Here is a 60,948-nt window from a genome sequence, read left to right as displayed (position 1 = left end):
TAGGTCACCATACTTGGCTGTATGTCACGTCACAATGGAGTGTTTTGTACTGCTGGTATATGCTCTTTTATGAACATGATTTGCAGTCTGTGTGCAGTGTTCTGCTTAATTCTGTAATGCAAGTTCGGTTACATTTTAGAACCCAAGAAAATTCTACTTTGTTGGTGAAGAATCTAAAATATTTATGTTATTGCTCATTTAACATGCTAACATTTTAGCCACTCTAACATGCTAGGTTTGTAGAATAATAAGTGGAAAATAGGAAAATGATCCTGGAGATTTGCAGTTTGCCTGTTTCAAAAAAATATTGTTTACTGTATAAAGCTCAGGACAGAATGCATATGACACATATTATCCACCATAAGCCAACAAAAATGACTCAAATGTCACGGCTTAGGTTGTCTGTTTTAATGGGAAGTAAATGGTGCTGTGTAACGGTGCAATCTTTGACACGTAAAAAGCTTTTGGAAAAGGGCATCATGGGTGACGCCACCAGTGACAGGAGCAACAGAAAAACATCAGTGAAGATATTACGGATGTGCACCTGCAAGATGAGCTTAATGGTGTGTGCAAAGTACTTTGAGTTCAGTTTTAATCTAATAACCAGTGGGAGTGAGCTGTAACAGACAGTGATTAGTGTTGTAAATTAACCAAAGGATGATGCTGCATCACCAAATGGTTTTAAACTATGCTCAACCCCTGTGTAATGAGTAAATGTGGTCGTATTAGAACACTTATGAGGTGGACTAAATTCATAATAGATTGAGATGTTTCTCAAACTGTTGTTGTGTAAAGGAGAAAAAACAATGAGAGGAGGTGCTAAATGTTTTTTAAAAGCTTCCCTTCAGGACACAGACAGTGAAGTTTTCACTCCATGTCAATTAAAGGAGGGAGAGCTGTCAGACGAGAGGCGGATAATTACGTTGTGATGTGGATTCAACAAGTTCTGGCCTCTATTAAACCTCATATCAGATAACATTATGATAAACGAGATAAGATAAAGCTGTACTTAATAAACACTATGGACTTGAGAAGCGTAATTGGAACTGCATGCTTGGGGGCGTGGAAAGACCACATTTTTATGCTGATACATTTAATACTTTTTTCAAAGCAGCTATGTATCTCGTTTTTGTTCAAACATTCTGGAATTCACTGCAATACACAGTTCACATATCCTGTATCAGGTCTTTTTCATGACGATAACTGCAAGCAAGAGCATGATTAAATAAATGCTTGTACAAAATGAAATGATTCAGCATAGCAGGGCCCATCATGTCAGATAAAGCATGGGAGGTATTTAACTAATACATGACACTTTAATTCCACCCTTCACTTCCGATGTGCACTGTAAAAACAATTAGTCTGCACAGCAAAATCATGCACAGGCAAATCATTTGCGTGAGCTGAAAAAAATATCTTCTTGCTTTAGCAATGTAAAGAAAAGTTATTCTGGTCTGTAATAATTTGCCTTTATTCTTTTGTTGTTGTTGCAGAAAAGACAATATTATTTGACTTTAATATATTTTACTGTATATTGCCTAGATAATGAGAGCCCCCCTGCTTTCCTCCCATTCACCATCATGAACAGCACTGTGACTGCAGTGGAGTCATTCAGGTTCCTGGGCACCACTATCTCTCAGGACCTGAAGTGGGACATTCACACTGTCATTGTGAAAAAGGCCCAGCAGAGGTTGTACTTCCTTCGCCAGCTGAGGAAGTTTAATCTGCCACAGGAGCTGCTGAAACAGTTCTACTCCACCATCATTGAATCCATCCTCTGCACTTCAGTAACTGTCTGGTTCAGCTCAGCTTCTAAATCTGACCTCAGAAGACTACAGAGAGTAGTCTGGACTGCTAAGTGAATCATCGGTACAACCCTCCCTTCTATTCAAGAACTGTACTTATCCAGAGTGAGAAAAAGGGCTGTCAAAATCACTCTGGATCCCTCACATCCAGCACACTTTCTCTTTGAACTGTTGCCATCTGGTCGACGCTACAGAGCACTGAGCACCAGAACGACCAGACACAGGACCAGTTTCTTCCCTCAGGCAATCCATCTAATGAACAATTGATAATAACTGTGGAACACACACTCATACACTTATTTATCTAACACAGTGCTTTAAGTGGGCCGGTACGCACCGGTACTCAGTACCGCCATTTCCAAATATAGCTCTTGAGCATACCGCCACCTCTTCGTGCGCCCAGAACGTGCTTTTAGCGTACCGGTACGCTCATTTGGACATCTGTTTTAGTAGAGGTTTTAATCTTTTGCCTGTGCTGCCGCTGTTCAGAGCGCCCTTCACAATGCAAGCTTCCTAATTTATCCCACCGAGAGCAGAGACTACATTACCCATACACCCTTGAGTTTTACAAGTGAAAAGCGCATGCGTCGCTTTTGCCGCTGTCAGTGACAACTCAACGTGGTATGTGAAATGCGCATACTCGGCTTGAAAATACTTCAAATACAGTGAACAATAGTTAATATGCTCTCCTGGCTTCAGACTTTGAGTACTTTAACAACACGGTCAGAATCAGATGACTCGCTGGCTGACACCCCACCAAGCCTGAATGATATCACTGCAAGTCAGATGCAAGCTAATGAAGTAATGCAGTAGCTCTTTCAGGTAGGGTGACCAGACATCCCGAAATCTAAACTGTTGTCCCAAATCCCGAATCTGGCCCCAATTGTCCCGAAAATTATACTAAAGCAAAATCTTGAGTAGTTATTGACTGATAAACATTAAAAACTGTCTGCGGAGGTTGTGTCGTCCTGCAACCAGCCCCCGTTGGTTACTAAAGAGTAATGACAGACGGTTGATCTTTGAATAAAAATGTGTTTAGTTAAGGTTTGAAATTCATTATCTTTTATTATAAGCTAGGAAGTCTAATATCATAAGCCCCATCCCGTCACCCAAGACCGCAGACACCCCCCTTATTTATGTTCAGTAGCTCTTTCTAGCTCAAGCAAATCCACAAATGAATAAAAGGATTTATTTAAGGTCGTCTGTTGACTGCTGTATATAAACCCCTTCAATATAGTTGTTGTTACCTCAGGGGATGAGGGGAGTCATCAAAAAATGAAAAAATAAAATATATATATTGTAACAGTTCCAGACTGTGTGTTCACTATTACTGGCTGTCTATAGCTGTTTTGGAATTATCTTCCTGGTCACCAGGGGGCAACGCCCTCAGGTAAGGGGTTGAGAATACCCATATAAAGAAGAATGAGTGATCTAGCTGAAGAAAGGCCATGTGGGGGCTTGATTGAGAGAGGGCTCACTCTTTTTACTTAAGAGGGGTTTTGAGTTGAGGCTCAATGTTTATGCCTCTTTTGGCTATTATTTGAGGAACAGTGTGTTTGCAATACTCAATGTAGGCCATATTTCCTCAATTGTGTTGTTTGGTGTTAGCCGGAATCCTGGTGTTCTATACAGATTTAATCCCAGCATTAAATCTTCTTTGATTGGATTTTTCAACCTGACCAGGAGGACTACAAGTTTTGGCTGAGTGAGTTTCTCCGGTGGTGAGACTGTGTTCGTAACTGATCTAATTTTGAACTGAACTTTTGTGCACTAACAAGCGGATTGATCATCGCTGGATTGCAGGTTCATTATTTCCATTACACACATGTTATGTGTTTACCTTGTATGGATTTAACTAATGTTGACGGTCTCATTGGACCAGGTTGTGGGTGATTGTAAGCTATTATTGCTGTTTGGTGTCGTGATGTATTATTTTGATATATATTAATTTTGAGCTGGTGGTTGGCAATTATATTTGGATGTGATTTCCCCCCTTATTTTCTATTTGTGTTTAATTTTTGTCTTTGATATTAGACGTTGTCACAATATATATAGGCTATAATAGAGTACCGGCACCTCTTTTGGGCCACTTAAAGCACTGATCTAACACATATACTTAGTCTATACTTCAAATTTGCACATTATATACCTGTACATACAAAACTGTCTATTGTACCATACCTGCACATACAATTGTCAATTTGTATATTGTTATTCCTTACTTACTTGTTCTATTTTTTAAATTCTTTTATTATCTGTGTTTGTATTCTTTTGCTGCCATTCTGTTGTACTGCGGAAGCTTCTGTCACGAAAACAAATTCCTCGTACTGTATGTGTAAACATACCTGGCAATAAGGCTTATTCTGATTCTGATTCTTTACGTAATCTGGACAGAATATCCAATAATGTTTGGAAAAATCTAAAGTTTAGAATAGTCTTCTTTCAAAAAGTTATTTAAAACTTTTGACCAGTAGATCTGCACTATCTAACAATTTCTGATGAGAAGAGGGTCAGTTTGTTCTCTATCAAGACATCATTGTGCCCTTCAATCTCCTACATTGTGAGTCACTATAGCACCTGCTAAATGGCTGCTTGCTTTGCTTTAGAACATTCACACGCAGCAGAAATCAGTGCAATGCATGACTTCATTACTGCTAATACCACTAAGAAACTAAACCGCAAACCCTGCAGATTAAGAGGAAGATGTTGGTATGATGACTGCAGCTGTGTCACTCACTCATGTCTCTATAATAACACTCATAATTAAAAGCGCATTAGTGTCCTCTCTTAAGGATTCGAGCCAGTGACAACGACAGCTTGGGAATCCATTATTCACACACCATTGCACCCGTGACTCCAGCCTCAGCGTCAGAGGAGAAACGGTGAACACAGCACACAGAGATCTCAAGCACAGAGAAACAATTGTTTCTGTCCCATGCTATTATGAAATACAGAAAAGGACTGATGGATGCCAGTCATTCTGATTAAACTTTTATAATATGCCTACATATTAATAAAGCATTTCAGGGACCATGTCTTACATTTTTTTTCTTCATCTTATTGTAAGTAGTAATTTAGCATTTAGCACCTTTTTTTCTCTAAATGGGCAGACTCTATGTTGTTAAGTAATTTGAAGTGACTTGCAGTCAGAGAGAGTGGGGTTATTTAGTTTATTTATTATTTATAAATGAATCGAAACAAATCTATCCATCCATCCATCTCAAAGGATTTTAACCTAAAACATTTGTCACCTGCTCATATCTTTAACCCATGAACCCTACATTGACAAATTACAGTCTTTCAGAATGATTTTATGAAATTCTTTTATTTTTCTAAAGAAAGGGAGCCACATACTGAGGATACAGATAAAAATACAAATATCAACATATCTTTTATCTCTCATCCAGGATTTCATAAGTCTGTACATGTGAGGATGACAAACATTGTCTTTTTTTTTTTTTTGGCCGATATTTGTATGAAATGTGTTCACACGCAACAGCCAGGTGTGGACCGTGATCACAGAGAATGAAGATACAAAAGCTGAGTCTATCACAGTGTGCTTGATGTATTGCCATAATGGAATCTTAATGAAGAAATGTTTCAGGTTCACTATAAGCAAAGCTATATAGACAACATCTGTGACATGCTGAAAATCATTTCCACTTCAAACCCTCAGGTAGTAAAAGCAAGCACAAAGTGCATGGGAAGGGGAAGTCATAGCTCCTAACCCTAGGGTTGTGGGTTCAAGTCCGGGGCTGGCAATACCATGACTTAGGTGGACTTGAGCAAGGCACCAAACCCCCAACTGCTCCGCTGCAGCATAAATGGCTGTTCACGGTGTGTGTGTGTTTACTGCTGTGTGTGTGCACTTCGGGTGGGTTAAATTCAGAGCACAAATTCTGAGTATGGGTCATGTTACTTTGATTTACCCTAAAGTTATTACAGTGGCACTCAAATGAGAGAAAAAAAACAGTCTTTCTGCTTTGATTTAAAAATAGAAAACCTCACAAGCAATTTATCATAAACATTTATCGTATTTCTTTTTCTTCTTTGTTATTAATTTTCCCACAAGTGAATTAGAATTGGGGCTATTAAACTCCAAAAAAAAATTATAATAATATCAATCCGTAATCTAAGTTGTGTCTCAACTTTAAAAGTCATCTATGGAGCCATGAGAATAATGTATCAAATTCAAAAGCATCAAAAGACTTGGAACATAGTGCACAAATCAAATGGACCACTTTTATGGTACTATTCAAAGCATCAAATCTTATTCATATGAGCCAATTTAATATAAGGTTTTGATCTGGTTAAATGGTCCAGCGAAGTTTCATGACAATTTGTGCAAGTCAGTGTCTCCCTTTGGATGAGATCATGCCACAGAGGTTGTCAGTTGAGCTTTACTTGTTTTGATCCTGGAAACATTCCTTGAACTTGCTCTCAAATGTCTCTCCAGTCATTGTGAGTGTTGCATACATGATATGGATGATGAGTTCAAATTCAGGGGTTGTTGATTGTTTTTCTTGCACTCATGCATGATGTGTCTGGTATTAAAGTTCAGGGAGGAGCAGTTTGTCCTTTATACATAGAGCATACACAAGCACAGATTCAGTCAGTGCAGTTAACCTCTAACCACCCCAGTTGTCTCCTGGGTCAATGTTCATATAGATCAACACTGAGACAGTAATGGTTTACTTGTCATTGGGGTCCAAAATCTGTCGCTAGAAATGCTCCTGTTTTACATTTTTCAATTTAATTTGGTAAATGTTTTTCATGGCATAATGTATTATTAGAATGACAAATTGAGTGGAAAGTTTAATTGAAAAGCTGACCAGGACAATTAACATAAACTTAAGGTCAATGTAATTTACTTGCATTAATGACCTGGAAATAAGAGGACCTGATGATTACATTTTATTTCCTCTGAATTAGGACTGGACATACTGAAGAGTTTCTCTTTTTTTCTCTCCAGGTTTTAAAAGAATAGTTGTAATTTGTAAAAATGTAATTTCTACAAATTGTCTCACCCTAGGCCATCCAAGAAAAACAAAACAAAACAAAAAAACTTATCTTCATATTAGATTGCTTGAGGATTTTTTCTTTTTTTTGAGGATTGTCATTTTTGTGTGAACTATTCCTTTATGATTTGCTTTTCGTTTATGTGATATTACATTTTTTAAATGTGAGTCAGAACGGAAAAAAATACAAATAAACAATAAATCAAAGGATGGCATGGAAACAGACAAATACATACATTCAAGTTGAAAACAACAACGAATGGAGCTTTCTGATGCTGTTGGATTTCTAGCTTTACAAAGATAGGGACAGCATGTAACATCACATTTCTATGTTCTATGTAACAGCATTTTTCTGTTTTTAATAAGAACATATAGAACAACAATGCTTTGAAAATCCTTATTTTCACACAACAGACAAGTCCTTAAATTAATGAAATGTGAGGGTTGCTTGCGAGAGAAAAATGGGGCAATTTGTCCTTGACCCTTTTCACACATAAGCTCTAAATGCAAATCAGTATTGGCACCTTTAGCATCTGTCTACTTCAGTTCAATCATAATGGCACAGAGCCTTGAACATGTTCACATAATAAAGGTCTCATAGAGAAGCAAATTGCATCATTTGTGTTTTCAACATCAGTCTAGTTTTGCTTTAGATACCCAAAGTCATTGTGCATTCTGAGAATTGAATGGGTAAACAGAAATGTTCAGTCACGTTGAGCATATCGAAAAGCCTCAGATAACTATGGGAAATATCATTTTAATCAGACCATAAAGGAGTCCAATCATTTCGTGGGAGGTATGAAGACACAGAAGGCATGATTAAGCAACAGAGACGTCCTTTTTAGTTCTTCTTATTATACCTCTGACTAAAGGATTTAAAAAAGTAAAAAAAAAAATATCAATAAATCAGGTGAGAGCTGAGATCGCTGTATATTTGGCTTGCTCTTCAAGAGGATGTGAAATGTTACTAAGTAAATTGCCCAGAAACCCCCACACTCAGACCAACCCAGTGACACTGATAGATTGTGTGTTCTTGGCAGTTCTCTCTAAGAGGATCTGATAACGTAAGACTTTAAGGGTGGCCATTTCTCACTAAGGACACATGATGGCACACAATTCAGTGGTGGGTTTTACATCTTTTCTCAGTGGAGTCTACACAGGCAAACACAACTATCGCTATGGCTCAGAATTAAGAGCTGCTTTAGTGTGTGACTCATCCATTTGTGTTTCATCTGCAGCGCTTGTACGTTGAACATGAGATACCACAAACCACACGGCTTGTTGAGGAGAGACGTGCTGTTACTTTTCTATGTTATCTGACTTATGATTTCTGTCTGGCAGGTGATCAAACAGGCAAAGAATCCCTCAGATATTGAAGAAAAGACCTAAGCCTTTAATCTAGAGATCAAAATATCATGGAGATGTGCACGTTGGCCTTTATAACATGGGGCAATAACCCAGAACACCATAGCAATGTACTAAAACCATTTAGTACACAGCCTCGCTGGTCAGTTTTGAACATAAAAGCATCACATTTTCAGCAAAACGATCCAGTTACACTCTTAATAATAAAGGCTTCAAGGAGGTTTTTGTAGCAATGCCATTTAAATAATCATTTTTGGTTCCTCAAAAGGAACAGTTCTTTATTATTTTTGGTTCCTCAAAAGGAACAGTTCTTAAATATTTTTCTTAATTATGTTTTTTTTCTTGCTGTGTTGTCTTAGAAGAACCATTTTGGGTTCTCCAAAAAACCTTTCAGGGAACAGTTAATAAAATAAAAAATTTTCCCTCAGTATTAAAATATTAATATTCTAAAGAACATTATTTCACAATAAAGAACCTTTTATGCAGTTGAAATGTTCCAAGGATATTTAAGGTTCTTCATTTACCCTTCCATGCCAATAAAGAACTTTTATTTTTAAGAGTGTTACCCCCAGCTCAAATCCAGCTCTCTTTAGCCAATAACCTTAAGAGCAGTTAACATTTGTTCTGCTTTGGCAGGTTTCGTTCTCGTTCATCTTGTTACTGGCTAAAGACACAGCTATGTTAACCAATTATGATGGGTGTAATTATAATGATTTGTTATGATTTTGGGGCTTTGGATGCTTTTGGACAGATGGCATTGCTTGTGCATAGTCTTTCCCAGGACTTTCTCTCCATTTGCATTCATTTATTGATGTTCTGGTTGCCGTTAGCTACATTGATACATTGGTTTGTCCTCCTGTTGCACATACACACTTGTTTCAGATGTACCAGATACGCATTACTGTTCAGAAGTTTTGGCTCAGTACAATTTTTTAAAATGTTTTTTTTTTAATAGTTTCTTAATCTATCCAAAGTTGCATTTATTTGATCAAAATACAGTAAAAATAGCAATTATTATTAATTATTAAAATTAGCTGTTTAATATAGAATTAATTATCATGCTGGTAAAGCTGAATTTTCAGCATCAGTATCTTTCAGAAATCAATATAAAATGCTGGAGAAAAAACCCCTGATCCAAAACATTTGAACAGTAGTGTACTGTAAATCTCCTCATTATGCAGATATAGAAAATACTAATGAGATGAATGTGTTATGGTATTAAGTCAGTGGTTCTCAATAGGACCCAGCTTTTATATTGGAAATTAAGTGGTGACCTGACATGATACCCAAATTGTTTATACTGTAGTACAAAAAGTAAGTAAAAATGTCCTCAAATTCAAACATTAAAATGTAGTAATATTTCTAAGAAATGCTAAGGCCCAAAAATATGTTAAATTATTAACATGACAAATGCTATTTTGATTTCTGAAGTATGATGCCCTCAACAAGCCAGTATTTCACCATAAAAAGCAACACAAACCCTGTGAACCCATATTTAGCATAGTGTGCGTCATATTTGCCTCAAGTTTAGTAGTTTCTTCATGGTTTTTGAGGATTATGTCATGCAGACACTCCATTTTTGGATTCTCATTCTGTCTAGTGTATGAATTTGTGCCAAAATACTGTTGGATTTGGAGTTGGATTGCACACATCTTTGATGGCAAAAACAAAAGCATTTATTTTGGTCTCAATAATGAATGATTATATGGTTATCTGCGTTTTATTATTTGTCTACAACAATGATCAGAACAGACCTACAACCCAATAGCTGAGAACTGCTTAATGCCCTGCCAGCACAAAGTAATCATGGTATTGAGAGAAAATCTATCCAGATGCAAGTGGTTCAAAAACATGAAGTGTTTTAAAAGCCGATCTCTCTTTGATTCATCACATTCAGATAATTTGTTGCTCATACAAAAATTGTCAGCTAACTTTTCTCTGTGAACAAAGAGAAAGGACTCCTAAAAAATCCAGGGGAAAGTGGAAATTCCAGCTTTAAACAGAGAACAAAAAACACATTCACAACACACATACTGTACGATAGCCATAATTCAACTCTCCCGTGGTGTGTCCAAGTTCAGGCAGGGCTGAAATCAAATCCCAGTGGATACTCATGGTGAGGTTACAGTCCAAACAGGCTTTTCTTGACGATGTTTTCACAGCAGTCAAAAATATCTTCTGTTGTTATGTAGTCCTTAGAAACCTCCTTGTGGGTTGTGCTCAATTGAGCAATTACCGTCCACTGATCACGAGAGACGTTTCTGATGTTTCAGCATGAATAGTTTGTCACATCACTACACAACACAAAAGGGATGAATAGGATGAAAATTCGGACCGTAGACGTTCATTTCTTGGGGGAGAGCAGGTAGTAGCTATCATACAGCAACAATGGCAGCGCTGAGAAACATTTTGCTGGTTCATTATGGAGAGATTTGCCTTGCATCCTTGCAAGCCCCGTCGTGGGGGATATTTATTGTTGATTGAAGCGACTACCAAACCGGTTCGGACTTGAAGACGGGGTGTCAAATTGATGCCGTATCCGCTTGCTCCACTTTTAAAAGAGTCCAAAATGAAGGGTTGAGTATGTGTGCCGCCCATTCAGCCTAATTCTTTATCCTTTTGTGTTGTAAAATTCCCAGTGCGGAGGCAAAATCCAGGAAAAGCTTTATCTGAGCCGCTGCAAATCATAATGGGCAGTGGTGCATTTTCTCACGGGCCCCTCAGTGAATTGTAGATATGTCTCCCATCCAGGCCCCTGGAAGTGGTCTGGGATACATGTATGCATTCTGTGAAAACAATTAAGAATGCATTAGATTTACATGACGAATGCAGCATTGTGTCGTGCACTTTTCCAGCACAATTGGAATGCACTGAGCATTTTGTTTACACCCAGACTCAATACATTCAAACAAATTAGCTTTCAAATGTGTTTAATTTGATAGAGTTCCCAAGATGATGTTTCTTGTGCAAACAATGCTCTGCTTTTAATCGAGCTAAGCTGTCTTTGACTCCGGTTGAAGAATCAATTAACTGTCACAACTATATTTTCGGTATCTTTCTTCCTGCAGCCAGAAACATTTTTAAAAAGCATGTCATTTTCCAATTAACTTCTAGACGGTGTGTTTGTGAGACGAACGGTTCACTCAGTGCGCATACACACATTTCGCATTACTCGCTCATCTTCATGTCGACAGTAACCTGTGCTGTGAACAGCTCTTCATGTTTAAAACTGATGAAATTAAAGTGATCCCTTCTGGTAAAGAAGCTGCACATGCATTGCCATTTTGCATTAAATGTGAGTTACCGCATGCATGCAAATCATCTACTTTCTCCGCATCTTCTCAGAAATGTGAATACAGTTTGTTCTCTGGTTTAAAAATGTCCTTTCATCCAGCCAACAATATTTTTTGTGTAATTATGTGCCAAACGGAGGAGTTTACATGCTGTTTTTATTTTGCAGTGTTAGTTGAATATATGATATTCATTCTCTGTGAAGACACAAAAACAGTAGGGGTCTAATCTTTCAATAGCAGTGCTCCAAAGAGAGATGTAATTATTGAGCTTATAAATAAATCATATTTCATGTCTCGCAAAGTGGACAGAGTAGAATTCAGATTGAACATGGAGAGGAAGGCGTACTTGTAAGGTGAGTATAGCTAGTGCATGACTTTGAATTGCCTATTTGGTTAATATTTTTACACTAGAAACGGCTGTGGGCAGGAAACATAAATGCATATTGAGCAGAACATGTTGACATGATCAAGCAAATTAGAAAAGGCAGTATCTATTCACACTAAGTGAAAATAACTGACCTTGAGTTACTGAAAAAGCTTTTTTTTCTCTCCACCTACCATTGCTTAGGCAGTGTATGCTAAGTACAATAGCTTTCCACTTCAATATACACTATGTGAATGGCATGTCTATTTGCAATTTGTCTGCAAAGGATAATATGTGTTGCTATTTACATTAGGTGCAAACTTTCACATTATGTAAATGGCCATTGCTATTAAAAAGGAAGATAGAGGTTTTGTTTTCACAGCCAGCAAATTCAGTACATTGGTGCTTCTCAACCCAGATTAAAGTGGCGACTAGAATGGGAATTATAGTGTATTTAATGATGCAGACTCCTTTCAATTATATTTTTAGTATATTACTGAACTTTGTACTATCTATCTACCTATCTATCTGTCGTTCTAACTAGCAATCACTCTTGCTATTGTTTTAGTTAGCTATTTATCTAGCTAGGTATCATTCTAGCCAGTCGTAATTCTAGCTAGTTATAGTTCTAGCTGTTGTTTTAGCTATCTACTGATCTATTTTTGTAGCTAGCTATCATTATAGCTCTCATTCTAGTTAACTATTGTTCTGGCTAGCCATTTATATAGCTATCATTGCAGCTAGCTGTCCTTCTAGCTATCACTGTAGCTAGTTATTTATCTCCATCTGGAAAGCATCTGTTATGTAAAAAAATCTGATAGACGTCCTCTAAGATGTCAGTTTTTCATACAGTACATTTTAAATCATAAAGACATTTTCTAAATGTCTATTTGACATCTGAAAGGAAACGTCCTATAGAAATATTGCAGATTAGCAAAAACTCTAAAAAAAAAAAAAAAGGCCTTGCAGATGTAAATGCAGACGTCAAATAGATGTCCTAAATAGATCTCATAATCTCTGTGATCAACATTTGATATCAGGGATAGTTCTAGCTAATTATCATTCTTGCTCTTGTTCTAGCTTTTGTTCTAGCTAATTATCAACTCATCGTTCTAGCTAGCTGTCATTATAGCTTGTTGTTAGTTCTTTTTTTTTTTTTTTACCCAGGACTAAATGTTTTGAGCCAGATTCAAACTTTGATTGCCCAGCATTTGCAGTGTGTCAGAGTATGTGTGTTTATTGGTAAACCTCAACTCCAGTTGTGTTTTCTTTTGATCTTGAGTTTTGAGATTTCTTGAATTGTTATAAATCACTCAGATCTCAAATAACCGCTAACTAGAGGACTCTTTTCACCACGGTGGGAGATGCTTCTCTAATGGCTTTTTAATATGCACCTCATCAGTCCTGTAATGGAGTTTTCCAGATGGAGAATGGATAGCGCTCACCTTATCATTGATTAGTCTTCCTCAGAGACACTAAATGAGCCTGTCCATCAGAGGTGTTCATTTCTGTACAAAATAACACTTATTACCATAATACTATCTCTGGATCATTATAAATCTGCCTCTGTACCGCCTAACTGCCCTTTCAGCACGTCTGCACTCATGTGTGTTAACATGTGCATGTGTTTGTATGCAAACTTGGCCTTGATTTATCAGCCCTGAGTTGCTGTGGATTGTGAATAGAGGACAGCAGCTCTAAGAGAAGCCAGCCAAACACTGCGACACATAAACGTGCAAGCGTATAAATCTTGATGGCCACTCCACCTCTCCGCCTGTACTATAGAATCATGAGTCATGCAGAGATGCAAATTAACTGATGGGCCACATAAATTGTTATGATGACAAATAAAAACGTCAACATCAACACTTCGCCAGGTTGAAACACATTTCATATAATGTGGCAGACGGCTGAAGTGAATCTTACAGTAGACACAAAAACGAAAGGTTATTGCTTTCATAGCTCAGGAGTCTTATGGAATATTTTGTAATGTGTAAATATCGGTGATTAGATGTATCAGTATGCTTCAGATGTTTCTGCTAAAATCCCTTAGGGAAAATAAAACTACTCATAAACGAGTCAATAGTTGAAATACAGTAAGAGCAATTGAATGTGGATAGCAGCTTAGATCACTGGCTCTCGTGAGAAATATTTGAACTCATATTGAGATCTCTGACTTGACTGCAGACTTTTTCTAGGTAAGTCGGAGCCATTTGAGGCATATGTTAAAATTTGTTGTGAAACCGTAGAGGAGAGAGATTTTGTATTCTGTGTTGTTGTTTGTGACAGTTATATGACATGGAGTGGCCAAATTTAGTTGTGTTTTCTGCCACAGTGGAAGCACTTTATACTTACAATAACCGTGCAACTTAATCATAGAGGGGGAAAAATCAAGTAAAATCTAGACAGGAGACTTCAGCAAACATCTTAGTTTGCTCTCTATTTTAGTATCATTGTCACCTAGGAGAAAATCTGAAAAAATGTTTTTTGCTGAGTATCATACATCAGGATTTTATGGCTTCTATAGTATGATATAGGAGTATATATGGAGCTCATACTTGAGAAGGAAAAAACATCTTAAGTTCATTCAAAGGCCCAAAATGAGCAACAATATGCAATTGGGGAGAATAACTTTCATTAAGCCTGTATTCTTTGCCCAAATTCATGGGTGGAGCCATATGACAATTCATATTGACTACTTCTATGGTGATTTTAGGGTCTATAGTGCCTGACAGATGTAGAACATGTAAAGACATGTGTAACGATTGAAATTCCTTTCAGTTCCTTTGGGAAGGAATGGCAGAGGAATTCCAGTAACAGAATGTGGCAAGAAAAAAATGCAAGTGCAATCAGACCTCATTTTTACCTAGTTTATTTTTACATTATTCAAATTTGAATCAGATCCCAGAGGTGTTTGCGTACATGTGTACTCGGCGTTTATACACCCACCCACAGTATTCACTCATACTTCCATCAGGTAACATGGGAATGGGGAGAACTGCGCAGTGAAATGAGCATGTAGGTCATGCAACAATTTCCTTGTTGACGGCTGTGAAACCACTATGAAAATGCACACCCAGAGTGGTTGTAGGGGTTTGGATCTGTATAATTGTCTCTATTACTAGGAGAGTGACTTTTTTATGTCAAATGTTGGTGATTGCAGAAAAAAAAGACAAACATCTGCAGGGAGGGATGGAGATGTCTTCAGGCTACTGTGACATTCACAGAAAGTAGATTTCAAGAAAAAGTATAACTGTGCTTTAAGTGCTTATGAAAGAGGACACAATTTGGAACAGCTTGTTAGCAGTGAATAACCGAAATCAAGTTAAATAAGTTTCACAATTGCAGGCATGCTGATAACTGAGAGAGAATTTTATCTTTTTTAAGATGTATATTCAAAGCTCTCTGCAGGAAAGACTCCTCTTTTACTTGCTGATTAGACTCTGATTCTGTTTCTTCAATGCTGCTTGGTTTTGAAAGCAAGCTATATGTGGAAGTAAATGCATGCTGCATACTGTGCAGTATTCAGTGCATACTGCCTATTAACAATGAGTAAGACTTTAACCTGATCTGACCTGCTCCTTGCGTCAGATCAAGGCTGCATCTCATTTCTAGTCTTACTTGATCTTAGTGCTGCGTTCGACACCATAGATCATGACATACTCATAGATCGATTACAAAACTATACAGGTATTCAAGGGCAGGCTCTAAGATGGTTTAGATCCTACCTGTCCGATCGCTACCATTTTGTTTACTTAAATGGGGTGTCATCTCATTTATCATCAGTAAAATATGGAGTGCCACAAGGATCCGTCCTAGGTCCCCTTCTATTTTCAATATACATGTTGCCCCTTGGTAATATTATTAGAAAATACGGAATTAGCTTCCACTGTTATGCTGATGATACTCAGCTATATATCTCAACGAGACCAGATGAAACTTCCCAATTATCTAAGCTAACAGAGTGTGTTAAAAATGTAAAAGATTGGATGACAAATAATTTTCTCCAATTAAATTCGGATAAGACAGAGATATTAATTATTGGACCAAAAAACACTACACAGAATCTTGTAGATTACAATCTGCAACTAGACGGATGTACTGTTACATCCTCTACAGTCAGAAATCTGGGTGTTATATTAGACAGCAATTTGTCTTTAGAAAATCTTATTTCCAATGTTACAAAAACAGCATTCTTCCATCTTAGCAACATTGCCAAGCTACGAAACATGTTATCTGTTTCTGATGCAGAAAAGCTAGTTCATGCATTCATGACCTCTAGACTGGTCTATTGTAATGCACTTCTAGGTGGTTGTCCTGCTTCTTCAATAAACAAGCTACAGGTAGTCCAAAATGCAGCAGCTAGAGTCCTTACCAGGTCAAGAAAATATGATCATATTACCCCAATTTTACAGTCTCTGCACTGGCTGCCTATTAAGTTCCGTATCAGTTACAAATTATCATTACTTACCTATAAGCCCCTAAATGGTTTAGCTCCTGCGTACCTACATGTAACTAGCCTTCTACCACGCTACAACCCATCACGCACCCTAAGGTCACAAAACGCTGGACTTTTGGTAGTTCCTAGGATAGCAAAGTCCACTAAAGGAGGTAGAGCTTTCTCACATTTGGCTCCCAAACTCTGGAATAGCCTTCCTGATAATGTTCGGGGTTCAGACACACTCTCTCTGTTTAAATCTAGATTAAAAACGCATCTCTTTTGCCAAGCATATAAATAATGTATCTTTTAAATTGTGAGAGTAGTTGCATCTGATCAAATGTGCATTTTATTCATTAGCTTGGGTTAAACTAATCTTACTTTGATGGATCAGCAGCTATGCTAATGATGTCTGTATTTTGTTTCTATGTTTCGCCACGGGATTTACATCCTGTGGTAACTAGGATTTACACAAGCTCCAGTCTGGATCCAGAACACCTGAGAAGAGATGATGCTGACCCTCAGAAGACCCCAGATGATGCTAACCCTGAATCAACAAACAGAACTAACAATTATTTCTACATGTGTGACTGCATCATATAATAACTATTAATTAATAATATTGATAGTTCATCGTCTAGCTGACTACATCTTGTATTATACGTCTTGTATTATTATTATTTTTTTTTTTTTATTAAACGTGCACAAACTACTAGCTACTACTAAATATTGTAGAAACATAATTTTGTGTAAAGTTGCTTTGTAACGATTTGTATTGTAAAAAGCGCTATACAAATAAACTTGAATTGAATTGACTTTAATACAGTATGTGACGTTGCATGTTTTAGGCAAGAATATGTAAGGCAAAAACTACAGACTATATATATATATATATATATATATATATATATATATATATATATATATATATATATATATATATATATATATATATATATATATAATGCAATACTTAATTGTAAGATTTTGGCTTTGTTAAAAACTTTTCAAGGGATAGTTCAGCCAAAAATGTAAATATGTTAAACCTGTAACACAAAATAAGATATTTTGAAGAATGCTGGTAACCATGCAGGGGCAGGGGTACTCTTTGGTTACCAACATTCTTTAAAATATCTTCTTTTGTATTCAGCAGATGAAAATTAATATTACTTGGAAGGTCAAATTGAACTGTAAATAAATAAATCTAACTTCCAATTTGTTAGAAAAACTGGGGTGATTGAACTACTGAAATTAGAAAAAGCTGTCAACACATAAAGTAAATTTTTAGGCCATTGAGTATGAACAACTTAAAATATTAAATGGCAAGAACTTTGAGGGTCCAACTAATATGCTTCTGAGCATGCTCAGTTCGATCATTGAAGATGCACTTGAATAGTTTGTGTTTTTGGTTAATGCATGGGCACTTACGATGATTTATATTTATTATTCAGAATTAACAGCTGTTTTATCGCTCTGTTGTGTTTTTGATTAGATTTTATATTTGATTATATTGTTTCAAGTCACCATTAAAGTCATTAGTGTTCTCTTTGGTTTAGTTTCTTCTATTATAATGGGTATCTACAACAATTTATATTTTTTTGGCGTATATAATATAAGCAACATTATATGACCTTATTCATTCACTCAACAAACTGATCCTCAATGTAGGTTTAATGTTTTACAGTCACAGTTTTCAACATAATGTGCTCTTATACACTGCACATTTTGGTAGGTTTTGTTGTAGGCCAACTGGGTAATGTATTTTAGCTCTGCATATTCAGCTAACATTTGGTCATAAAATCCTTATTTCGTTTGTGGAACACAAATGCACTTTGTCCTAGCTTGGCTTTTTCATGCAATTAAAGTGAATATGGACACTCTAGGGCTGCTGAACTCCAAAATGACAGTGAAAGCATCATGGAAGCCCCACCAAGCTGTTATAAGAGTTCAAATGACTTGAAATATAATGTGTTGCCAAATTAAATGGCTTAATGGTGTTTTTTAAAACCTTTTTCTGATAAGCATCCATCCCCATACTCTTTTATTGAGAAAATTTAGAAACAGGTTTTCCATTTGTGTTCAAAAGAAGAAAGAAAACTAAAAGAAAAGAGCTGAAAATATGAGAATTACCATTCTGCTTAATTAGCCACTGGGTCAAAGGTTCAGGCAAATTCTTCCTTCCTTTTATGAAGTCTAAGCACGGAGTGATATAAATAGCCTTAACATCCTGCTGCACAGTTTGTTTTTAATCTGCACCTTTAATCCAAGATGGATTGTGCTCTATGCTTCTCTGCTCACTTTAATTTCCTCTCTCACTCCTTAAAGAGTGTTGAGAGAGAGAGAGAGAGAGAGAGAGAGAGAGAGAGAGAGGAGAATGCAAGGGCAGTAATGAAGCGATTGTGCCAATGGATCTCTAATAAAGGGAGGACTTCCTCTGACCCCCTGAGCTCAAGCGTCCCTTCAGCTCTACACCTCTGCTGTCACACTGTGAGTGTGTGTGTTTGTGTGTGTGTGTGTGTGTGTGTGCATGCATATGCGCATATGCCGCAGCTTGAGAAGGCAGTTACTTGCAGCCGTCAGGGCGTTAACTGTCTATCTTTATCTGATAGAGGAAAATGGAAGAGGAAAAACAGAAATAGTTGCATTATGTCAGTAGGACGGGAGAAGCGAGAGCTACAGTGGGTAAATAACAAAAGCACTCCTGTTTGGTAAAGCATGGCATTTTTTTTTTTGTCATAACGTTTCCTTTTGTGAATGCCTGCTCATGCCCAATCTAAATATTAGTAAAATTTTGAATAATAATTTAGCCGTTAATAAGCTGACCAACGTGATGACCTTTGACCTGACGACGACGACCTCCTCATCCGACCGGGATGATTCGTCACGCCGCACGCGCATTTTTTAATTGTCAGAAGATATTTTCAACACCGCGGAAGCTGGTAAGTGGGGTTTCATTCTCAGCGAAGTGATTTTGATATTTATTTACTTATTATTATTTTACAAGAACGACGTGATGTGAGAACATGCAGATATGTTGTTTATATTGCAGTGTGTAGCCTGTAGTGTAGAGTAACGTTAGCGTGCTGTTTGAGGGAGAAACTTTTCACAGGCATCGAGGGCAGAGGCGTCATGCCCATTCAAAGATTTCTGAGCCAAGTTGATTTTAAATGCAGCTTCCAAACGACAAAAAAAAAAAAAAAAAAAAAAAAAACAGCATAATAATATTTTTTATATATTGGATATAATCACACTGTTGTGATTAGATCGTTCAGTGCACAGCATCAGCTGCTAAATTCAAATCTTATTCGCTGGCTGGCGCTGAGCCAGAGACGTTCGTATATTGCTTCATGATAACCAATCAACGGTTCTGTTGCGCGAATGTAATGGCCAATCGGAGACGTGCAGAAGAGTCATCATGAAATGCGGTGTTTTTGTTCACTTGCTCGCTGACTGAATTATTTAGCGAATTCTTTCTTCAGAGAGAGAGAGAGAGAGAGAGAAAAAAAAAACCCTGATGTGCATAATGTAATGTAAAGTGCTTCAGTGATTGTAATGGTAGTTTTTGAGAGTGCCTGAACTCTGGCTAGACTGAATGAAAATGTTATTTGATAATGTAAATGTTCTTTACTCTCTTTAAAATGAAAGTGTTAAAATAAGTAACTTACAATATTGTTATTAAATTTACATTAAATACAAATTCAGTCGTATTAAAAATATTTTATGGCATGATATGGCACTTAATTAAAAAGTCGGGGTTTTATGTGTAGTTAATAGATTACACTACCTTTCCATTTATTGATCAAATAACCATCTATAAAGGTGCAGAACGCGTTTACTTACACGTTTGAGAATCGAGATATTTCCTGTTATATTAAGCATGTTTGGAATTGTTTTGAATAAAAAGGAAAAATAAATAAAACATAAGCCTATGTAAGTTACACAGTGCTTTCATAGCATGACTCAGTTGTTTATTGTTTTGTATCAATATTTAAGGTGGACTTATTGATTAGGTGCAAGAATAGTAGTGATGGTTAAAATAATAGATTGATAATGAAATAGTAGATTGTGCCTTGTTCCTTGATGGACAAAGACTGGAAAGTAATAGATCAGATGAGGAGATGGAGATAGAGGAAGAAAAAGAGGCAAATGTAGACGCACAAGTGACAGAAAGAGCAGGTAAGCAAGCCAGGAGACAGAGGCTGGTGAGAAAGAGGAAAATGTAGAGGCACAAGCGTTTTCTATAGTTTTTACTATAACAGCTGTTCTTAATTATTCTGTTGAACAGAGAAGAAAAAGCCTTCAGGTTGGGACAATTTAAGACATTTCAGTTTCTAATCCCAGAGTTATTATTAGGTGGAAATATTTTTTCTTTTTTTACTTTTAAACTTAAAATTGTCTCTTCTAATCTTTTTCTTTTTCAAAACTGCATCACAGCATTTGCTGCCGTATCAATACATAATCATCCATATCAATACGCAAATTGGCAAGGAATGCATCACAATATATTGCTGTATTGCTATTTTGAACCGCGCTATTTAAAGCCTTGTTCCATGTGCCCCTTTTATACTTTGGGCACCTGCCCCTCCAAAGGTCTCTGCACGGCCCTGAAGTACATAGTATGTACATGAGGAACAGGACTGTAAAATAAAGTGCTACCAACATTTAAAAGATGACCGATGTTTTGAGACAGTTGTTGGCAAGTGATAGATAGCATACTAGATATCCTCAAAGCAGAACTGCTCTTTATCTGGGATATGTCTGTGAAATAATCACCTCTTACCACTTTTAAACAGATTAAAATTCAAACGGCAAAGTTAGAACACAGTTTAAATCCTGAAAAAAGTATCTTGGTTTAAAAAAACATTAAAAAATGAAGCAGCACAATTGTATTCAACACTGATAATGAGAAGAAATGTTTCTTGAGCAGCAAATCAGCATATTAGAATGATTTCTGAAGGATCATGTGACACTGAAGACTGGAGTTATGATCACAGGATTAAGATGTATTTTTAAATATATTCAAAAAATAATAATTTTATTGTAAAAATATGTTTACTGTTTTTAAAGTTTTTTTTATTTTTTTTTGGCAGTTAATCATTTTTTTGATTCATATTAGATTTTATAACATACAGTGGAGTCAGGTTGCATTTCATATTTACTTTAACGTTGCTTTTGATCCAAGTAAACACAAGGATTGTAAGATTCTCAGAAAGAGTGTGAGACTCAATTGGGAGGACGGAAGCAGAGTGAAGGATCATCTGTAATGTTTTATTCTTCTCACGCACGATACGCAGTATCATGAAGTGAAGACACTTAATATTCCTCAGAATGCTACACATTTGATATGACAGTTATGAGTCACCTAACCCGACTGCAGATTTTACAGTAATTCCTTTTAAAAGATGAAATATGATACAGAAACACTTTTTATTTACATTGATCTATCTAATTTGATTATTCACAGCTCATGAAACAAATGCCTTCACCCTGCAGTGGAATCCATTTCCCATGTAATGCACATTAAAGTAATATTAGCATCTTCGCTCTGATCTGTCAGTCTGCAGACTCCTGACACAAAACACGCATCGCTTTCTCCCTCAGAAAATGCTGCAGGCTCTGAAAAATGTGCCAACTGCTGTCTATTAATACACTTTGCCTATTTATCTCATCCATTTAGCCTGTTTTAAGATTGCTAATAAACGTGATGCCTGCGTAAACACTGTCCTTGGCTTACTCCTGGGAAGAGCTGCATGTGTGCATTTTAATTTGGAATGCAAATTTAGAACAATTATTGTTAAGGCCTGTTTTGTTGCAGGAAGTGATGGAGTTATCACTTAACTGATACTGTTGTTGCCTAAATGATCAGGATGAGTCACAATCACAATCGAAATACTGTAGGCCTGTTCACAAAGATTCCTAGTTTTGAGCAATATTTGCCAGTATTTTAAATAAATATATACATATACGAAAATATAAAAATAAAGAGAAGGAAAAAAGAGAGAAATTTTATTTTGCATGAAGAAAATGATCTTATTACATTTTATTTGAGGGTTCTAAGTTATTGCACATTTTTGTACTGCCTTTAATGAAACAGTAATAATAATAAATATAGCTGCAAGCAGCAATTACGGGGCCAAGCACTCCAACAGCAAATGTAGGAGATAAGCATGGCATGGAGCATCACACCAAATGCATTAACACTAGCACTACCGGAATTCTATAACTACTAGAACTGCCAATAGCGGTCATTTTGACTGTTCATACCAGACAGCAGTGAATGTCATTTTTGTCATGTTATATTTACTTCAAAGCTTCTATGGTCATGTTTTATGAAAAATGTGGGGTAATTTAAGCATACATAATATAATATGTTCGTGATATTATTGTGTAAGAGCTACTAGACCTCCCACAAAAGTGCATGCCGCAATTTGCTTTCCTCAATTTGCATCCGGCAAGCTGGAGATCAAAGTTTTTCACCGCAGTTAAAATGTTGTTTTTGAAAGTCAAAATGTCAACAAATATAAAATGAAGCAGAATATTTTGTTAGATAAAAACATATTGTGAATTTTGGAAATGATTACATCTGTCTTTATTCAATACATTTTGACTTTTGGAGTTTACAATGCTTTAGCATTATCGGAAATGTTTGGACCACACGAATCGGAAACAATTTTATGCAGCCTCTAATGAAATCTAGAATGAATAAATAGTTCTGTTATATTAGGACAGATAATAAACATCATAACACAAAATTGAAATTTAAATGAATGTGAAAATTTATTAGGTTTGGTTTTATTACAACGCCTGTAATATGTGCGGTCAAATTGACCGCTATGGCCATTCAAGGTAGAAATACTCAGAACTCTTTTGTGTTTTGTAATTTTAATAAAATAACAATGTTAAAATAAAATTTACATTAATTTAAGAAAAGTCATGGAACTGTAGTTATATGGGTTTTATTTCAACAAAGTTATTACATTGCAAATCTTTAAAATGGTCAAAATGACTGCCTTGGTAGTAAAATCCTAATTTTAGGATTATTGTAATTGAAATGGCTAAAAAAACATAAATAAAATCTCTACTAGCATGATTAATTGGCTTATCAAGTTTGACCAATAGGTGGCACTGTAATCAAATCATTTTGGTGTGTTCTGTGTGAGATGACAATAACACAAACGAAGTTTGGTGTCAATATTGCAAAGCATTCCAGAGATACAGCCTCAAGTGTCATTTTGTCATTGTGCCTCAAATTCGTTGCTTTGGTATGAGAAAACGGTTTTGTCTATCGACACAAAATCCAAAACTTTGTGTTAACATAGTCTGAAGATCATCTGATTCGAATTTGGTGAAAATCGGACCTACGGTTGATGAGGAGTTCGAAAAAGTAGGTTTTCAACATAAATCAAAATGGCGGACCGGAAGTTCAGCTTACTATGGCATATTTGGTATCTATGTTATCGGCATAAGCCAGGGAATATTTTAAAACCAGTTTTGTTGCAATAGGCTAATGCATTAAAAAGTTATTAGCATTTTTATACGTGTAATTATTAATGGTTAATGAATGGTTTATTACTCTTGACCAATAAGTGGCGCTGTTACCAAATTTATGTGGCATGGTCAGTGTGAGGTCACGATGACACATACAAAGTTTGGTGCAAATATGTCTAAGTTTTGCAGAGATGCAGCCTCAAATGCATTTTGGCACCTTTCCAGCAAATTCGTTGATGCGCTAAATGAGAACCGTTTTGTATATCGACACGAAATCCATAACTTTTTGCCAGCATGGTCTGAAGATGATGCACGTCAAATTTGGTGAAAATTGGACTAACGGTCTAGGAGGAGTTCGAAAAAGTAGGTTTTCAACATTAAGCAAAATGGCGGACAGGAAGTATGGCCAATTTTCGCATAATTGGTATCAATGCTCTCGGCATGACCCACAGAATATAGTGAGACCATTTTAATTTTAATAGTCAAATTTATTCAAAAGTTATTAGCATTTATGTGATATTTCATTATAACTATTGGCCACAAGGTGGCGCTACCACCAAACTTTTTGAGTACCTTCAGGGCATGGAGCCGAATATTTTTGTAATTATTTGCGAAACGATACGATGCTGCGTTCAAAAATACAGCATTTTAAAACATAATTCAAAATGGCCGACGCCTAAAATGGACGCCTAAAATTGGATACCATTCGACTCGACATGACTCACTGAATCTAAAGAGACCAGTTGTGTGATTTTTGGCCAAACCATTCAGATGTTATAAGCCAAAATATGCATTTTTCATATCTCCTGACCACTAGGTGGCGCTGTGTCGAAACACTGCAGGTAGTCTCAGGTCATGCTTATTATAACACACACCAAGTTTGGTCTCAATACGCCCAACCGTTGCGGAGATATAGCCTCACGTGTCTTTTTGCGTGCTTTTCGTCAAATTTGTTTACGTGTCATTCGACAACGGTTGGATGAATCAACTTGAATTCCATAACTTTTTGCCAGCATGGTCAGAAGATGATCTGAGACAATTTTTGTGAAAATCGGACAAACCGTCTAGGACGAGTTCGAAAAAGTAGGTTTTTCGAAAAGTTTAAAATAATGAAAAAACTAAACCTTGCGATTTTTGAATTTTGGGGTTCATTCGACTTGGCCTGTGCCAAGGATTCAGAGGAAAAAAGAATTTCCATTTTCTGGCTTACGGTTCAAAAGTTATTAGCATACAAACATTGAAAGTTTGGACAAGTGGTGGCGCTAGAGAGTAGGAGTTAGAGACTTCAAATTTGCTATAGTTAATGTTGGGACGGTCCTCTATCAGTGTGCAAAATTATACAACTTTCCCGCAATCGGTTCTATGGGCTGCCATAGACTTGCGGCGGAAGAATAATAATAACGCCAACGATTACAATAGGTGCCTACGCACCTTCGGTGCTTGGCCCCTAAATAGAAAATAAACAATGCATTATGGCAATGAGAATGTTCAAATCACAATATGCATTGTTTCAATACAGTTTTACATAAAATGTTCTGTATAAATGCATTTCATTTACATACAAATAAAGTTCACAATGCAAATGGTTCTAAAATGTGCTTAACTTTCTTTATGCAAGATATGATTTTTTTATTTTATTTTTATTTTAGTCTGACGTTCTTTTCTGGCTCTGTGAGATTTAATCAGAGAAAAACTGAGACTTTTTCCAGAAAAGTCATGTTGTGACAACCTGCTGCATCTATACCATGCATTTTGTCAAAAAAAAAAAAAAAAAACAAGGTCAAATTTGCAACTCCAAGTGTATTTTACTTCATGGTTCTGGAGGCAAAGTATTCTTATCAGAAGCAGAACCAAACAAGCAAGTTTCCACTTGGGAAACTTCAGCAGGCATAAAAAAAAAGAAAAAAAAAAAAGATTCAATTTCATGCTAAGATTAGACGTGTGAAGCCGAGGTGGAAATGCCATTGACAGGAAAACAATCTATATTTTTAGGGTCACCAGAAGATTGAAAAAGTTGGTCACTCTACTGAAGTACAGGTTAAAGCAGAGCCTGACACATAGTGTTTATGCCTTTCAAATTCAAGATGCATGTTCCACCAGGTTGTCCTAATGAACCAAAATATAAAACAATGACAGCTGGTTTTGTATTGGGAACTGTCAACTGCACGGGAGATCGACTGAAAAATTAGTGCATGAACAGCATGTGAATATGATGTTTATGCAACCGCAAAATTTATTCTGCGGATGGTGTTACAAATCAGTTTCAGAACAATTACAGTACTGATCCTAAAATACTCAAGCCTCCTAAAACAACAACAACAACAACAGACGTGTTTTAGACCAGTTTTTTGTATGGGTGGATGGAGATATGAATCATGTAGTTTATTGGTCTCTGGGGGGTAATATAAGCTCTAAATGCCTTCAGCAGGATGCATATGAGCATATGCCACACTGTATATTTCTATAATTTGGGAGCCTTCGAGACTGGTGAGAAAATGATTGACATCTTTATGAAACTATCAAGCACAGTAAAATGTGACATTCTCTGAATGTCACACATCAGCACTTGGAGAGAAGCCAGTAGCGTCACTTTCATCATTATGGAGACACGTTTTAAGGCAGTGACTCTCGTGCATTGGACTTCAAGAATAGGATAGGAATAGGACCATTTACTGTTTTGGTTAGTGTAAATGTCTTTTTTAAATGCAATGGTTTTATTACAGCAGACATTTACCTTGTATAGTTTTGTGTATGTTTATTCATACATATTCCCATATTGGCATCAGTGTAATTTGGCTATAGTAACATAATATACAGTACTAATGAAATTGTGATTGGATGGGAAGTTTTTTCTCTTCGTTTTAATAAGTCTGTTTATTGCTCTGCACTAACTGTGCATAATTATGTGGTTAGTTACATTTTATTATGGTTGTGAAACAATTTTTATGCCCACAAATTAATTAAATTTAATTAATTATGCTAATTAATGTCAAATTAATCAGAATTGATTGCCAATATCTGTTGAAAATTTATCAAATAAAAAAAAATTGCACTTCAAAGCATTTAAAAGACAAGAAGTCTATATATTGTTAAATGCATATGTACTGATGTTCAGTTATATGGACAGTTGATATATATATATATGTATGTGGAGTTGAACTCATTTTACAATGGACTCTACATAGCTTTTTATGTGGGATACATTCATTTGCATTGACATATTTTTGTACACATTTGGCTGTTGTATTGTATTTCGCATCTGCATTTGGTCTCATTCTGTTTTGCAGTGTTTTTAGCAGACTTAAACTTGAATGGATACTTAATGCTTGAATTTTCATATTGGAGTTTACGTAAATATTAAAGTGCATGATAAATTGCATCACATTAAAAAAAAAAATAATAATTACACTAAATAATCATGTTAAATTGATAGGCCTAATTTGCCTTTTCCCCCTGCTTGTTGTGACCATTTCAATATAATGTAAACCAATGTAATGCATGCAGAAAGGTATTTCAGCCTGAAAAATACATTTGGATTTGATAGATTTGAAAGATACTTGCATCCTCACATCTCATCCCATGTGATCCACTATTGCTGTGATTTTCTCTTGGGATGGGACAGAAAGCCAGACTGGGTACAATTAAGGCATGTATCCTCCCCATCAAAGATGTCATGCATTATCTGGTGAGGTTTGTTAAAGCTTTTATTAAGTTTTTTTTTTTTTTTTTCTGCATCACCCAAAAATCAGGAATAAATTCGACACAAACACGAGAAAGAAAGATAAATATTAAGATGCAAAAATGAGTCCTCCTGCTCATTAAATGTCAAAACTGAAGATGTGATGACCCTTTATAACAAAGATGTAATCAAAAGGAACAATGTAGCACCCCCAAGCAGGCGTTAAAAGACTAGGCAATAATTGAATGTGCTGTAAAACATGAATATGTACATTGATTTCCAACATCTGGTACTTGTAAAGGGCATGTAGTCATGCAGCAAAATGCATCTAGACAACATTTTTATAAATAAATAAATAATGCTTTGTACAATAAAGCTCTATAATTTAAGTACATAATTACTGTCACTATTTCAGTTCCTTCTTGTCCGAAGATAAACACAAGGCTTATAATGACTCACAATAACATCACTGTGAGTTTTGCTTAGTGTCATGAAGGCTTTGTTTCTGTAAGGCAAATACAGATGACACTACTCTGCTAGGATTGTTAACTATGAATTAAGTTTAATTGAGGGAGACCATCAAGTGAAAATTTTTAGAGCTGGTTGCAAAGTGCTTAAGGGTTGTATAATCAAATATAATGCTATGATGGGTCAAAGGATGTACTTGTTTACAACTCTTAGGCATTACTTATCAGTGTGAACCAAGGTAGCAGAATTCTTAATTCGAGCTTAATTCGAGTACTGGCCAAAATTGTCAATTTTGTAGTTATTTACTCTTTGTAAACTTGTATGCTGTTAATTGTCCTGTAGAACATGAAAGGACAGACTCTTAAGTTTTTATTTTTTCCATTGACAATTCAATGTGACCATGTTTGTCAAGCTCCAAAAATGAGAAAACCATAAAAGTTCATACGACGTTTTCTCTTCAAGTTAATGCAAAAGAAGGTTTGGAATATAGTGCATGAGTGAAATTATGTTATGTTCATTTCAGGAGGGGAAGGGGTTGTCCTTTTTACAACTTGATGGATGTGGTCACTGAACTATCATTGTATAACAAAGTCTTTGTGTGAAGATTCTTCACATTTCTCCTTTAGAGATTTTTCCTACAGAAATCAATTAACAGCATGTTTGGAATGACTAGGTGAGTGGCTAATGAGAGAATTTTAGCTTTTATATAATCTATTTCTCTACTCATGCAATAAAATTTGAGCATTTCAAAGTTGTGGTTCAGAGGAATGACAGCGAGAAGGTTTGCGGGCAGTCAAGCTCTTAAAAAGTTTACCTCTGACTCCCTGGTGCAGAGAATTCCTTTTTTTAGTGGTAGGTCATACCTCGCACTCTCTGGAGCCCGAGATGGTGCAGGTGCATGCCCCGTTAACCAAAGAGTCCATGGTCTCAGCATTGGCATGGTTGTAGCTTAGATAGTACTCTTGCAGTTGAGAGTTGATGTTGTGCTCAGGCTCTTGAGTCTTTTTCCTGCGCTTGCGTCGAATAGAGTGCTGCTGGAGTTGCCTCATGCTGTTAGGGTATCGTCGCCATGACACATAAATCACTAACAGGATTAAAGACACTGAGAGAAATAGGGCAACGCTGCCGGCGATGATCTTGTGGAAGGTCATATGCTCAAACTCGGGTTCGGGGGTGAAGGGTAGGCTGGTAGGTGTTACCGTTAGGGGTTGTAGGAATTCATTGTTGGACTGAACAGGAAATAAATCCTTTGGGGTGAGTCTTTGTATGTGGGTAACTTGAGAAAGCTGTCTAGTTGTGGTGCGTGGGGTTGTAGTGGTGATTTGGGTTGGCCAAAGAGTTGTCGTAGTAGTAGTCAGAAGAAGATTTAATTCTGTGGTCGGTTCCACAGTGAATATCTCCTCACACACTGAGTTGTTCCTCACTGCATCCATGACTCTTTCCCCCTGAAGGGATTTGGGAGTGCTGCAAATAATGCTGGCATCTCTAGTTCCCCTGAAATTCCTCAGCCAAGACACCAGGGGGCAAATACTAGAGCTACAGTCCCATATATTTCCTGCCAGGTTGATAGTGCTAATTGAGATCCATGATGAAACAACTTCCTGGGACACGTTGCTGATCTTGTTAGACTCCAGACTGAGCATATGCAAGTTTGGCAAACACCTAAAAATAGCAGGATCCAAAACTTGAATCTCATTGCCTGATAGATCCAATTTCTGTAAAGTGTGCCAAGTCCAAGGCGAACCTTGGACGACTGTCCGTATGCGATTCCATTGCAGATAAAGTGCCTGCAGATTTAAGAGGCGTGGAAATAGGAAAAAGTTAATCCTAGAAAATTGATTGTGCTCAAGGTGAAGTTCTGTCAGCCTGAGCAGTCCCAGAAAGGTCGTACGAGTTATAGTCCTTAGGCGATTATAACCCAAATCTAGAAACTCCAGGCTTCGACATTCCATAAAAGTACGGACAGGGATGGTATTGATGTTATTTGATCGCAGGTGAAGATTCTGAAGTTTGCGTAGTCCATAAAAATGCCCCGGCATCAAGTCCTGCAGCTGGTTGTAGGACAGGTCAAGGTTGCGAAGGTTTGGGACACTCTCAAAGGTGCTGTTTTGCAACTGCACAATCTTGTTAGAGCTTAAGATTAGTTCCTTTAGCCTACGGAGTCCTTGGAAAGCCAGTCTATCCACTACGTTGATGGAATTGTGGTCAAGGTAGAGCCAGACCAGCTGGTTGAGGTGAGCAAACTGGTAAGGTAGCAACAACAGGAGGCTGTTGTACCGCAGGGACAGACCCTGGCACCCTAGAGAGATGTTCTCCGGGACGTCTTGAAAGGCGCCTGATTCGCAGTAAACAATCTTTCCTTCGCAGCGGCAATGCACAGGACACATCCGTTCCCCCTTGCTGAGCAGCAGGAGAACAGAAGCATGGATAAGAAAACATGACAGGCGCCCTTCCCAGAGTAAGGGCCCTGTGGAGAGATACAGACAGAACACAGACAGACAACATTTGAGGTCAGTTTTAGCATTCACCCTAGAGAGCACAGGTTTGCAATTGACAGAGTGGGTGCGCAGATCCATTATGCACAGCTTCATCTTTATCATCAAGAAAAAACGATTCATGATTGTGATGGGGATGGATAGATGTGCTGAGTGGTTTCAAGCTATTAAGTACCCTGGTTTTAGCCAAAATGAAAGTGAGGGGGAAGCGGAAAAAGTGTTTTAAATGAATGGAAATCAATGAGATCCACTTATCAGAGCGGAACTAATCAGCATACGTCTGACATACGCAAGAAACAGTTTGCCGTTTCTTGTACACCCCCTCAAAAGATTTAACTAGTGTTGGAGACTAAAAATAGCATTCATAATCTATATTCAAAGCAGCCAAACACTGAATGTATCTTAACCTTCACGCTAAATTAGGTATGAGAGAAAGGCAACATCAGGGTCGTCTGTCTCAAAGTTAGCTTGTATCATTAGCAAGTAACACATGATAAATAAGTTTCCCATTGTTCTACTGCTTTGCGTTGATGCTTTAACAAGAAGAGATGTGCAACAGCAATGGGGCATACCAAACTGTTTACACAATCATCAATTTTATCTAATAGTGTCCTATTGGGGCAGTAAACATGTTTCATCCTGTGACTAAAGGCAAGTCACCCATCTCCTGCTGACTAGTTATTGGAACAGAGAAATGGCACACTGAGACCACGTTGCTTTCCTTAGCAGCAGAGATCATTAGCAACACGCAGAGGCATAAATTTAATCTAACAGTAGGAGGGGACAAAAAACACAAAATTTCTCAAGAGCAATTTTTGAAGGGGACACAAATAATACAGCTCAAATTGTACTTGTAAGTATACGTATATACAGAGGAAAGCCTTACTACTTTTACTGTACTGTAGCAGGGAGACCGTGCCAAATTAGAAAACTTCATACTGTTGTGGTTGCACCGCGATAGCGGTAGTTTCCATTGTAGACGTTACTATTTTTACTCTGGAAAAAATTGCATTCTGGGGGTAAAATACAAGTTTATTGGTGGGCTGGTAAAATTCTCATTCCTACTAAACTAAATATCACATTGGGGGCGCATCAACCCACAGGAAAATCGTGGACTTGGCTTGATGTAAAAGAGGAAATCAGGCATTTGGACCGAAGCACTGTTAGGCAAGAGAAGGGGAATTTTTTTTGCCCCATTTGTGTTGTTTTACTACTAACAAAGTTATTTAAAGTATAAAATATTATTATTTACAATACACAGCATAGTTTCTAATCATATTTCTGCGGGGGGGGGGGGGGGGGGGCTTGGTGCAGCCCTCAGATAGTGGGGGTCATGTACCCCCCCGACCACACCCCTCGCCACCCATGAGCAATCAAGAGCAGTAGGCTACTCGATGGATTTGGTACATGTTCTACAGCTTGTTATTAAACTAGTATAACAGGACAGAACAAAAAAAAATCTTTATCTAAAAAAAAGGCTGCATGTGGACCTTAGCAATCAATCTCCACGTCTGGCTGTTAAAGAAATCAATGAGCAAATTAAGCCTTAGAGAGTCATTAGAGGTTTAAGATTTGCAGAGCTGATTCGCATAATGTTTTCCTCTCACTTAACTGTTTAAAATCAAGAACAGATAAGGATGTTTTTAAAAGCATAGCTACCTGATGTGATCATAATGGAGGGAGTAATTTTTTAAGCTTTGCTGTACTTTTTCCTATGTTGATTTTCTTGAATTAGGCTACTTGAACTCAACATGAAGTCATTGATCTGTTTACTTTGGTCTTAATTTGTGTGTGTAATGTTCCATCAATATGCAATAAGTATGCAATCTATCTATCTATCTATCTATCTATCTATCTATCTATCTATCTATCTATCTATCTATCTATCTATCTATCTATCTATCTATCTATCTATCCGAAATATATCACATTATGGAATTAAAACAGATTGCAAACATTACTCCATTACACTTTTGTTGCTCCTTGTCTCTTGCCTCAACATCTCACTATAGAGGCCATAGTTGATGGGTGCACAAGATGACATAAATAATTTACTGTACAACTATGAACTTTTCACCTGTGTCACCACCACTTTTTGGGGGAAGCCCAAAGAAAACGAATTGACATTTTAGACACTCGTGCCCAAGTTTCTCTGGTTCAGAAGGCCATTAACAGGGCTTTCGACATCAGAGAGGCTGAGAGAACGAGGACTGCCATCTCCTTTGGCAAAAAGACAAGTTGATATTTCAAATGAAAGCTGCAGTGTTCTATTACCCTGACATGGAGGGTAATACCCGGGCCGGACTCAGCAGGAGATGATTAAGAAACAAGATGAATGCGATGAGGGTTCTTCAGGTACACAAGAGTATTTACATCTTTGGTGCTAGCAGAGAAAACTGCTTTTTATCTAAAGAACATAACTTAAACATAACACAGCTAGAAATGCACCAGATGGAGAAAGGTCAAGAGTTACTCTAGAGAAAGCATTTGTTTTCAAATTTGAATTATTAGCTGAATTTAGTACAATTGATTATACATTATACATACATACATGCATACATATGTAAATAAATAAATGCATTATCTTAATTTGGGAGATTCTATTAGCTAATATTGATAAATGCAATCAGTTTGAAAATGATTAATTACACAGCAATTCAATTAACAAGTCGATTGACAGGCCTAGTTTAAACTCTGAAAGAAATTGCTTGATGTCATGCTTTGTGGTAAATTAACTTTCACCCAAGCATCAATTCCCACTCCACAGAATGAGCTCCCAACACTTTCCAACGAGGTCTATTAAAGTTTCCTTTTTTCGGACTGTCTGTCCACAGGGACTTCCCTTCCCAATGGACTCCCCTCACAAGGAGTTTGCTGTGCTTTTGCAATGCGTTTTTCTCTCTGTCCTCAGAGTTTAACATTTAAGGGCTTATAGCTAATCCTAATTTGAGTCTATTGAGTAGTATACGATCATAAGAAAATACGATCTTATTGAAATATAGGCCAAACTGTATTTGCGGAGGGAGAACTAAACCTCGCCTGAGAAAAATGTATAAACATATTGTGGTTCTGAGAATTTCATTATTTTTGTCAGTGGTAAAGCTAAAATTAACAAGCATTCAACCCCATCTGTTCTCTGTGCATATGTTATAGCTCAACTGTTGCAGTAAATGCCAAGGTCATGGGTTCAAATCCCACAGAGTGTATATGCTTATGGAAAATATACCTTGATTGCACTGTAAGTTGTTATATTTCAGCAACACATTTTGTTTCTGTAGTTTGAATTATTTAGTGAAACATTATATCCAATGCCACAAAAAGGATGGGACTTGCATTTCATAGTCAAATAGAGTCATTATGTGAGTATGGAGTGTGTTGTGGAGGACTACTCCCTCCTGAAACATTCACTTTTGAGGAGGCTTTGAGGACTGGGACGTGGAGGTCATTCCAGAGCATCTATTCTAATCCAAGATGAAAAATTGCTTTTTAAAATCCACCATTACTTGCTATCATTGTTTATTTGGTATTAACATAGGCTGTATTACCTACATTCTTGGAAGAAAGGTACAAAAGCCTTCATTGGGGTATCATCTTTTCAAAAGGTACAAATATGTACCATTTAAGTACTAATATGTACCTTTAAAGTGCATACTTTGGGGGAAAAAAGGTTAAAAGATGTACATTTAGAAGAGGTACCACCCCAGTGCCAGCTTTTGTACCTTTTTTGTCAGTTATGTTTTTTTCTTGTTAAGGAAACCAGATGTACGATTGAAGATCAAGGTAAATTGTACTTAATTTGTGTTCCAGGAAACATACATACAAGTATCTTCTGTTGCTTACAAAGGGCAGAACTAAATGGAAAAAAAACAATATTTCAACAAAATAAGAAAAAATTTGCCATATTCATTTTTTCAAAAGTTTTCACCCCCCCCCCCCCCCCCAGCTCTTAATGCATCTTGTTTCCTTCTGGAGCATCAGTGAACGTTTGAACCTTTTTTTAATAGTTGTGTTTGAGTGCCTCAATTGTTCTCTGTGTGAAAAGATGCATCTCAAAATCATACAGTCACTGCTGGAAAGGGTTCACTGTTCATATGCAAATATGCTGGAAAACTGAAGAATCTGCAGGACCTTAAAGATTTTTCTGAAGAACATTTCTCAGTTTAACTGTTCAGAACAAACAAGGGACTCATGCACAACCATCACAAAACAGAAAGACCATCGTGGATCATCAGGTGACCACACACAGTACTAAGAACCAAGGGTTCCCAAACTTTTGAATGGGTTTATTTGAATAATTTCAGCATTTTTTTTGTCTTGTGGATTAAATGTAAACACCTTTCATGTACAATATCTTACTCAGGGCAGTACTAAATAAAAAATAACATGCATTTAGTATGAACTATCATTTTCCCAGTTTCTGCAAGAGGTGCCCAAACTTTCGAGTCCCACTGTATATTAAAAATCGTCTTTGATCTTTCAAGCTGTTTGATGCTACTCAGGTGGGTATTGCCTGCATCAGTCCAAAATAAGGTAAATAAAAGGCACCCATCCATTAAAAAAAAGTGTCTCACACAGCTCCGGGGGATGAACAAAGACCTCCTGTAGTGAATCGATGCATTTTTTTAAAGAAAAATATCCATATTCAAAATGTAATAATAACTTTAATGTAGTTTGCGCCAACAGTTGTAGACGCAAGCAGCTCCGGGCTGATGACGTCATGAGGTCAGCGCTGCGCATGCGCCGGTGAGTCTTGTGAAAACCAATGTTTGTTAACTTTTGGACTGATGCATGCAACACCCACTGAGTGCCATGAAACAGCTTGAAAGATCAAAGACAATACTTAATATAACTCCGACTGGATTCGTCTGAATGAAGAAAGTCATATACAACTAGGATGCCATGTGGGTGAGTAAAACACAGCCTAATTTTCATTTTTGGGTGTACTAACCCTTTAAAGTTTAAGTGAAGTTTTTTTAGATTATTTTATTTTATTTAGAAACATTCATGGATGAATCTCTAGTAATACCTTATTTTTTCTGACTATAAGTCACACCTGAGTATAAGTCGCATCAGTCCAAAAATAAGTCATGATGGGGAAAAAAACATATAAGTCGCAATGGACTATAAGTCGCATTTATTTAGAACCAAGAACCAAGAGAAAACATTACCGTCTACAGCCACGAGAGGGCGCTCTACGATGCTCAGGGAGAGGCTACAGGAGCACTGAGCAGCATAGAGCGCCCTCTGCGGCTGTAGACGGTAATGTTATCTCTTGGTTCATTTCTCTCGGTTCATGTCAAATTAATTTTGATAAATAAGTCGCACCTGGCTATAAGTCGCAGGACCAGCCAAACTATGAAAAAAAGTGCGACTTATAGTCCGGAAAATATGGTAATAATATAACTAATAATAACAGGAACATACTACATGAAACATATTACATGAAAATTACATGAAATGCTGACTTGAGTAAACTGTATTGTGGCCACTTCTACAGTCTGGGCAAAATAACCAGTCATGGCTGACTATATAACTCTAGTTTGATGTGCATGACTGGAATATCAAAATATTCTTAATGTGGTTGGATTTGTGCCATATGGGCAAAGCCCTTCTCTGCCCTGGAGTCCTTAAGATAATGCATTTTGATAATAATATCAAATTAGATTAGTCTTGATAGAGCATACAGTTATCAGCTGTTGCTTTCTCATAGTTACTCTGGAACACTTTAAATGTACACTCACATGAACATATCTGTGGTTTGAAAAGGAATTATTCATGTCAACATACTTTATTCAACACTATTTAGCTCTGAAATGACTCAAATGGAGTATTTATTAAAGTTCTTTAGCATAGGATGATCTGCAGCTCCACACATTATGCCAAGTATAGGAATTCTCTGGATTCAGGTGCAGTTTCTGTAGGAGGACCTCACATGCTCCTTTCATAGGTGCTTGGAGTTCATCCAACATTTGGTTGAACATAATAGCAGGCTTAGCTCAAAAATTATAATGCCTTGGCCATACATTTTGGTTTTAAGCAGGTTCTTGTTTATAACTTACGTTATTTCTGAATTATAATGATAAAAAATATTGAATAAAGCTAAAACCCATACTTGGAATCATTTGTGGAACTACTATAAAATTAGTATGTTAGAAGCTAATTGTGACATCAGTGTGGCTGGGGAAGAAGTTTGATTCCATATACAGTACAGTAGTTACCAAAAGTAATTGCAGGACGGACATCTATATTTGTTCCTTGTTCAGAAGCAGCATAAAGAATGAGCAGTGTTCACAGATGGAGGCTCTCTAATACACAGTCTTAACTGATTATAACATTGGATAAAAGGAGGAGTAACGACAGTGAAGGATGAGAGAGGACCAGGCCTGGATTTTATTTTGTGTTTTGGTTCGGTTTGTGTTTATTTAGTTATTAAAGTTTTATTTGAATGTTTGCCGGCTCCCGCCTCCTTCTTCCCGATTTAAGAATACTATTACAATGTGCTTCTGGATTTTAGTGGGAAGCACCAGGAAATGTAACATTATAAAGCACAGCAAGCAACTACTGAGTGCAGCAAAGACACAAAAGGCAAGGTCTATCATTTTCCACTGAACTGCCAGCAAGATACCAATTACAACACTGTAAAAATCCTCATTCCATATGATTCAGACTTATCATAAAGCGTTTCTAAGCATTAAATAGGGCCGTTGACAGGAATTTTTTTTTTGGTAAGTTGATGTCTTGAAGTTTGCCATGCAAAAATCTTAAAGTAAGACTGTGGTCTTTATTTTAATTATTATAATGCATGCAGATGTGAGACTACATATGGATGTTTATCAGCATTTTTGCTTACCGTTTTTAAGGGAAAAAGACACCTTTTGGGATTGAATAAGATAGTATGGTCCTGCTATGGCAAATGCTTATTAACCATAAAGGCAAAATGGTGACATTTTCCTAAAATGGTTATAGAACAAATGCACCAAGCCTCATAGAAAACTCACATCTAGTACTGCTGCACGCGTTACTGTGGGCAACAACGCATTATTTTCTCACTAAAGCAAAAAAGATTATTTGTTCGTTTATCTGTATCCATAATTAGAAAACTACAAGTCAACTGAAGTCAGTTTTGAAGAAAAACACAAGATATGCTTTTATTTATTAATTTGTTGTATCACGTTAATATCTTTTAAATTGTTTGATAAAGCTCGCTTTGCACAAAAATGCTCATATTTAAAAGTCCAGAAGCATTAACGCTTTCCCATTTTATCTCCGTGTTTCACTAGAAGACGTTGAGTAAATGCATGTGTCTAGTGATGAATGAAGGTGGAAAATAACATGACTGAAATCAGAACCGGAGAAATTGATTGCCCATCGAAATGCATACAAAACAAACACACGGGCACAAATCCATAATGAACAAACGCGTTAAAACCACACAATTATCGCATCTGCAACAGATGAATTAAGTTCAATGGTTTGCATGCGCTGCGAATGTGAAAGACTGTTTGTCATGCCATTACGCACTTAAATGCGTGAACACGTTTATTTAGTAAACCAAAATAAATGTTTCTTTGCTTTATGGTCTTACCCATGGCACTGGTTCTACTCCAGTTGAGTGTTCAGAAGATGATTCACTCCAGAAATCTCTCTGCGCTTCTTGGTGATGCTGAAGTGCAACTAAATAAAGGCGTCAGTTTATTGAGCTCAGTTGCACGAGTCAAATTGAAAAGCATAACTAACAAAAACCGAGTTGATAATTCAGGTTACCGATTCCCAAGATGATCAAATCGCGAGATGATCACGTTAAGATGCGAGAAAAACAAAATTGAGAGAAGTTTGATCAGGCGGTAAAAGGCTTCATGATCCATACTGTCGCTGTGAAAGGACGCGGATGCTGGAATCTTCGGGATGCGCGCAGCTTCAGCACCGGTGAGTCTGAGGGACGTGTTGCACCTGCCAGTTACGTCGGAGCGTCGCGGATGGACGGCAGCGATCACGCGTCACGCGTCTGGGGGTGGCTGTGGTTTAGTGGTTTAATGATTGAATATCAACGCTGGTAGCTGATAGGCTGCAGGTTCTCAACTCAAACAAGTTAATTCATCAAATATCTCTGTTGTTTACCTGTAGATAAAAGAGTGACACAATAGGCTACGTTTTCATGTTTCACTCATATGTTGGTTGAAATGTCAATCATACATTTTATATCACAATATTATTGCCAACATAGTGGCTAATTTCATTTGAATTCACAACTTTGATTTTATTGGATTTGCCATTTTGTTTACTGGTTGTATCTTCTAACAACAACAAAACATGTATCAATAAATGTTCAGGCTTTTTGTTGACTTACTCTTTCTATTTTTTATGCTTGTGAATTTATTATTATTATTATTATTATTTTCTTACTCCAAAACAATTTAGCGGATACATAACCAGGGTAATGTAATGTAACAAAATAAAAAAAACTGCTAGGACCCAAAGGCTTGGGAGAAGAACTAATAATTTCTCTTTCCAGGACTGCATAGCCTTTAGTCTATGTGGCTGTCACATGATGAATGAATGACTTGAACCCAAAGACTCGGTATATGAACTAATCATTTTTGTTTCTTGTACAGATATTGGATGACACGGAATGATCGAATTCCTCACTGAGACCACTCTTCGTTCCCGAGTCATATTTAAGATTCATCTAAAATGAATTGTTTTTTGCTATATTTCTTGTTGCTCTCCTATGTGAACATGTAATTGATGTTCTGACCCTGCTCCAACACACATACCATGTAGTTTTCAAATAAGCAAGAAGGACTTGATTATATGGATCAGGTGTGTTTAATTAGAGTTTAATCTAAATTCTGCAGGGCTCCGGCCCTCCAGGAATTGAGTTTGACACCCCTGATGTAGACCATTCTGTTGCTTTTTGACATCTTTGTGCATACTCTCAGCTGAAAATCTACAGACATGCCTGAATGTATTTACTCTCAGGTTATCCAAGATGTAGATAGAATGAGAGTCCAAACATATGATATAAATGTCACAATAATCCACAGTCCATCAGTTAATGTTTTGTGAAGTTAAGAGATGCATGCTTGTTAGAAACTAAATCAATCATTAAATATTTAAACTTTAAACCATTGCTTCTGGCCAAAATATGAGTCCATATTCCATAATAATGCTTCCAGTGAAAAAAAAAAAGTCCATCCCCGGTTGTCCTCTCACATCAAAATCAACCCACACGTTAGATTTGAACTGTATTGGCTTGTAAACGGTGCTTGATCTGTGCAGATTTCTCTCCTGATTCAGATGAGACGACTTTTTCACTGGAGGAAGCAATATTATGGATAGAGTATTTGTATTATTATTACTACTAAACAATTGCTACTAAATTGGTCTAAATAAATGTAATTTATGTCCTATGTTGTTTTCTTAATTTGATAAATGATCTTATGGGTTCTGCAAGGGATATGTTTTCTACAAATGATAATTTTCACCTGAAACCTACTAGCAAATGTGGTTTGGCACAGCTGTGACTAAGTGAATATTTTAAAAGTGGAGGAGGCTTTATCCCAGCTTCTTGTTTCAGCAGGGAAGAGATTGCAGGAAAGAAAATTGTGTTTTTCAAACTATTTCATGGGGTAGTTGAAAGCCTGATTCCCCAATGGACAAATTTGACAGTAATAACTTGTAATAAATAATAACTAATAAGGTTTGAAAAAAGGTTTTGATGGCAATAGGATACATTGATAAATACCTAAATGAGGTCTTGTTTGGATGTCTAATGGTTTGATCTTACAGTACTGTACCTTACATCTATTCCATTGCCACCTCTAAAGCAGACGGAAGTATGTTATAAAGGTTTTCTATAAAGAGATGATATTGATACAATTAGATGTAGGCTCTAGAGCTATTTGCATCAGATCTTTAGGTCTTTATGATGTTTTATGTATATCATATATATCTTATTGGTGCATTTGTCATTTTTAAAGCTTGGCAGATTTAGTTTTCTCTCTCTGTGTGTGTGTGTGTGTGTGTGTGTGTCATCTGCTTTTGTTTTCCTCCAGACCAAAAAAGAAAGTTTGGGTTTGGAACGAGGAGGTGTAAATGATGACAGATCTAACCTTCACCAATATCAGTCTGTGCAGAATAAACACCAATATCTCATTGATTCCATGGAGGGCACTAAAAATATCGTAAAGTTTTATATGGAATTATGATTTTAAAGTTTGCCCTGCAGAAGTTTAGAAAATAACCCATCATTTATCAATGCAAAAGTGAAATCGCTTTGTAATGATTTGAAGTGCTTTAAGGAATGTTTTGACAATTTAATGCTTCATTGAAATCACCCTTTAAATAAATTAAAGTTGTTGGCAGACAGTAGGCAATGCTCTTGTGATCTTTAATTGATGTCAAATGTAATTATGTTGTAATTTTCTCATCATAAGCCAGTCAGGAGTTGCTGTTGACTCACCAGCTAATCACAGATTAGCAACACCATCATTTTTGACCAGAATCAGCTCTGATACAGAGCTATATGTGTTTAATGTGACGTTTGAAGGTCATATATATGTGAGTATATACCTCACATTAAACTCTCATTCCCAACCCAACATTGAATTAAACCTCTATGCAGTCTGAGGTAATAATAGATAATAATAGACATATGATTTCATATATATCTGACTGGTGCATTTGTCATTTTTGCCAGTTGCATAACCTGTGAACTTTACAGTATTATGAACTCAGCTGTTAGATTTGAAAGCTTGCTTGCTTTCTAATTGACCCTGAAAGGGATTCTTTAAAGTTATGTAAGAAAGTTGGGCATAAATACATGATCATTACCATTAGTGCATTATTTGTTAATTTTCCCTGCAGTTTTGTGCGTATGTTAAAAACACAGATTTACAAGGTCATTTATTCATGAAGAACGGTGTAAAATACCTTAATAAATGCTCTTAAACCTATTATGCTCTTCCTTTGACCATCTGCTGCTCATCACAAGTTTTCAGCAGTACAGTGCTAACAGCTATCATTGCTGTATTGCACTTTAAAATACAATTCTACAACCTGCCAGTATCTTTGGTTATACTCCATCTAAGACTGAGTGGTTTTATAGAAGTCAGATGACCTTAGAAACTTCAAAATGAGACCATTATTCTCATGTATCCATATACATGTATGTACTGATGATATATTGCCATTTATGTTCCCTTTCTCTTCCCAAATTGAATTATGGTTTAAACAGGATGCAAATTTTAAATAAAGCAGTTGAATTAGTGGAGTAATACAAAGTCCTAGTGGAGATTTTTTGTATTTTTATAATTATGTAATGATGTTAACTCATTTATGCTTGTTTTATATATCTCAAAACAATGTGACTGATATTTTAGGATGATTAAATGCATAATTTAATGCATAATAAAGAAAAAAGTAAAATCATTAAAAAAAAAAATCAGATTTGATAAATTCCCTTTTCAATATTTTGAGTGTAATTTCAGTACAAACTCTTACATTTAAAGTGATGCAAATTCTTAAATTCTGAAAAATGGCCAATGTTTATTTATTTATTTATTGTGTTGCTATGGGGTTTCTAGGTGGTTGCTTACTGGCCGGCAGAGCCATTGAGAAAGAAATTAATCGGCTCTGCCGGCCAGTATCTCTACTATATTCTAAATATGTCTCAGGTGCATCCTAACATGGAATTGAATTTTTTCCTACACTTTGTCCTCATTTCCATCCAGTTGTTTAAAAAATAACAGCAAACCTCTATGCATGATTTGAGGAACCATTTACTGAATACCCAGTGCGGGCAAGAACTTTGTGAAGTTAATACTTTTGCAGAGGGATTTGTTGAATGTGAAATATGCGTACAAACACACACACACACACACACACACACACATACGAAATTAAATGCACTTATAAGTATGAATCACAAAATGAACAGTACATCCCCAAAGACTCAAAGACTGCAATTTTTAAATGTCAAGATAAATGTGAAAAATACATCTCATATCAACAGCTGAAGTACACAGCGGTCTGTGTGGATTCTTTAGTCTATGTTTTCTAGCACAATGACACTTCCTGAGTTTAAGAATGAGTACAGTGTCAATATTTGGAATGTAGCTTAAAGGTTTTAAGGTCAGAAGCGTATAAAAGAAGCTTGTTTTATTATTGAGTCACTGAAAATGTGCCAGTGCGTTTAAAGGTTTTCAAAGATTTATCTGGTCGTTTATCATGAAGCATGACATTTCGAAGCAGTCATTTTGATATGAATTTCTTCTCAGTGAAGTTTTGTAAAGAGTCCAGATTTGAGAAGCACTGATTTAACAGCTGAGCTAGTCTTCATGGCATTTTTAAAATCTTTATGGCTGCTCTTTTTATGTCAAAAGAAAAGGCAGAGAAGAGCTCTACCTTTAACATGTTAAAACTGATATTGTAATCTGAAAGAATGCACTCATACCATAAGCCATCACTTCTGTCCTGGTGCTTCTGATCACATGACCGAATTTCAAACTACTCATGGTTTATGCATAACTGTCTGCTTTGACCTCTGGGTAATTACTTAAATGAGCTGTGTGCCAGTTAACCACTAAAAAATCTGTTCGCTTGCATAATTACTGCTGTCAGTGTATGGTTTCTTCAGGTTATGCATTTTTTTTCTTGACAATGACTGACATTGAGATATTATTCTAAAAGCATTTAGTTCTTATTACCTGTGGCGACAGACTCATATGGAATCTATTCATGCACCCTCGGTATTTAACACATCTAACTGTTTTCCCTCCAGTCAATAAACCTGTTAAACATTGTTCAGTGTGTCTCTATAGAGTGAACATGAATTAATAATCTGTGGTGCCTCTTTGTTTCAGGAATAAGGTATCCTCTGAGAAAGGTATGACATTTATACATACTTTATTCTGCTTTATCAAGCATCTTCATGTTATACTCAAAGGTTGTATGTTTGTGTGTATGTGTTTATGGCAGGCGTGTGTAATGACCTTTTAACATATTGTAAACTCCAGCTTGACTTCATAAGATTACTGAGGCTGAAAGAATACATTAAAAGTATGATGTTATGCAACCTCAAACTGTTAAGTAGGAGAGGTTGGGGTCAGTTGGAACACAGCATTTCTGTGATACAAACATTCTCTGTTGAGTGAGAAAAATAAGTGTCATTTGACTTGGTAAGTAATGGTAACTTTGAGAAAATCGTTTTTTGGATGTGAGGGATAGATTTACAGTCTTTACAATGACATGCACTGTATAAAGGTTCTAGATCATGTGACTTTCACAACTCACAATGTTCAAATCTGTTCTATGGAGTTTTTGTCTAAAACAACATATGGTCAGATGAAACGTCGCTATGTTGTTTAACTACAGTACAGTCAATTGAACAGACTGTATTTCTTTCCATCACAGCCTCAGTTTCAATCAGTAGAGACTTGAAGTTATAGGGAAAAGAAATTAGCAGACATGTTCAGAAAAGGACCTTGAGAACTTGCACAAAGTGCTAATGTGCGGAAATTAATAATGCACATTATTGTATTTCAGAATTAGCTTGAAGTCTCGTCTTGACAAAGCAGCTGTGAAAATTCCTTTTGTAATATTTTTCCATTAATTTTTTCATCAACTTAATGTTAAAATGCACTACTACATGAATAAAATCTAGATGACTAAATGCTGTAAAAATATTTTGTTGTTATCAATGATACCTAATGCAGGGATAGTTCACCAAAAAATGATTATTATTATTATTTTTTTTTCTTATGTTGCTTTTGAGACAATTGACTTTCCTTGTATTGACAAAAAACACTTTATGTTCCACAGAAGATAAAATAAATAAATAAATAAATAAAGTCATACAGTTTTGGAATGACATGAGGGTAAATGAGAAATTGATGATGTCAGAATTTAGATTTTTGGGTGGCTTTTATGGGTAACTTGTGCCAAAGTTGCTTACTGCAACTGTTCACCCTTTGGCTGGAGTTTGATTGACAGGCATTATGACCAATCATAATGGCGAATCTGCCATTGGGTGGACATACAAGCCAGAGAGTAGATTCATGCCCATGAAAAATGGTGTGTATTGATGTCTTTCTGCGGTTGAAACAAGACAACTTCTGATGTTCATTCATGTTTATTTTGTGCCAGTAAAGAAGAAGAGATGGTCGGTTCATGTTCTGCTTGAACTGAAGCGCTACAGAGATCTGTCACCACACATTAAAGAGCCACATAATGATATTAACTGTTCGAATTTCTTACAAAAATGACAGAATTTGAAAGATAAGACTGTTTAGATTGCTCATTCATGTCTGTCAGCCCGTTGTTAGTGTCCTCTTTGCTTCATAATGTATTTTTCACTGAGCAATGGCTTGTCAGCTGTAGCAACAGTAACTAAAGGGGGTGGGTCTTTGCAAGGACATTTCTTAGCTGGATTTTATGAAATCTTTAAATCACAGCATGAACATGTTCAATAAGTTGTTTCCCTACTGCTAATGTACGCTTAGAAAGTCCCTTCTAGCATACACTGCAGGGGTATTTTTATTTCACCCACTGTGAGTGCTTAAACTACTCTGATTTGCCATAAAATGACCCACTGAGAGCACATAAAGAGCTTGCTACATTCAAGATGGCGGAAAGCAATGCAGAAATGGAGAGTGATATCATTGCAATGCTTCAAAACACCCCTTTTGGACTTTATGAATGCTGTTGGAGGAATTAGCTTTCGCTGCGTCCAGTTAATCAGAGCGAGCGCTCTCTGTCAGGTCTCATCTAAAAGTAATTAAGAAATGGTTCAGAAGGCAGGAAAGCCGCTGGGCCACCACTGCAGGAAAAGAGGGAAGAAGAGGGCCACAAGTCTGGAACGAGCGTGAGATGAGAAAGCTTTTAGTTCCTGGCAGGCATAAGGCGAGAGAGAGAACAGAACCTCAGGAATGGGACTTTTTGAATAGATGGAGGACCTCATGTGGCACTTGTGAGCGTTTAGCAAGTTTTTTTTCCTGTGGTTTGTTCTGAAAGGACAAAAATGAGAGACGCACTGTTCCGAATTTGCTCTTGTTCTTGTTTGCATTTCACATCATGAAACCCTTGAAACATTTACCTAATCAATAATGTCTTACTTTGCAGTGAATGGGGAATACTGGACAGAAAATGACAATATGCAATTTATCAGTCAGACAGCTCTCTGAATGCATTATGGGCTGAGCTATTGTGAAATAAACCAGCTTTTGTCCCAAAATGGCAGAAAGTCATGGTAAACCTATGAACTCTAATCAACCTCTATTGAATTCAATTCAACTGCTTGTACTGCAATTTTAGGTTATTTGGAATTACAATGAGTTTCTTATGGTGTGATAAATGTGTTTCAAGTTTTCTGAGGTTGATTTATTCAGTCCATGTGATACTTAAAACTTTTATGCCAATACTTGTGATGTTTTTCTCCATTATGGCCACACAGCCATGTTATATATGGCACTGATGTGGAATAAATCCATGTAAATGTGTAGAAATAACAACTGAATTGAATAAACTGAAATGCTGAGCTATGGAAATGAGAGGAAGCCTTCATATGTCTCGCTTCAGACAGCGCTCTGGGCTCAATCCCAAAGGTAAGACATATTGCTTAGTTTATTGTGACGCCTTAAGCATATTGTGCTGTCACAGAAAATAAATAATGTTTTCCGCCATCCTCTTGAAAACAAAACAAAAACAAAAAAATCCACTCAATGTTTAAACCCTACAAACAATTTACCCAAAATGAAATTTTTATTGCTTAGAGGTTGCTCTTGCATAGCTCAAGAGACGTAATTGAGTTCTCAGTTTCTGTATAATGGCTTTTCCTATAGGAGTATTTTAGAGAAATAAATGTAGACATAGAACAGGCAGTTTTGACTGACAATCAGAGTATGGTGCTTTAAAATGAATGTGTATATAATGGCTCATTTCATGTATCATTTATATGTATATATATATTTTTTTTCATTAGTGTTCAACATTGTTGAGATGCAAAATTACTGGAATCTTTCCTCAGGAGAACCTTCTAAAAAAAAATCTGAATATTGCATTGATGAAGACTACTAATTAAATAAATACATATATATTTTTTTCATTGTAGCATTGTAACATACATTTTTCCCATTCAGGTTTATCAGTCACATTTAGAGTTAAACTCTTGAGGCATTCAACTATTTTGCACAAGTTAAAAGTTTTGTAAATCATCTAAAAAATAAAAAAAAGAGAAAAGACATCAAACAAGTTCCTCAAATATAAAGGAGAGAGTCATCCGAGTCCACCAGCACTGTGACATTGTTCTTTCCCCCTCAGGTTTTTCTCTTAATAAACTCAAATGCAAGTCTGTCAGTCCCAATTCGACCTTGAAATGCATCGTATTCAATGTCTTCTTTTCACCGTCTCATACCTCGACTCTCAGTACTGACTCACCAACCACTCCACATCTCTTCATATAGCTGTCTTGACTCACCTCTTTAACTGATAACTTTCATATTAAGTAAGTTGAGACGTGTTCCAGTTTTAATAAAGTGTTTTTATGACTTTATCCTGTGGTTTCAGACGGTCAGAGTATTTTGAAAAATGAAAGGTTATTATTAAAGCACTGGTGTCCACCATGCTAGGTATCGTTTTAAGGTTGCTAAGGTGCCTAGAGTGGATTTAGCACATTGCTATGCAGTTGCTAGGGGATTCTTGTTGGTTGCTAGGTCATATATTGTCCACCCTCAAGTATCAGTTGTATTCTAGTCTCTAGACATGACTCATGTTCCTCCTTTAAGTGCTTTTTCAGCTGTTTTATTGTCCACCAGGTGAAAGTGCATATCTGATTGCTAAGAAAGGTAATAACATACATCTCTATTATAAGCTGCATGGTTTGAGAAATAATTCATTTGTGTTGCACAAATGATGTGGGATGAGTTATGAGCTGGAGTTTAAATGCTGAAGATTAGTGGTTTAGAACAAAATCTTATTCTAAGCAATTCACATTGTTTGACCTTATTATTAATGCATTGGTGAGGAAAAGAGAAACAGGATATAATATGAGCCAGAACACATGCTAAATGCTAATACAGCTTACAACAGCACCTAGGTTCATTGAGAAAAACAAAAACAAAACACCTTTAAATTCACTGTGGTTCATAGTTGAAATGAACATTAGTGGCAACACTTCTTTACTGGCAACTATGTTTTCGTGAAGAACCCTAAATATCCACGTGAGTCTTTTTTATTATCATCTTTAGTTTCATGATGGACCTTAATGTTTTTTTTTCTTTCTTTTTTTAGAATATAATGCATGATTCCTGAACTAATATAATTGTAATTATGAGCTAATTATTCTTTTAATTATTCTAATTATTCTTACTCTTTCACATAACCAGCTGTGCATTTATGGCTTTTCTGACATAGTAAAATTGCTTGGTTGCCCACCTGGTAAAGTGTTGCACTTGTGAGTACTTGAGTATCAGTGGTGCCTCCAGGATTTTTTTTAATAGGGTGGCAGAAAGAGGCCAGTAAAAATATTATGGTGGCACAAAAAAAAAAAATGCTCCATGCCTGAATCTTATGGCATACAATATTTTTTGGCGCTACCATTAATTTTGGGAGCATATAAAGTTATAGGCTTCAAAACTTCAGTGTTACTATTTTCTGTATAGAGCAAAATAGAAAAATAAAATGTCGCTCTGCAATTCCACTGCAAGTACCCTCATGTTTATTTGGAGTGCAAATTCATATCAAATGAGAGCAAAAGTAAACAAGAAAGCATGGATTTTTAACCCATCGCTTCATCAAGGGGAAGTTGTGGCCTAATCGTTAGAGAGTTCGGACTTGCAATCGAAGGGTTGTGAGTTCGAGTCTTGGGCCAGCAGGAATTGTGGGTGGGGGGAGTGCATGTACAGTGCTCTCTCCACCTTCAATACCATGACTGAGTTGCCCTTGAGCAAGGCACTGAACCCCCAACTGCTCCCGGGCGCCGCAGCATAAATGGCTGCCCAATGCTACGGGTGTGTGTTCACAGTGTGTGTTCACTGCTCTGTGTGTGTGCACTTTGGATGGGTTAAATACAGAGCATGAATTCTGAGTATGGGTCACCATACTTGTTTGAATGTCATGTCACTAATCAAAACAATTGTTATGGCCAAAGTCTGATAATAAAACAAAACCTGCTTTTAGAACCACTTACATTCAGTTTAAAAGTGTTGTGCAACATACAAGAAGCAGAGTAACATTATTTTGCAGAAATAAGCCAAACTGAATATAATCTGTAGATTCTCTTTTTGAAGTAAATGTACAACAGCTGTCACTTACTAAAGGCATCAATATACACCATTTTGATACTAACCTTTATGCACCCTTCAGAGGTAAATAAGGTTCAGGCCCAGTGACAGCTCCTTGTGCCTTTTTGGCAAAACACAAATCTGGAAGTAAACCTCTAACTTCATTGGGAGAGAATATCTTTATACAGATAGTGTGGGCCTATACTTTGTTGAGGATGGCAATGGCAAATCTGCTAACCTTTTTGTGAAAGTCTCTGTCAGTTTTCTTAACATGAACCATAGGTTCATTATTGCATTTAGAGCGATTCTATCATTTGTAAAACATGCCCTTGTGTTGTGGTACCACTTGTCGCTGTCGGGAAGAGGTGAACCTTTTTTGAAAACATCACATAGACGTTGTGAAATGAGTGGATGACAGCCTCACTTGATCAGCGATGTGTCTTTTATGAGAGTTGAGATGAAGGTACAGTAACACTCTAGCGTGCTTGTTTCTGTTCTAGCACAGCTCTTGTTATTGTGTTCATAATTTGAAATATGAATACAAAACAAAAGCTGGAATGCTGTCTGTCTGATTTCTGAACTGCCCCTGAAATGACTGTTTGACAGTGGCTATCAAATTCTCTTCATCTGTTTTCTGTCTTTTATTTAGTTTGACGAATTGAAGTTGAGCTCTTCTTACATTGAAGTTGCGATGCTCAAGGGCACGTATACACGGGCAGCTAACTCTAACTGTCAATAAAATGTGAAAGCCTGGTCTTTGAAATCAAGTTTGTTGAAAGAAGATGTGTGATATATTGTCAATGCTAAAATAATTTCTCTGTTTATTGTTTAACCTGTTAAATGTCACCCCGTCCCGTATACGGGACACCTACGTTGACTATACTATATTACAATCAAATCTAATCTAATCTTGACAAACTATATATCGTTGGAAAGGTCTAAGACTCCCAAATATATATTTTACCAATATTTTTTGTTAAAAATTATGTAGGAAAAGTAATAGATGAATTTATGACAAGAGTGCACCCTCAGAAATCTACATTACAAAAGGAGCTTTGACCTTTGTTTAAAAAAAAGACTTCCTCGTTGCCTTTTTCTCTATCACATTTTAGAAATCATCAGAAGTTATATATCACTTGAAAACATAAAATCTCAAAATTCATCCTTCAAAACCCATTTTAAAATCAGACATTGCATTACCATGTAAATGGTACATCAAAATCATGTTACAAAATGTTTTCAGTCATGAATTATAAAAATTTAGGTTTGTATCATGCACATTCATGTCTATCTTCAAAAACGTGAGTGACAGTTAACAGGTTAAGAGTGTAAACACTCTGACTCCCACAGCCATATCTTGAGACCAGACTATCCTGGAGGCTTGAAATGCATTTCACCTAGCAACCTCCCAGAACACCCTAGCTACTGCATAGCAACACACTGGCATCTTTGTTGTCAGTTTTGCATGGGCAAACACCACTTAGGTTTCTTCAGAGACGTTTGATATCGTTTGATGCCGCCAGTGGCACAGAAATTGCACTCTTCACCTTCAGCAATCGAGTTCATCACATTGATGGATTGAATCCAATGTAATTCTCTTGTTTTTCCTTTTTTGAGGTTACCATGGGGAGCAACATGTCAAGATTCTTTAGAAAGTGCATGTGTAGATCTCAAGGCTTTTCACAGTTCTGTTGTATTTGCGGCTCCTCTTTGCCTTACTGCCGCCCACTCGCCCACATATGAAATGGTTCTCCCGCTCACACAAAATCTCCACTGAAAGCAAATAACGGCTCAAGAAGTTCAGAAATTGGAGGTATGGGAATTGAACTCAAACCTGTATTGCCTTTTTGGACTTTCTTTGGTTATTATTTTCTAGGTTAGATTTCCATCTAGCGGTTTTATCTTTACTCTGTTGTTTGACCTTTAAGAGAAGGTTAACACGCGTGATGCTCTGTGTCTGAAGTGAGATTTTTGCAGTCTCTTAGACACGAGTTATGTTTCTATCATTAATATACGAACAGTTATGTTTCGGAGCTTTACATACAACGACAGCGTGCTGGACCATGGCATTATTCATGGCATAAACTAGTGTTAATGTGAGCCTTGGTGAAATATAACAAAGCAATAACCCACAAAAGGTTATGTGTTACATTGATTTCCAGATTGTTGCTAGGAAGTCGCTAATGAATGGCCTATAATTCTGTGTTGTACTGATTTATATTTTTAAAAACCATAAAACCATAAAGGTGAACTAGGAATTGGATGCATTTCAGAGTACATTACAGTCCAAATTGGATCACTGTTAACAAAATATGCCCAAAAAACACACATGGGGCAAGATGCCAAAAGTAATTTTAGTAGGTTAATTCTTTTAATAAATGCTTTTTTAAAGCCCAGTATGGAATTTTTGTTGTCTGTAAGTTTGTATATATAAAAAAAAAATCAACCAACAAAAAAACCTTCACATGATATGACCCCATTTAACAGTCTTTGCATATGCAGTTCTTGTGTGTGAGTATCTGAGCAGAATCTGGGCCATATCTGAGCCCTTCTGCATGCTGGTGTAATGAATAGATGCGCTTGTTAGCAAGTGTGAACAAGCTCAGTGTTTCTCCTCGTACCCGGAGTCTCTCTCAGACGGTGTATTTTCACATTCAGTGCATGGTTGTAAAACCCATTATAGAAGCTCCTGAATAATTTACTTTCTAATCAGAGAAACGTTTTTAAAGTTTAAATTAGCCGAAGTGAACAGATATGCTTTTGACGGTTATCTTTTATTTTCTCAAATGTGCAAAATCCATAATGTTACACCGAGAGCTAAAACAGAATAAATGTTAAAGTATATTTCCAGATAATTTAACAGTTTCAGTGATGTTTGGCTAATGCAGAACCCACCACTATAGGGTTGCTAGGCTCTGGGTTGTTGCTAGGTGGTTATTTACAAGACAAGTCCCTCATGCAAAAAATAAATAGATAAATAATAATAATAATGATAATAATAATAATAATAATAATAAATAAATAAATAAATTTCACCTAAAGAAATAAAAGCATACTGTTGATTTCAGAATATCATAAGAACAATGATGGACTTTGATAATGTTTATTTATTTATTTATTTTTAACTTGGATCTCTCAGAACACCCTAGCAGCCGCACAGCAAAAAAATCCTTAATTCTAATTCTAATAGCTACACATTCAAAACATTCTAAAAACATTCTAAAATCCTTAATTCTTCAAACCTTAGCAACAATATAGCAATCACCTGTATAACTCCAAAACTGCATAGCAACGTTCTAAAACAGTTCACCCAAAAATAAAGTGTGCAAATCATATGATTGCTGAATAAAAGTATATATAGATAAAGATCTGATAATGCAAGAGGACTATAAAAATAGCTAGTTTATCAGTTAAAGCCGTTCATTGTTGACTCAGTGATGTCATCGTCCAGCTCAGTTCAGTTCTCTTCCAACAGTGTCTGTGCAGTCAAGTCGACAATGTTGCCCGTGTAAACTGTGAGTGTAAGGTGTGGTGTAGAGGTTGCAGTTAACAGCTGTAACTCAAACTATATTTTTACATTTTCTGCAGAATATGTGAGTGGTGCTTACCTGTGCAAAACTCAGCACTGCTGTGCTTGTGTGCTGTGGGTGGCTGATGCGTCAGAGCTACATGCCTGCTTCGGGGAGCTTTTTAGTGTGTTGCTATGCAGTTGCTTGGGCGGTCTGAAGGTTGCTTATTAGCCCAAGTCAAATATGAGTCCATACTCAGGTCGATGTGACATTCTGCTCTACATGTATAGCTCAGGTCCCTCCTTCAATGTGAGTCTGTGGGGGTTTAATACTGGCATGTCTGTTCTTGATTGCTCATGCAGGCACTTATTTCATTTCCAAGAAAAGCCTTGTTCCCCTGTGTTGTAAGCTGTAGATCATATTCTAAATGAATTTCACTGAAGGATGATGCCATCCAACACACTGGAGTGTTTAATGAGAAATTATGAATTGATAAAGAGTGATTCACTGATTAACTGAGCTTAAAGATTTTTAGAAGAATATGAATCAGAGGATGGAAATAGCATGGTCATGTGATCTGAAATATTGGTAGCTTGATTTGTTTTATCTATGTAAGCTATGTACAGTATGGCCTCCATTCCATATTCTTGTAATAGATATCTGGAGAAAAAAAAAAAATCCCATTCAGTATATTTACAGAATGTCATTGAACAAGGATGTTTTATTTCTTTATTTATTTTTGACTTGGATTACTCAGAAGACATTAGCAACCGCAACACTCTAGCAACTGTATTACAACATTCTAAAGTCCTTAGTAACCTTAGCAACCACATTACAATGCCTTGGCAATCACCAATAACACCTTAGCAACTGTATAACATCATTCTGAAATCCTTAATTCTAAAAACCATAGCAACGCCCTAGAAACCACCCATAATGTCCTAAAAACTGCATAGAAAATTCTAAAACCCTTCATTCTAAAAACCTTAGCAATCACATAGCAACACCCTAGCAACCACCCACAACACCATAGCATTATGACAGTGAGTTGAGCACCATGCACATTTTCTGGCATTTTCCCTCTTCCAGGTAATGGATGGACATAGATTTTGGGATCCTTAAAAATGTAATGAATCAGAAAACAGAATTCATTTTGGGACAATTGTTCCATAAAGAAGATTTCAGTTTGTTTGACTCTGTAGACAGTTGTTGCACAAACATAACTGCCAGTCGTAATTCTTGCTGGGATTTAGACTTTTAAATCATATGTTTGTAAATAATACAGCAGCGTGATTCTTTGTGATAGATTGTGCTGTGGGAATGCATTGCCAGACATGATGTACAACCCAATTACAAGGCTCAGCCTGCATCAAACATCTTCACAGACACAAACATGAAATGTTCGAATAGGAACGTTTCATTTGTTGAGTGTGTTTGTGAGATTTGAATAGTATGACTAATTTCTTCAGTGTCATAGTGGAAATAAAATATGTGAAGCTCGGATCTCTGACCAATAGGGAGCTGGGATCATTTGCATGTTTTTATCCAGAACATAAATTCACATTTAATGTTATACCAGCTAGATACATATTCTCACTATGGGATGTATAAGTAGGAGTACACTGGGTATTAAGTGAACACAAGAACACAACATATTTGATATGCTTTGTAAATATATAAATGTCAGTAATTCATACGCAAAACTTATAAAAATAGTCTCACCTCAAATGGACTATGTACAAAATTCTACTAGTTTTACCCCTCGTTGAGACAAATCCACCTTTTCACATTCTAAAAGTTATTTTTAAAATGAATTTCATTTTTAATCACTTAGATTTTTCATTTGTATCGGCCAACTCATATATTATAAATTTGCCAACTAACTACTTCAAACAACTGATTATGAGTTTGATGTGAGATATCTTGTATCAAGTGATTCAGCCTGTATTTAGTATATTTGCTGTTAACTGTAGAGAAAGGTTTTTTATTGATCATATAATGAAAACAAACATTATTGGAGTATGTTTTACTATTTAATTTTTTCTACTTCAAAATTGCATGTCTCATATTTCTAAATTCATGATAATCCATAGCATGCTGCACATGTAGTACATTGACAGTATGTTTAAAAAGATAAATATATAACCACGGTGTTTCTTCCCCACTGCAGGTTCAGATGTGAGTGAAACAGACTAGCATTGTTTTTTAGTTTCTGTATATGATGCATGCTGGTCTAAATGTATACGAGAAGGTCTTTCCAAGCATGCTGAAATTGTATGAGCTATAAAGCCCAGAGAGGATCCTTGACATGCTTTACAAGGCTTCACAGTGCATTAGCAGAGCACAGAGTGCAAATATAAAAATAAATAATGTACTGATTAAAAAAAGGTCATGACATCCATCAAATCTGGAGTTTAATGTCCTGTAAATGATGTTATAGTACCATAATACAGCCCTTCATAACTGAAGCTTTAAAACACCAACTGATCTTAGCAAACAATTCATTATTCATTTCATAATTCTCACTTTCATTATTACCAGCTTTTGTGTGTACATTTTTTATGTTTTAATGCAAAATAAATGAGTAAATATGAATATATAATTCATCTTTTAATACTATATATATATATATATATATATATATATATATATATATATATATATATATATATATATATATATATATATATATATATATATATATAAACATTTGTTGATCTTCTAACACTTAGTATTAGTATTGAGATTTAAGACATGTAAACATTTGAACTGGTTAATTTGTTTTAATGTAGTTAATATTTTGTCTCATGGACTATATGTAAACATCTGAGTAACAGCTTAATCAGTAAATAAGAAATAACATGCATCTTCTACAAGGGATGTGTAAACTTATGAGCAGACTTGTATCACAGAGACTTGAGGGTGGACTCTTATGACTTACAGCAACCAACCAAAATAGCCTGGCAACTTCATAGCATCATGCCAAGAACACTCAGAACGGGGCAATATTCAGGGCAATATTACACACCTGAACCCATTTTGTAAGACTGATTCATAATCTCTGGTATATTTTACAGCCAAAACCTCTTCTTATATATATATATATATATATATATATATATATATATATATATATATATATATATATATATATTATTATTATTATTATAAGCAATTTGTATATTCTGCAAGGGATGTGTACACTTATGAGCAGAAAATAAGGGTTGGACTCTTTTACCCACCCAAAGCAGCAACTGCAATGCGACACATTAAAAACACCCAGAACACCCTGGTATTGCTTTTGCATGATTAAGCAGAACTCACATTTTCTTTAATGAAAGTAAAAATCTGGTTCTCCTTCAATATCGAGATCCCATTTTAGAGGACAGATACAACATCTCTGCATTTTCTCAAAATCTTCTATTTCTAATTTAGGCATGACCAAAATATAGATGTAAATGAAGATGTTAAAAATCATACAACCATAAAACAAATAAATTCAAAGTAAAAACTTCTGTATGTAAATTTAAAGGTGCTGTATGTATGTTTTTGACTCTACTTAAGCCCAAAAATGCCATAATATGTTCACAGATATTTAAGAAACAGGTCAAGTTAACATACTTGCTTATCTGAAAAACAATGTTACAGTCAGTTATCCTCTTAAAAAATTTGTGTTCCCGGGTTGGAATGTCGGTCTCTGTTTTGGTTTGTGCGCTCGTTCCTGTTGGTGTCATCAATCTGGCAACTGCGTGTGCATCAAGTCTGAGGAGGAGGGGCTGGGTGAAAAAAAAAAAAAAAACTCTCCAATATTTTGAATTTGGACTGCAATACATAGTTCAACCACTCAATGTCAATCCTACATGCAGCGTCTTTAAAGGAAAATGTATTGGTAATTTTCAGTTTTCCTATGGATTGTTTTCTTAGAGTGTGGCAAATTTTACAGGCCAAAAAGTCTTGCTGTCAACTGGTAAAAATAGCTTCAGCCATGCAAGACAGTTTTACCGTACACCGCGACAATTCAAGACTCACCATGTAAACATATAAGACAATGGACTGCCCTCTACCACGCTGCTTTTTATTGGGGGTTCCATCATTTTGTTCATGTCATGTAAAGGTGTAACATTGGCGATCTCTTGAGTCATCGCATTGGAATTGATGAAATAAGCGTATAATGTCTGTTTGTGTGTGTGAGAGAAAGAGAGAGACAAAGAGAGAGAGAGGTAGGGAGAGAAAGCCCTTTCCGCTAATGCTAATTTAAGATCCCGAAACAGTGGCGGGCTTGTTATTCATTATTCCACACGCTTTCCTGGCTGTGTTCACCGAAGCACATGGGGCAGAAGCAGTGCCAATCTAGACTGCTCAGTTCAGCGCGTCACAGCGGGCATAACAGCAGAGTGCCTCATGTTTCTTGTGTGCCACTCTTCTTGTGTTACCTGTGGTTCGCATCTACAAGACTGATGGGTTTTCTGACCAGTTGAGTGGCAATTCTCATCAGCGACTTCATGTTCTACAAGGCTGTCAGTAAGGGCCGAGAGATAATAGGGTATGAAGGTCATTTCAGGTGGCCTTAAACATTCACTGCCCAATCACATTTGACCATGCGCTCGTAATGACGGCCATTTTTCACCGGTGTCAGATGGTGGCATTTATCCGGACGATGATTGCAAACCTTCACCTTCTTTCTTTTTGCATTTAATGACGATGTAGGCACCAGGCGGTGAGAAATAAATATACAGTACAGCATGAGACCACAATCAATGCTTAAATTCGATACTGTTGATGAAGTTCACTTTTAAACCATCATGAGAAGGAAACTGAAGTTGACGCCATGATTTCTCTACTCGGTTGTATTAGAAAAGTGGAGAAAAAACAAACAAAAAAAACATTCTGCTTCTTACAACTTAGATTAAGGTGTCAAGAAAAAGGGTAAAACTGATTGCTGTTATATAAATGCATGGCTTAGTCCACCTTGGTTTTCAGCTTGAAATTTACAGACATAGAACACATTTTTGGTCATTGGCTTATATACTGCAAGATCTCATTAAACCTCATGAGTTTATTCCATTCACCATGCCTTTATGCATTAAAGTCGAGTGTCTGTCAAGACTAATCACATCTGGCCACACGGCAGTCTTTGAAGGTCTGTTATCCAGGGAGGTTTTGGAGAACAGCTGAGAGCACAGCTGTGTTGTTCACTGACTTCAGGTCTGTTGACCTGCTATCTGAAGAAGCTGGCAGCTGACTCTGATGGAGTGCTTGAGAGGCTGAACTTGCGAGCTTATCACTGTGGAGAGCTGCTGCAGGTGCGGGGCTTTCAGCAATGCAAAATTCATTTTTTAGCTCATATTGTCTGTTTTTTTTTTTGGGGGGGGGGGGGGGGGGGCTATTACATTTTACATATTATGTAAAAAAAAAAAAAAAAAGAAAAATTAAGAAAACTACTGTAGATTTTCTAATTTCCTGGAAGATGCAAAAAGTGGTTGCCAAGACATAGTGCAGCAAGAATGAGTCTTGAATCTAATTATTTTTTATAACATTTTTTCTTAAATATCTGAAATAAGGTCTGTGGTTGGCACAAACTCAAGATATTTACATGTTTCATTCTACAACATTAATGAAGATCTGTAACTCACTATGTAAATGGTCAGGGCATTAAAACACCAACCAGTCAGCCAAATGGGACTACAGGGGTTACCAAACTGTTCTACTCACTAGTCTGCTTTCAAAACCTTGTTGTGTTTATGTTTGCGCTTATGCTAAAACTATAACTCAAACTTTTCAGCAAGCTTGAGTCATTGTTGGTAACATTAAATTCTTGTGACCATGGTGTTTTTCATTTATAGCTTAGCTTTCCACTTCTGGAGTTTGTATTTAGGCTTCAAAATCAATAGAATGTATGTTAATTTGTAAAGATTATCTTGATGAACAAAATATATATAAATCATAAACTTTATCTGGCCACAGATATTATTTAATGCAATAATCCAAAAGCCAATGGAAAAATCCTATCTGTTTTTTTATTGAGTCTGAAGTGTAAGTCTGAAAATGTAAGTCTTAAAATGAAAGTCTGATCACTTCCTCAGTAAGCCGTACAATCTGAGGTATCATTCATCTCCACAGCACAAACGGTGTGCACCAAAGTGTGATACTTAACGGTTAGGATGAGCAATAGTAAATGATGGTTGCTTTAGCAAGCGTCAAATGAGTGCATAATAAACGTCAACACTTTAGAAGCTAAAGGCATTTAAATCATTTTAGCTTTGATGCATGACAGATCAGCATCTCGGCTGGAAAAACAGAACATATTTCACAATTCAACTGTCAAGAGGAAATTAAATGAGTTTGCTTGCTGTCAGGGTTTCCAACGAGGATTTGCCTGGTTTATTTGATTATATCCCAGAGTTTTTTCAATTCTTTTCCAATTGGAGTCTCTGAACTCCTCCAGTTTGACTAGGATAATGTTTAAGAATGGTTGTCAGTACAGACAGTTCTGAATAAATCATCTTGACACAAGGACACTAATACAACTTTGTTTAACAAGGTAGGATGGGTCCATATGTTATCACAGAGACTCCATAAGCAGTAGTATCTTTATGCACTGTAAGGCACAATATCAGTTTGTGAACCTTTGAACCTTATCTGAATCTTACCTTATCTGTTTTTATATGAGGAAGGAAAAGAAAAGTCCAATATTTTTGCCTGTGTACATGGATATTGATCATATATATTGTAAATTGTATGAAGAAGTGATGAACATTGGGCTGTGGGTTGGTAAAAGAATAAAAACCAGATCTCAGTTAATCAAATCTTTAAAAATATCTGCCTTCAGAAACAGAGAGCACTTTAATTTTTGAAGATTTTTGGACTTGGTCTGTTCCCTGCTTAGCTGGTAATCACCCTATAATTTTTATATTCCAGATCATATACTCCACAGAGTTGGAGACAAACTTTCATCCTGGAAGTGTTTTGGTCAAGCTTTGTGATCATCACAGATGGTAGGGTCTAGTTTTGTGGTAAAATGGCTTGGAAGCATATTGGCTTAGCACCCTTCGTCCATTCAAGATGTAGATGAATTCATCATCAGATCAGATGGGAAGAATTTTAGTCTTACATCGCTTGCTCATCAATAGATCCTCTGAAGTGAATGGGTGCCATCAGAATGAAAACACTTCCTCCAGTGAAAAAGTTAATTCTTTAAATCCACCAACATATTTGCTTAGGACTGTTTTAGACTGTTTTTGCTTGTAAATGGTGCTTCATCTGTGGATATTTCTCTCCTGATTCAGACTTTTTCAATGGAGAAAGCAATATATTGGATAGAGGATACAATGGTTTGAAGTTTAAAAACCATCTTAATGATTCATTTGTTTCTTACAAACACACAGCTTATAACTCATTAAGTAATGGACTGGAGTGGTGTGGACTACTTGTGGATAACTGTGATATTTTTATCATCTGCTTGCACTCTTATTAAGATGGCACCCATTCACTGCAGAGGATCCATTGGTGAGGATCCAAGTGATGTAATGCTAAATTTCTCAGAATCTGTTCAGATGAAGAAGCAAGTTAATCTACATATTTAAATTTTTGTGTGAACTCTTCCTTTTACTATAGCTATTCCCACTAAGGTACAATGTTGTGATGTAGATTGATTTATACACTAAGGTCCTGCATAACATGATTGGCAGTTATCCTGCTCATAACAGTACATTTCTCATCAGCAGTCCACATGACTGAAGGTATAATTCATATCTTCAGCACAAATGTTGTGCATTGGGGGTTTAGATCAAACCTCATTGCATGAGCAATAGGAAGAATAATGTTGGCCTTAGCTCCACTAACAAGGGACAATCTTTGCAAGAACAGCATCTGTCTTCCTTGAAATATTGTCAAACAAGTCCTAAAAAAGTTTTTAGTAGTATTTTAGTAATTGTTTCATCCTTCAAGTAGAGAGGTTTCCGGTTCTTAGTGAGGTGGAGGTGGAAATCTACTTTGCAGTCAGTTAACAGCTGAACCTAAACTCATACAGAGGTAGGAAATAAGATGACGCATGACTCAAATGCATTATGCTTTTGCCCAGGGCTCCAGGTTTTATGCGCCTTAATGGTTAGATGGCTTTACAGTTCTGGTACTAGAACCAAGTAGTTCAGGTACAGTGTCTTTGTGTATTTTATAGATAACTTTTTTTATTTAATTTTATACTTAACATACACTTTTTAAAAAAAAATGTTACAAAAAAAAAAGCTATTCAATTTCACAATTAATCACAAAGAAATGACAAGAAAACATTAAACATGGAATTTTGAAGTACGAGGACTGAAAATGGTATTTTCATGTAAAACGTACTCCAGTAATTTGTATTTAAAACTTTGAATTTTTTTTTTTTTTTACAGTGCAGCAGTTCTTTTTTTCTACAAAACTGTTTATACAGTGTAAAAAACAATAATTATAAAAAATTCAAAGTTGCAAATAAAACAAAAATGTGAATACATTTACAAGAAATACTAATTGAGTTTTTCAAAATTTCATGTATAATTCAATGTGTTATTTACTTTTTTTTTGTGTGAAATTTACTAGTAATTTCTGTGTGAAAATTGTTTGAACACCATTTTTCCCCCAATGCATACAGTATGTTGGAGATCTTTGTTAATTTTTCCAAATGCAGCTTGTTCATGTTTTGAAATTGCACTCATAATTTCAAAAATCTTCCCCTTGGCCCATGAAATAGTGTGTTTTTCTTATCGCTGC

At 36.3% G+C, this 60,948-nt stretch overlaps 1 protein-coding gene across 1 annotated transcript; it reads right to left on the bottom strand.

Annotated features, from left to right (window-relative positions):
• Positions 1 to 10,851: 10,851 nt before the first annotated feature.
• Positions 10,852 to 30,509, bottom strand: LOC113097017 (leucine-rich repeat transmembrane neuronal protein 4-like). The gene is made up of 3 exons (XM_026262248.1): positions 29,314 to 30,509; positions 28,782 to 29,244; positions 10,852 to 10,974 (listed from the first exon to the last, which is right to left on the bottom strand). The coding sequence occupies exons 1-3, from the start codon at positions 30,507 to 30,509 to the stop codon at positions 10,909 to 10,911; spliced, it is 1,725 nt and encodes a 574-aa protein (XP_026118033.1). The 3' UTR covers positions 10,852 to 10,908.
• Between the last annotated feature and the right edge of the window lie 30,439 nt (positions 30,510 to 60,948).

The sequence above is a fragment of the Carassius auratus genome, unplaced genomic scaffold, assembly GCF_003368295.1.
Source record: "Carassius auratus strain Wakin unplaced genomic scaffold, ASM336829v1 scaf_tig00216070, whole genome shotgun sequence".
NCBI lineage: Eukaryota > Metazoa > Chordata > Actinopteri > Cypriniformes > Cyprinidae > Carassius > Carassius auratus.
The sequence above is the reverse complement of the archived record's forward strand: the minus strand, read 5'-3'. Positions and strand labels throughout refer to the sequence as shown.

Excerpts from the sequence above, each read along its gene's own strand:
- LOC113097017 (XM_026262248.1), bottom strand. The coding sequence starts at position 30,509 with ATGAAGCTGTGCATAATGGATCTGCGCACCCACTCTGTCAATTGCAAA. Across the intron at positions 29,245-29,313 it reads AACTCAGTGTGTGAGGAGAT|CCAAATCACCACTACAACCC; the intron begins ATTCACTGTGGA and ends TCTTTGGCCAAC. Across the intron at positions 10,975-28,781 it reads CGGGCTCCAGAGAGTGCGAG|AATGCATACATGTATCCCAG; the intron begins GTATGACCTACC and ends TTGTTTTCACAG.